At 46.9% G+C, this 60,948-nt stretch overlaps 1 protein-coding gene across 1 annotated transcript; it reads left to right on the plus strand.

Moving 5' to 3' along the window:
- The first annotated feature begins 18,971 nt into the window (after positions 1-18,971).
- On the plus strand, positions 18,972-54,388 carry GALNT15 (polypeptide N-acetylgalactosaminyltransferase 15). Its single transcript, XM_081235572.1, has 10 exons — positions 18,972-20,226; positions 36,135-36,301; positions 37,687-37,891; positions 41,581-41,748; positions 43,789-43,906; positions 45,238-45,432; positions 46,167-46,298; positions 46,668-46,772; positions 50,901-51,044; positions 53,796-54,388. The coding sequence occupies exons 1-10, from the start codon at positions 19,547-19,549 to the stop codon at positions 53,940-53,942; spliced, it is 2,061 nt and encodes a 686-aa protein (XP_081091698.1). The 5' UTR covers positions 18,972-19,546; the 3' UTR covers positions 53,943-54,388.
- Positions 54,389-60,948: the final 6,560 nt, after the last annotated feature.

Here is a 60,948-nt window from a genome sequence, read left to right on the forward strand (position 1 = left end):
GCAGAGCTCCACTCCATAAGGAAGGGGTCGCTTAACGTGTAAGATGAACAGGTTCAGATGAGCTTTTAAGCTCCCTTCTGGGCAGCCTTCCAGAAGAATCGCTGGGGTTAGGGGTGGTCTGGCCTCTAGTCCAATCCCAGAGCTCCACTCCATCCCTCTCACAGGCTCTGGGCCCTCCTCTCCATGTCCATCCCCAGGGAGAGGGCATTAATTATTCAAGCTTCCTTTTTTGTCCTCACCAGCCATCTGTACCCCTTGCTGCTTCAAGCCAAGAGAAAAATCTGGCAGTGCTGCCCTGTTCTGAAATAGCTGGAGGGGACAGTTAACATCACCATAGACTCCCCTCTCCAGGTCACTTCTCTCTTCAAGAAAAACAATTTCCAAAAGTCAGAAATAAAGCAAAAAAGGATGCAAAAAAGAATGCCTGCCTCAGGGGCATTGGACCTTCTAGAAGGAAATAACTTTGACTTACTATTTACTCTTGATTCCATATTTTGCAAGTCTCTAAAATTAGCTACTAATTTGTTGAAAACCATTAAGATACAAATGGTTTTTATCCAATAGTGGTGTAAATGATTTTTTTCCTGTAGAGATAAAAATGACTTTCTGTTTATAGAGAAGATAACACTAAAGGTTGTAGTTTTATTGTCTCGAAGAAAAATAATCAGTGTTGTATCTAACTTAGCGATCTTACTCCCCATTTTTTTCTTTTACTAACCATCAGGTCGTCTTATACGCCTGGTTCTCTAATGAATGAATTAAAATAAAACTTTGACATGTATTCATTAGATATTTGTAGGAGAATTATACTTTCTTTTGCCTTTTTAACATTTTAAACATACTTTCCACAGTCCCCCCCAACCACCACCACAGCTCTGGTTCTTGTTCCCTTTGGACCCACAAAAATGCAGTTCTAAGAAGTCACAAGTCCTCTTCGTCTTTCTGTCCTTGAAACACTGATGACACACTGGACCTCCCTCAGGGCTGTGGTAAGCGCACCTTTGGGTACAAATTCTTTAAAAGGAATTACTCAGTTGAGGATAATAGCAAAATCTGGACACCGAGATGTCCAGCGATAGAAAATTATGGCACATCAACACTAAATATCATGCAGCTATTAAGTGTAATCATTGTCAAGTCTATTGCAGCCACAGGTAAATAAATGCTTAAGCAAACTTGTGAAAAGATGGTGTATAAACAATGAACTGGAAGGTAAGACCAATGTGAAAATATATATGAGGAGGGGCTATTAGGAAGCTTTCTTGTTTTCTTCCCAATTTTTTAACATGGCTTTTGTCTTCTCAATCAAAAAAAATGTAAGAAAGATAGTTTAAACCCCAAGCAAGCAGAACACTAATATTATATGATATTATTGATATGAAATGGATAGTTACCACCAACATGGTCATAAAATGATGGTTTGGAGATTTCACTGAGTAACTCTCCTGAAATCTCCCACAATTACTCATTCTGTCACCCTTTCACCTCCGAATGCTTAGGGACCTCGGAAGTCACTTTAACTCCATCTGCTCTATGACTGGGCAGGGAAAGGCAAGACCCAGGGCGTTAGACGAAACTTGGTGGGGGAGGACTTGGGGGAGCTTCTAAAGGTCTATGAGGACACTCACAAGACCTCAGACTCATGGATAGATATTAGCAGCTCTGCTCACAGACCCCAGGCAGGCCCCCAGGTCCCTCTGGGAGGCTGTCAATCCCAGCCACCCATCCCTGCCCATGTGACATTGTCACTGCTGCCAAACCTCTGCCAACCCACCCAAATATATCTTTGGGCCAGAGAAGCTGAATGTGCACCCTCTAGACCCCACACTAGGACCAGGACCCATACCCTTTTGCTCACCCTGCCTTCCCATCACTTGGAGCATCCACCCCTGGCCGCAGAGAGCCCTTCCTGACCATGGACGTGGTGCCTAGCTGTCCTTCTGAGCACAAATGTTTCCCTCCCACCCTCTTGGAGGAAACCACAAAAACAAAGCAGGAGCCAGCTTTGTTCTGAGGGGAATGTTTTCACCCTGTTCCCACTTCATGAAGCTCTTTGGCCCGTAACACAGGCAATGAAGCATTTTGAGGCTTCCCAGAGGTGCCTATGCAGCTGACCTAATGGCTTGCCAGCTTGGACCTCACTTGGAGTTGCTTTCATTTCTCTGGCAGCTGACATTTTTAAGCTGGCTCATCTTCTGAGTACATGTATTTACAAACAGACTTTACTGACATTCCTTAAAAATCTCCCTCCTTCCAAGTCCCTGAGTCAGTCTCTGTTCAGCGAGTCAGAGAGTCATATTTTGTTTGATAGGTTGGTATGTTCTTAGCTATTTTTCAAGCGCAGATCCCAAGCATAAGCTCCGGATGGGCAGGGACATATTTTACATTTTTTAATATCCTAGCAGCTAACGTAATGCCCTACACAGAATAAATATCTATTGGCAGCCTGGAAACAATCCTAACATTCATCAGTAGGAGGGTGGATAAACAAATTATGGTCTATTCATACAATGGAACACTATTTAGCAATAAAAAGGAAAGAATCACTGATGCATACAACAGTGTGGGTGAATCTTGAAAACATTACACTGAGCAAAAGCAGCCAGACACAAAGGAGCATGTACCCTATGATCACATCTGTTTGAAGCTCTAGAGCCAGCAATGCTCATCTGTGTGGACTGAATGCTTGTACCCCTGTCCCCATTGTTATGCTGAATCCTTAACACTCAGTGTGGCTGTATTTGGAGATGGGGCCTCTACAGAAGTAACTAAGGTTAAATGAGATCATAAGAAAGGGGCCCTGATCCTACAAGATTAGTGTCCTTTTAAGAAGAGATACCAGAGGTCTCACTATCTCCAGATACAAAGATGAGGTCATGCTGGAACAGGGTGAGAAGGCAGACATCTGAATCGACTGGAACCTTCCTCTTGGACTTCCAGCCTCTAGAACCATGGGAAAGTAACTTTCTGTTGTTTAAGCCACCCAGCCTATGGTATTTTACTATGGCAGCCCAAGCTAAGACAAGACCAGAATAGTGGATGCCTCTGGGGGAGGCATTGACTGGAAAATGACACAGAGAACTTTCTAAGGTGAAGGAAATTACCTACATCTTATGGGATGGTGGTTATATGGATATTTACATATGTATATGCAGAAAAGGTTTGAGCTGTATACTTCAGACGTATGTATTTTACTGTATGTAAATTATAAGTCAATAAAGAAGTGAAAATTAAACCTGTTGCTAAGAATGATTATCTCTTCACTGTGATTCACACCCTCCAACTGATCAATTTGGGATGAAGGTTTGACAAGCACCTACTGTATACAGATTCTTGCACTAATCACTGGTGTAGCAAAAGGGGAGGGGGTGGGAGTGCAGGGGAGCCACCCTGGGCCCTAGTTCCCAAGGAGACTTCTTCAGCTCCAGAATCAATACCTGGAAGTCCTCAAGTCACAGCCACTGAGCCAAATTGGACCCAAAACTAACAGCTCCTTATTTAAGAGACTTTTTGACACCCGGGAAGCCACGTTAACCCGTCATGTTTCCACAGAGGCAGCTGTTGCCTGGTTCCTTCGAGAACCAGCCAGCCACCAGATCTGCTCAGCTGCTGGCAAATTCCACCAGGGCAAACAAGAGGGAAACGGGAAAGCCGATGCAGAAAGTCTTAATGAGATATTAAACTGTGCAATCCTGACCTTAAAGACTCCCTCTACTCAAGCAAAAGAAGCTGAAAAACAAATTACGCCCACATTCCAGCAGTTAGGTTTTCCATGGTGTGCGGAATTAACGGAGCTGTTAGCACCTTGGCACAGAAATGAGAAATGCCCCCCCAGGTGGCTCCCACTCCCTTCTTTCCTGACTTTGGCAACGCCGATGAGATGCAGTCAGACCCCACCGCAGAAGCATCATAAACAGGAGCAAAATCTACGTGTTCCTCCCCAGGGAAAATTGTGCCATTTCACTTGGGGATCCTAGGTTCTTTGCAATTGAAAAAACAAACGTTCTTTTCATAAAATCGCTGAAATTCTAGAAAAGGTAAACCCGAGGCATGCCTGCCACCCATCTTCCACCCGGAGTCCTTAGCAGATGTTCTTCATTGAATGTTGTTCACCATTTGTCACTGAGCCCAGTTCTAGAAGCAGTGATGTGTTGGAGCTGCTGGTACCAGCTCATGAGAGCCGATGGTTAAATTTCAGAAACCTTGGGACTTCCCTGGTGGTCCAGTAGTTAAGACTCTGAGCCCCCAATGCAGGGGGCATGGGTTTGATCCCTGGTCAGGGAACTAAGATTCCGCATGCTGTGTGGAGCAACCAAAACATAAAAAAAAAAAAAAAAAAATTCAGGAATCTTGCTAGCTGCTTGTTAAGCATATTCATTATTAAAACTTAAATGATATAAGTTTATACTTAAATGAATTACATTAAAAGAAAATGTAATGGATACTCAAAATTCATCCCTTCCTAATTGTCTTATCACATTTTATTATTATCTGTGTGCCTGAGGTTACTTACAAATATGGTGTCTGCAATACTACATGATGGCGTTCTACTGTACATCTCTTCCCAACTCTGTGTTGACAGATATAGTATCCATAGCTTGAAATATGTCACCATAATAGTATTTACATCAGAGAAACCAGCAAATCCTACAAGTCAAGGCATCCTCCCCATTCCCCTGGCGAGAGCCAGTTGTTAAACATCTACCAGCACACCACCATTGGATGTCAACGTCAGATGATGAGAGACCCCAGAGGAGGCAGACTGAGCCAACCAAATTCCTGCTGCCTGTGATGGGGGAAGGAGTGTTGGTCACCATGCCTTTCCTTTAGCATGGAAAGATACAACTCTGAGCACTCATAGAGGAAATCGAAGCAAAGATGGAGAGAGTCCTTAGATCCAGCCATGCCTGAAAGCCAGCCAGATCTGCTACATTTCTTACTAATGTGAGACTTGCCTAGGGGCTTTGTGTTCTCACTCTCACAAAGACACACAGCTTAGCCCTGGAGGGGACAGGTAACTGTTTGCCCTGGAGTCTTCCATGAGAGTGCCAGAAGGAGTCAGCCAAGGACCACGGGCCAAGGTCAGTCAAAATCAGAAGCAAACATGGGGTGTAGCAGCTGGAGAGGCTGGTCAGAAGGAGGGAATTTGGGAAGCCGTGAAACTGGAGAGGGGTGCAGGCAGGGGTGTGAGGCTCCCGGGAGCTGATCTGGGAGTTCTTGCTGGGCAGTCTGGCTTGGCTACAAGGGGTAGCAGAGGCTAAAACATGGGCAGAGAGCAGGCCCAGGTCTCAAAGAACTTGCTCACAGAATTGTAACGGAGATAGTTTTTTCTTAATTTCAGGCAGTGAAACACACAAAGGGGAAACATCCCCACAGTCGGGGCCAAACAAGGGCACTATGGATAAGTGTAGGAGCCTGAAAGTCTGCCTGAGTCAGCGACTCCAACAAGTGCTTACCTCTCACAGCTTCTTCCCTTTTGTTTTTCCCCCTTACTTATTTTGACTTAAAATCCTGCTCTAAAATACTGGAGCCCGATCTTCGCCATGCATCAGAATCACCCAGGTACCTTTCCTAAAACGCAGATTTGGGGGCTGTGCCCCTTGGAAATGTGGTTGAGAGATTCCAGAATTAGGCCAGGAATTAGCCAGGATATGAGTCCCTCGGGTAAAATTTCCCATTTTATTGTCAGTTTTTTCCATAATGGCACCCCTGGCAAAAGCAGCATAAGTGAATCTGTTTGGGTGGAACGAAGGTGGAGGGGTGCCTTTGGGCTGAGTGGCAGGCAGGACTGGCCGCGGAATTTGCAGGGCCTGGCATAAAGTAAAATGCAGGGCCCCGGGCTTCCCTGGTGGCGCAGTGGGTGAGAGTCCGCCTGCCGACGCAGGGGACACGGGCTCGTGCCCCGGTCCGGGAAGATCCCACATGCCGTGGAGCGGCTGGGCCCATGAGCCATGGCCGCTGAGCCTGCGCGTCCGGAGCCTGTGCTCCGTAACAGGGGAGGCCACAACAGTGAGGGGCCCGCATACCGCAGGAAAAAAAAAATGGAGGGCCCCTTGTTCAAAAATTATTAAGGAGTTCAAGATGATGACAGCAGAAGTGTTAAACCAAGCATGGACCCTTCTGAGCAGGGGCCCTCAGTGAGTGCCCCTGAAAACAGCCCTGGTAGCAGGGCACCATTTGCCTGTGGGGTTCCTGTGTCATCTAAGTATTTGTGTTACTGACCAGGGTTCTTGGCCTCCTTAATCAATAGAAATTGGTCAGAGACCAGACAAGAAATTCAGGCAAGGCTTTACTGGGGCCCCTGCTGCAGCAGGAAAGATCGAGAACAAGTAACAGGTTTCCTTGCTCACTCACTCCTCAGGCGGGGGCAAGCTGGTTCCTTACATGGGGTGAGGGTAGCGGTGTGTCCAGGGGTCGGGCCAGAAGGGCGACTCAGGTGGTTTGCCCACCTCTATGGTGGTGTTGTGTGCAGGGGGCATGCACAGTACCCTGCTTTTTCTCCTGACACCCTGCTTTTGCTCCTGGCTCTTCAGAAGTGGCAGTTGTGTTTTTGGTCTTTTTGTATCTTGTTGTCCATAATTGCCCCCAACTGTGCATGTGGGCAGTTATTTTTAATCCCTTAGAGTTTCTTTGTATTTTGTTGCTGAAGGAGACATTTGTCCAGGTGCAAGCATTGCAGCAAAGGGCCCCAGGTCCCAGGTCCTGGCCTGTTTCATTCATACCCCAGGGACTACCCACTGGCTTTCAAGGACAAAGGCTCCAGGCAAAAGACAGTGAGTCTCCAAGCCCTGTGCCTTGACTTTGGAGAAAAGCCATGGTCCTACAGCATCTGACAGAGCAGATCTTCAGAGTTTGGGGAAGTTCCACTTCCTCCCAGGTCCCAGAGGCTCCAGAGCTCTGGCTGGGCCCCTGCTGGAATCCAGAACAGACACAGAAATGTCTCAGGGAGATGGGAACAGAGGTGGGGCATCTGGCAGCCCAGGTAGAAAGGAAGACACAGATAAACATCCACAGAGGGTCAAACGTGCTCGGCTTCAGGCCTGACTCACCCTTTCCACTCTCTGATCCTGTCTTGAGAAGAGACTAAACCATTGGGGTGACAAACTCATCCCAGTTTGCCTGGGACTTTCCTAGTTTTAGCAACGCAAGTCCTGTGACCTGGTTAGCCTCGGTGAACCGGGTTGGCTAATCAGCCTCTGTAAATCAAAGTCACAAAAAAATGCCCACAGGGGTCCTGTATGCAAGGGCTCCGGTATTCCTGTGGGCAGGTGTCCTCCAAAACTCATTGGCTTAGTTCCCACAATCTGATGCAGCAGGTCAACAGCTTCCCTACCTGCAGGTTCATATTTCCTCCTTGTTCACCAGGATTTTCCATCACTCACAATCAGATCCAGCAAGGACAGCTTACTAACTGTGGCTATGGGCAGTGACTGGTAGCAGCTGCTTTGGGTTTTTCCACCCAAAACAATCCCATGCTTTGAGCAGTGGTCTCCATCTCTGAGGACACATTAGAATCCCCTGGAGGACTGGACTTCAGTGTTGTTCATACCTCCAAGGTTGGGGCTTACTTGGTGGCTCAGTGGTTAAGAATCTGCCTACCAATGCAGGGGACACAGGTTTGAGCCCTGGTCCGGGAAGATTCCACATGCTGTGGAGCAACTAAACCTGTGAGCCACAACTACTGAGCCCGCGTGCCACAACTACTGAAGCCCATATGCCTAGAGCCCGTGCTCCGCAACAAGAGAAGCCACCACAATAAGAAGCCCGTGCACCGCAACGAAGAGTAGCGCCTGCTCACTGCAACTAGAGAAAGCCCACACTCAGCAACGAAGACCCAGTGCAGACAAAAATAAATAAATAAATAAATAAATAAATAAATAAATAAATAAAATTAAGGGGGAAAAAAAGCTCTAAGGTTATTCTGATGCATAGCCAGGTTTAAAGACCCACAGCACTAAGACCTAGAACACTGGGCACTTAATTTCCCCTCTCTAGGGAACCCTCTTGCAATGTTGGTGGGAATGTAAATTGATACAGTCACTATGGGGAACTGTATGGAGGTTCCTTAAAAAACTACAAATAGAACTACCATATGACCCAGCAATCCCACTACTGGGCATGTACCCTGAGAAAACTATAATTCAAAAAGAGTCATGTGCCACAATGTTCACTGCAGCTCTATTTACAATAGCCAGGACATGGAAGCAACCTAAGTGTCCATCAACAGATGAATGGATAAAGAAGATATGGCACATATATGTAATGGAATATTACTCAGCTGTAAAAAGAAATGAAACTGAGTTATTTGTAGTGAGGTGGATGGACCTAGAGTCTGTTATACAGAGTGAAGTAAGTCAGAAAGAGAAAAACAAATACCATATGCTAATACATATGGAATCTAAAAAAAAAATGGTTCTGAAGGACCTAGGGGCAGGACAGGAATAGAGACGCAGACATAGAGAATGGGCTTGAGGACACGGGGAGAGGGAAGGGTAAACTGGGATGAAGTGAGAGAGTGGCATGGACATATATATACACTACCAAACGTGTAATAGATAGCTAGTGGGAAGCAGCCGCATAGCACAGGGAGATCAGCTCGGTGCTTTGTGACCACCTAGAGGGGTGGGATAGGGAGGGTGGGAGGGAGGGAGGTGCAAGAGGGAGGAGATATGGGAACATATGTATATGTATAACTGATTCACTTTGTTATAAAGCAGAAACTAACACACCATTGTAAAGCAATTATACTCCAATAAAGATGTTAAAAAAAAAATTTCCCCTCTGTCCAGAACAGTTTTTTTCAGGACAGTCTTCACTCTGTGAGGGGTCTCCTTCAGCTCACTTTTCTGCAGCTGTGGAACGGGCCTGCACTCAGGCATAAGTCCTGGTTTAAGCAATTTTTTTTTTAAACCAAAAAGAACATCCGCCCTATATTACATTTTCTAGATTATCAAAGCATTTGGCACTGTCCTTTCTGATAAATGCAGACATTTTATCTCCAGGTACCTGTCATTTAAAGATGAAAATCCTGAACTCCAGGGTTCATGGGCAATGACCAGGAAGATCTATTGATTGTCCAGTTGGAACATTCTTATTCTTTGGGTACTGTGAATCTGATGACCAACTGTGTTCCCTTCCTTACATTGACTGCTAGGAATCTCAGAGTGGCTTACTTTTGCAATTGCTTACATACTTTGTGTGTTAATTTTACTTCTGGTTTCATCTTACTCCCTAAGCTTACTTTTCCTTTGACCCAGTGTCCTTAGCTATTTATTCTGTCCTATTGATTTGAATGTACACTCAAGCCACCACAAATCCTTTCCAAAAAAGGAGACTAATATATTGATAAAAACAAAGTGCAGGGCTTCCCTGGTGGCGCAGTGGTTCAGAGTCTGCCTGCCGATGCAGTGGACACAGGTTCGTGCCCCAGTCTGGGAGGATCCCACATGCCGCGGAGCGGCTGGGCCCGTGAGCCATGGCCGCTGAGCCTGCGCGTCCGGAGCCTGTGCTCCGCAACGGGAGAGGCCACAACAGTGAGAGGCCCGCGTACCGCAAAAACAAAAACAAACAAACAAAAAAAACCAAAGTGCAAATGGTAACTGCTATGATTAGGAAGAAGAAGGGCACGAAAAGTACTGCAGACTCTACAAGGCAGATCATGCTGACCCTCATGATGCAAGGCTTCCAATCTCAGATGCATGCTTCTGCCCCACAGCCACCTCTACCTCGTGGAAAAAGTATTAGTGCTCAGACACCCAACCCAGGGAATTCCCCGCGGCCTTCTCTCTGAAACTGTCTCCTGGCCTCTCCACACAGTCCCAACTGAGGAGTTGACAAATGCCTTCAACAGCACACTTATCCTTCCCAATCAAGGGCACAATTATCTTGATTGGTTCATAAGCTCAACTCTGTGCTCTGTAGGGGTGATGTCACTGCTGGGTCAGAGTGCTACCAGAGTCAGTTGTTCTAATGAATTCATTTACAGAGTTGCTGCAGGGCCTTTTGAAATCACTATGCAAATGTCACTTAAAACTTGCAGCAATGTTTTGAGCCAAGAGCGTGGGCCTTTTTATCGGGAATGCAGGGTAGTCTTAAACACCTGAAGTAAAGCTCTTTGTGGCTGATGACTTGGTTCTCTGTGGGGTTATATTTGTAGAGGCCAGGAAGTTGGTTATTCCAAGAATGCTTTTGCTCAGAAGGCAGGGAGGCTGGGTGGGATATTTAAGATTTCTTCATTTTCCTCCAGCTGCGTGACTATTGGGAGATTCTGTATAAATGGCTCAGGCACAATCTCCATTTTATAATGCATGTTCAGTTTCCACCATAGTGCTGAAAAATCTCTGGAGAACATTAATCCAGCCCTTTCCTTACGTGAATATATAGGGACTTGTCCAAGTTCACACAGAGAATAAGTTGCAGACTTTGGACTGGGATCCAACGTCCATCACACCTGTGACCACCCCAGAATCAGGTGCGTTACCTTCAGTTCTAAGGCAGAGGGATAAATTAGGAGTTTGAGATAGAAATATATACACTATTATATATAAAACAGATAACTAACAAGGACCTACTGTATAGCACAGGGAACTACATTCAATATCTTATAATAACCTATAATGGATAAGAATATATATATTTATATATATGTATAACTGAACCATTATGCTGTACATCTGAAACTAGTACAACTTTGTAAATCAACTATATTTCAATAAAATTTTAAAAAAATAAAGTATTAAAAAAATTCAGTTCTAACTTCTTAAGGCAAACTTCGTAGACTTCCTCTAAGCCCTACCTCCAATCTACTCAATATTCAAGGTACATTCATGAAGATGTCCATCCTCCAAGCATTGCAGAGTTGCCTGGGGCATCTGTGCCTCCAACCATCTGCATTAGCAGGCTTCTGAACACATAACTGAACACGAGTCCTGATGGAAGTTCCCACAGACCATGAGAGTTCTCTGTCAGGAATCCAGCCCTGCCTTCCCTCTACAGCCAGCAAAGGCCTACATTTCTATCTGCCCCACTCTTGCTTATTAGCAAAACACTTTTGTCAAGAGCCATCTCCAGCTTTGTATACACTCTCTTTCTCAGGGATCATGTCATGTTTGCAAAGAGATTGCACAAGGTTTTCAAAAGGCTCCTTTAGAGATAGTCCCACCCTTGCAAATTGGGACACAGCACAAGGCATATCCAAGGGGTAAAGCCCAGCCGCCATCTTGGGAACTGTTGTCCTCATGGCCTTCCTCCACCCACGTGTCCTACCACATGCCACCCTCCCCATCAGGTCTTTCACAGTGTTTGGGGAGAGTTGGGTGCTAAACTGACAGCATCTGGATCACATCAGATCTTTAAATGTCAGGCTAAATGTATTTCCTAGTCTTTCCCTGAGGGCTAAGATTGGACTACTCATAAACTCATCTCCTCTCTATCTGCATGGATTTTACACTGTAAACGTTCACAGATCAGCCATTTCCAATGCCTTCCCATCTCAAATGGCATATAAAAATGGAAGAGCTCAGGCTCAGCCAAGCTGCCAAGAAGTCACGAGCTGTAGGCATGTGACCCATTGTTTGGGTGCTCAAGATGATAGTAATGCTGGCTGGAGTTTATTTCACATAGCCACCCTGTTGTCTCTGGTTCTGGTCCAGCCTACAGAAGGGAGGAAGAAGCTTTGAAAAATGATAATAAACAATGAGGTCACAGACCAGAACATCCCAGCCCCACTGGACCCAACCAAACCAAAACAGTCTTAGTGGCAACAGAAGCCCTGTGGGTCACTGTGAGTCAGGGAATCATGGCTGGTAGTATCAACCAGACTGGGACTCACAAATTGGGGGATCCACTTAAGAGTCATGGCTTAGAATTGAAGAATCTCAACACCAGTCTCAGACTGCCTTCTATCCTAGGTTCTAATCTCTAGCACCTCAAGCAGTGCCCAGCACACAGCAGGTGGTCAATAACCCCAACTGCCTTCCCTGTTGGGCTGTGATTCCAGAACCCAACACAGCACCCAGCATATAATAGGTATTCAATAAATGTTGGTAGACTGATTTCATTCAGAGAAAATTTACTGGATGGACAGATGCATGGAAGGAAGGAAGAAAAGAAGGAAGAAGAAAGGAAGGGAGGGAGGGGGGAGGGAGGGAAGGAGGAAGGAAGGATGTTATTAAATCTCTGCCTAAAGCTAACAAGTCAAAAAGTTGGGCTCAGTTCCTCACAAGGCAATCCCTTCAGCTATTGGACATTTACACTAAATGTTATAAAGTCCTCCCGTTGACGGAGCCCAAATCTGCCATGTTGTAACTCACTCTTGGCAGTTCTAGTTTTCTCATTATGTCTTCCTGGATCTTTCTAGAGCATCCTTCCCAAAAGGAATCAGAACTTCCCTTCTGCATTCTCTTTCTGTTAGCATTGGAAAACTAACAAGAACCCACATAAGGTTTTAGCTGTAGAATCACAAGAAGGGAGGATCTTAAGAAATCAACAAGTCTTTGTTTCTCTTAGAATTTGTCTGGTTTGTTCTGGTTTTGTTCTGGTTCCCCGGGCAGCTGTGGAATGATTTCTTTGGAAAGACCTAGGTCTGCCGAGCTTGTTCCTGACACCAAGAGCAAACTTCCCTATACCAAGATAGTGGCCACAGAGCACTGAGGCCCATGGACATTTTGATGACTTCATAATGTATCAATTAGCTAGACTGACCTACATTTCCCAGAATGCTCATTTTAACACATTTTCAGTGGGGTTGGTTATATTGTTTTCCCCAGTTAAGATATTTGAATGGATTGTCCGGACTCCACAGAGTATACTTATGTTAAGACTTTTATTTAAAGGCGAAAGATCCAGTGGAGGGAGAGAAAGAGAATGCAGGGGAACAGTGTAGTTTCTGAGAGACAAAATTTGTGCATCGGGGCCCAACATTTGTCCACAGAGACCACACTGAATCTCTGGATTGAACGGCCAAGATCTGTGTGAGGAACCTTGGCTTTAGGAGAACTCACTGAAAAGAGCCAGGTGGCTTTTTTTTTCTTTGACAAGAAAGTAGGATTTATTGGTGGGCGTGAGTAAGGAGGGGACACAGCCAACCAAGGGGCTCTTTAATACATCCAGCCAGGCTTCTCAAACTGGGGAAGCCATTGCAAATCGCCAGTAAAGAAGATAACCCTGAGGCTTGCCCGGAGAGTTTCAGACCTCAGACAGCATACCACATATCCCATTGCCTTTATCTTGGTCATACATCAAAAGTCAGACACTCAGGCACCCCCAGAAGTGAAGACAGAGCTGTTCTAGTATCTCCACAGTGGGGCACAAGAGTGACTCTTGGGAAATCTGGAAGGGCAGAAGGGAAGCAACAGACATTATGTAGCTCATACTACACAATGTTGCTGATCTGCTGACTCACCTCATTGGCCGGAAGCGGTAGGACTTGCCCTGAATCCTCCTTCAGCTGTTCTGCTCCCGTGTCTGGGCCAGGGGTCTGCGTTTAGCTCCAGACCAAAGGACCCTGGCTTCTGCAGGATACTCATACCACTTACATAGAGGCAGCAAGGATGGACACGGGTTTTAGTCCACCTCACACTGGGGTTCCAGCTTGGTCTTGATTTCCCCCACTTTGTATCTATCTTTCCTTCGTAGCTGCCTGTCTTGTGGACTTCAGGCTTCAGCATCAGATGTGAAGACACCAGCTTTGCAGAGACCGCTTGCCAGCTCCCACGATGATGTGAGACCATATCTCTGTAACAAGTCATGTATCTCCCATTTATGTCTCTTGGTGGATCTGTTTCCCTGGCTGAATCCTGACCCCTGACCCCTGGCTGCCAGGTGCTCTGCCATTCCCTGGGAGCACAGCCATTGGCTTCTCCCTCCCCCTGTGCTGCAAAAAATGCCAGATGGTGGCCAATTCCCTGGGCCCTGTTTCCCCACACACTACCATTCGACTTGCAAGCTCCTCTGACAATCTCTAGTCTCTGTGCAGGTGGAAGGCTGGGCAGGCAGCCCTGTTCTTAGTGATGGAGTGGGCTGACCGGCTGTGCAGATGAGCAGATGCCAGACGAATAGCCCAGGAGGCTCAGCTAATTTCTCACGGGGGGAAAAATGCCAAAACAGTGACAAGAAATCGCTGGAGAGCTCCTGTGGCCACAAGGAATGGTGGTCCTTGGACTTCTAATAAACCTCAAAGCAGGAGAGTGAGGTGAGCTCACCGGACAGACACAGGGACATCTAGCCACGTGGATGTCAGGGCAGACTTCTAGGCATCTCTTGGCACTCCCAGAAGGCTTAGCATGCACAGGAGATGACGATCCATTTTCTCCAGGCTCATACCCAACAGGTGGGGTTTTGCACACCTTCTATCAGAGAGATTGCAGACTGGTGGTCCGTGGGCTGAAGTTGGCCTGCCGCCATGTTTTGTTTGGCCTTCACGGTGTATTTAAAGGTTTTCAAATTCACTGCCAGCTTTTACAAATATAGGATTTCACATTTAAAAAAATCTGAATTTCCCACTTTTCTTGAAAAACCAGAAGATTTGGCAAGTCTCGGCCTATTTTCCTGCATGGCAAAAATTGGCCATAGCTGAGGAACAGCTCTTCTTGTTAGACAGGGAGAGAAACTCTCGGCTCCTGCAGCCCCCCTCAGCCTACTGCTCTTGCTTATATTACCTGCCTGGCTTCTGGAGGCGTCTGAGTTTACAAGCCCTGGCCATGCCATCTGCAGCAGATGCTTGGATCCTCTCCCACTGTAGTAGAAACCGAGGCTGGACTTCAATCACCAGCGGCTGTACCTCTCTGCCTGAGGACTTCCTTTGGCATTCAGTGCCTCTGTCTGCTCCCCAGCACGCCCTGAGTGCCCCTCCCCAGCAGACCTCGGCTGATGGGGGGTTGGTGCATAAATACCCCAACCCTGAGGCATGCTCTACTGTGGCTCCCAAACAACCCCAATGATATTAAGCTCTAGGTACCCACAGTAATAGCTGTCCTGATGACATGGTCTTCAAAGACTGCCTTCCCTTCCCTATCTCTCTTCCCCTCTCCCCTCCATGAATAAACTACTTGTTCAGTTTTTTTATACAGTAACAAGACTTCGTAGGAGTGATGTTCTACAAAGTTGCTATGAATACTGAATTAGCAAATACAGAACCACTGTTCCCTGGTCTTCTGGTCAACCAATCAATACATAACCTTGTTTTATATGTTTATGTTCAAAGACACCTTAATATATTTAATATACACTGTGGATTCATTAACATTGAACTCACGGCCAACAGCACTAGAAGTTACGCCGGAATGAAGTTCATCTAACACATGCATTTTCCCCGTAAGGCTCATCACAGCCTTCTGCGCTTACGACCCTAGACAGCACTTCAGCACTAGGCTTGGGGGCCATTTTAAGCAGCAAAATCACCAACACAAAGCACAAAAAATGTGTAAACATAGCACTAGATAGAACAGGATACTTGTTTATAATACGAGAGCTGGAACAAGGTCAGAGTGTCACCTGTGTGACCTTAGCTGGGAATGTGCACATCACATAAGTCAACATTTTTGCCACTCTGCACTCGTCCACCAATGATTGTGAAAGTGACACAAGTATTAATTTCAAGGTTACAAATAAATTGTAGCAAGTAGGCAAATTCACAAAACCAGAACGCATCAGGATCAACTACACCCCAGAGCCCGCTACTAGGGGACTCCAAATGAAGACAACATCACAGAAGTGCTTTCCTCCTCAAGTAATTCAGAGGCAACTAAAAACCCTGAAAGAAATATAAAACAATAGTTTCAGGAATTGTCAGTTAGGTAACAGGGAGAGTGATCCCTGAGAGAGGGGAAACAAATGAGGTGAGACCTGTGAGTGTGTTGCCTGGAGACCATTTCCAGGCTACAGTGTAGGAAGGGGATCCCAGGTGGAGCAGGGTGTGGCCCTGGCTTGAGGAGATAGAACTGGGAGACTGGGGAGGCCAAGGGGGTTAGAGCATGCAAAGCAGAGACCTGGGGAGCAGAGAGCTACACACAGAGAGCTCTGGAGATGGGCAAGGATCCCAAGTCTTCACAGGAGTTCTGATCAGAACATGCCTGTGGGAAAACAACTCAAGGCCAGAGAAAGAACCACCCAAAGGAGCAGAGGGAAGAGTCCTCAGAGCTCACACAGGGCGGGGAATAGTCAGCGGCAAGAGTGGAATCGCGCCATTCATGGGGCGTCAGGCCGAGTACTCAGAAGGTCTTGCTTCAGTAAGTGGGGGAAAATTGGCCCTTAGCTAAAGACTGCTCAAAGATCAGACCATTTGACCTTCCAGAAAGAAAGCTCAACAATATTTATAGAAATACGAACATATCCAATATCCAACAAGATAAAATTCACAGCATCTGGCGTCAAATTGAAAATGACTAGGCGTGCAAAGAACCAGTGAAAGGTGACCCGTAATGAGGAGGAAAATGAATAGAAACAGATCAAGAAGTGACACGGATGAGGATGTTACTCATCGAGTATTGAGAAGAGCCATGGAGACACGGAGAAAGCAGAGGGGAAGCAGACAGACAATGCCACATGTGGAAGGAGGGGTTCTGATGGGAAGAGGTGGGTGGGGGGCTCTCCCTGAACAGACGATCTTGGAGTTGACATCAAAGTGGAGAAGTGAGCCATATGGCTGGACTTCTGGGGAAAGAGCCATCCAGCAGAAGGAAGGCCAGGTAAAGGCCCTGAGGTGGGACGAGGCTGGCAAGTTGGAGGCCAGTGTTATCCGAGAGGGTGGAGGAGGGCGCTCTGCCCGAGGGTGGAGGCTGTGCACCCTTAGGTCTCTGAAATCTTCCTGGAATCAAAACTCTCCATCCTATCATCCTCGTTAACCCCCAGATGTCCTTACATTCTAAACCCCATCTCCCAGAACGTCTGCCTCTTAAACCTGGAAGTCATACAATTCCCACCCCCCAGCACATCCTGATGTGGGATATGGAAAATACAGTCCAATCTGGCAATTCCTATGAGCTGTCCATTGGGCGCCGTGCTGGGCTGTCAAAACAATCGTTTAGGACCTACTCTTTCACCTCTGACTCTGAGTGGCTTCAGGGAAAACAAATGTGAACACACACGCACACACACACACAGGCTGGAAGCAGCAACTGAATCCAAAGGAAAAACATTTTTTTCCCATGAGATGTTTATGCTCACAATTTAAGATTAAAATCAAGTCAGAAACAATGAGCAATTCATCCAGGAACCCTGCAGTGACAGCCCTCCCCACCCCACTCCTGGTTCCTCTTCAGACATCAGGATGGTGGCATCTCATGGTGCCAGCTACCCACCCTCCATCAATCCGGTCCACCTGACGCCTGAGGCCTCTGAACTCGCTGGCTCCCCTCCTCTCTCCCGTCTCCTTCACTCCCTCCAGGATCTTCAGGTACCATCTATGTGCTGCTGGCGTCTGGCTGTTTATCTTCAGGCCAGACCTGTCCTCTGACCTCCAGCTATCATATATCCCCATGTATCCATATGTCCAGCTGCCCACCCTTCCCCTCCCCCTGGCTGTTGAAACGCCATCTCCAACTATGCGTGTCCCCAATGGAACCACTGCTTTCACTGCCCTCTCCATGCTCCCAGGCTTCCCCATCTTCCTTGACGGCAACTTGATTCTTCCAACTGCTCAGACCAAAAACTTGTAATCATCCTTGACTCATCTTTCTCTCACACTGGACGTTAATTCACCAACCAATTGTATAAGTTCTTCCTTAAAATACTTCCAGAAGCCGAGCACTGCCCCACCTCCAGGGATGCCCTTATCATGTCTCACCGCAGTAACACCTCAGTTGGTCTCCCTGCTTCTGCCTTGTTCTCCCCAACTGTCTAACCTCAGCATAGCAGCCAGAGTGGACCAGTTAACGACCGAGTTGACTGTGTCTGTCTTCTGCTTACAACCCTCCAAGGGCTCTCATCTTACTCAAGGGAAAAGCCAAAATCCCGACCTTAGCCCCCCGAGGGCCTAAGTAATCCCCCCTCTTGCCTCTCTCATTCCATTCCCACCCTGCCCACTCTGTTCCAGCCACACGGGCCCTCTGCAGGTCCTCAAAAGGCCAGGCATGCTCTTGGTCTCAAGACCTTTGTACCTGCTGGGCTGTCTGCCCCAAATGCTCACCCCACTGAGCTGCCCAGTCCTCCTCATTCACAAATGCTTCTGAGAGCCCTTCCCTCACTCAGCGTCAATTGTCAACGCCAGCCCCTGTTCCCCAGCCCCCTTCCCTGCTTTATTTTTCTCCTTAGCCCTTATCACTGTCTCTCCCACTGTATATTTTATTTTTTTATTATTAATTTTTAAAATATTTATTTATTTATTTGGTTTCACCAGGTCCTAGCTGCGGCAGGCAGCCTCCTTAGTTGTGGCTTTTAGGCTCCTTAGTTGAGGCATGGATGTGGGATCTAGTTCCCTGACCAGGGATCAAACCCAGGCCCCCTGCATTGGGAGTGTGGCGTCTTAACCATTGTGCCACCAGGGAAGTGCCTCCCACTGTATATTTTAATTATCTGTCTGTTTGTCTTTCCCACTAGGATGTAAGTTCCACACATTTTGCTGTTTTATTCGTTGCTATACCCCCAGTCTCCAGGATAGTTTTGGCACATAGTGGGTGCTCATCAATATTCATTGGTTGAATGAAGGACATTTACAGCTGAAGGAGCATGCCCCTCTTCTTCTGACCGCCCAGCACCCCGCCCCTCAACCTGCTCAGAGGCCAGTGCAGAGCAGGCATTCAGGTGCTGTTGTGGGCAGGAGGGGCTTGTGACAAGAGCATCTCCCCCAGCTCCACTCCTTTTCAGAAGGTTGAGGACGGTGGTCCTCAGATCTGTGGGAGGCTGAGTGTGCAAATAGCCAGTGAGCTCCCTGCATTTCCATCCCAGAAGGTACAGCCTTCTGGAAGTTAGGAGGGAATACTCTTTCCCGCCCCTTTGGGTGGGGAAAGAAGCCTTCCTGTGAAGGAGATTCAAATCAGAACTCCTGGGATGTTCCTGTTGGGTTTGGTCCTGGCGGTGACGGCGTTTGTTTTCCCCGGAGTCGTGTTCCTCTGGTTGCACAAAGCCTGGGAACAGTGAGGGCGTTAGGACCATGAGCAAGGCGCACGCCTGCGGCGTCTGGCGGAGCTTCTCGGGCCGGCTGAGCGGGGATCTATGTGTGAAAGGAAATTAGGCTGCTGCGGGCTTCACATCTGTTGAGCTGACCCCACTTGCAGGGTCCAAAAGAGGACGGCTGTCAGCTTTGCCAGACTGAAGACCCACCGGCTACCCCCAGACATCTCATAGCAGCCTGACAATTCGTGCAAGGGGGGGAAGCGAAACACGTGGGACTAGACCCCTGAGCAGAAAGGAATCATTATTTTTCCCAAAGAGGAAAAGGGCATCAAAGGGTTGGGGTGGAGGGAGGCGCAAACAGTTCAGTCTGAAGTCCCTGTGAACGGGCTTTTGGAAGGCAATTAAAGACTTCCGCTCAGAGAGGACCTGGGCTGGGACTTGGGTCCGTGGCTTTCTGATTGTAAGTGGAAGCCGGTCTTACACACGCTGCTGGCAAATGTCAGCCGGGGAAAAAAGGAGCAGGTTAAGTGACCGGCAAAAAAACCTTCCAGGTGGACCCAGGAAGCCAGGTTCTGCTGCCAGCTTGGAGGAAGCCGGAGCAGGAGGAAACAGTGAATTTGAACATGACCTGTTGCGTTTGGCAAGTTCCAGCCACATGCTGCTAAGGAAGCGATGCAGGCGTGGACCTTGCAGGCTGCAATTCCTGCTGCTGGGATGTGTGTTGCTGATGCTGGCCGTGCTGCACCCTCCCCTGCCTACCCTGCCCCAGGCTGTCCCACCTCAGGTCGCCGAGCACGGCCCCGAAGCCGGGTACCGCCTGGACTTTGGGGAAAATCCCCAGGAATTGGTGCTGGAGTCCAAGGACGAGGACCAGGAATACGGCCCTCTGGAGGGCTTGCCGCCCTTCATCTCGCTGCGGGAGGATCAGCTCCTGGTGGCTGTGGCCTCTCCCAGGGCGAGAGGGAACCAGAGCCAGGGCGGGAGAGGTGGCAGCTACCAGCTCATCAAGCGGCTGAGCAGGAGGCCGGACGAGGACGCCCCAGAGAGGGACTGGGCGGCCGAGGAGGAGGATGCGGGGGCATCTGAAGAAGAGGCGCTGACCTCGCTCAGCCTGGAGGAGGCGCTCAGTGCCCGCATCCCCCTGCAGAGGGCGCTGCCGGAGGTACGGCATCCGCTGTAAGTAGGCCCTTGCTTCCCCTTCCCCCGTTCCCGGAGGGCAACCAGCAAACTCAGGGATGCAGACATTCTGCATTCTGCTTCCACTGCCTCGGGGCAGCGCTTCTCCACGTGTGGTCCCTGGACCAGCGGCGGCGGCAGCAGCAGCATGCCCTGAGGACGTGTTAGAGATGCAGAGGCAGAAACCCTGGGTGGGGTCCAGCGATCTGTCTTTAACCAGCCCTCCAGGGGAGAACCACCGTCCTAGAGACAGAAAAGGAGGAACCCTTCCTTGTCCCTTCTCTTCCCGTCCTGGGTTCTAGTCCTTCTGTCTCTGTGGATTGTCAGGTCAAACAGCTTTATCTCTATAACCCAGAGGGGCCTAGAGTGGATGTTCTCCAAGACACTTTCAGTTCCAGCACATTTTAATAGTATGATTGTTGGGTTTACTTTTATTTTGGATGAAGGTAACAATTGCCGCTAACCTTTATGTGGCTCTTGCCATGTGCCTGACTTTAATCAAAGAGCTTTTCATGTATTGACTCAAAAATCCTTACAACTTATAATGATGGGTGCTAGCACTGACAATCATGCCTATTTTATGCGTATGAAAATGAGGCACAGAGAAGCCAAGTGACTTACCCGCAGTCACACAGCTAGTAGGTGCCAAAGCAGGGATTTGCTCCAAATTGCCTGAGCCCCCCACTCTACGCCCCCTTCCTTAGTCAGCGAAACTAAGGGGACAGGTCCAGGACCCAGGATCTAGAACACTGCACTCAAGCAGCCTGACCTGGCAGGGTGCCCCCACCCCCAGGAGGCAAGCTGGGAAGTAGGATGACATAGGCTGTGCCCAGGGAAACGGTGGGCTCGTCCTGGACCCCCTGCCCTCCCCACCATTACCATAGTGGGTGCAGAGGAGGGGTCTGGTTACCAGCATCCAGGAGCAGTGCAGCTGGGTAGTTGGGTGACTAGGTCCCTTCCCTATAAGCACTGCTCTTCTCAGAGCCCAGAGTCTCCCGGGAAGCAAACCCATCCTCCAGCCCTCTGGGTGGGAGGACTGGAGTGAAGCAGCAGCTGGGAGCAGGACCACATGCTTCTCAGACTCCTGATGGGGCTCCTCTGAACCTGGCCACTCAGCCTCTCGCCCTCAGGGGCGTGCAGATGCAGTCGCCTGGAGGGTGAAGCCTCCTTAGACTGTGTACCTCAGAGTCTCACTCATGTCACCAAAGCCCCGGCCCTGATGCTCCGACTCCAGGTCTTGGCTGAAACAGCTCTTTTCAGGCAACTCCCAGACCCATCCAGGCCCCGCCCCCTCATCACAGGTTTGTGCTGTCTGCAGCCTTAAATCTTAACACTCATGACAACCGAAGCTAAATGGTCATTGATGTACTAGTTTATTCAGTGCCTGCTTCCCTTGCCATGCAGTGAACCTGTAGTCTCAGCACACAGTAAAGAAACGATTGCTTTATGAATCAATATATCATTTTCCAATTCTTTTGATACATCTTTTCATTGGCCTGGAGCAAGGATGTTTTACCAACCAGACACACGGCCTCGATCAAAAGTCTCTGGCTCCCAAAGCTGTGAGTGTGTGTGTGTGACTCTGTGTGTCTGCATCGTGCAAGTGTGGGTGCATTGTGTTGTGCGTGTGTCAAATGGATGCTATGCATGTCTGTTGTGTGTAGTGCGTTAGTGGTGCCCGTGTGCCTGGTGCCTGTGTAGGCTGTGATGTGATGTGCACGGGTGCAAGCTGTGTGGTGTCTTTTCATGTGTGCATGTGTGTTGTTGATGTGTCAGTGTTCATGTGTGTATGCATCGTGATGGCGTGACACGTGCACGTATCATGTATGTTGTGCACATGGCATTGTGCCTGTGTGTGTTCTTATGTGGTGCTTGGGCTGTATGTTTTTGTGGTACGTGTGTCATGACTGTGTGCACATGTGTGATATGTATGATATGCTTGTGTGTGTGGTGTGCTTTACCCATGCGTTGTGTGAGTGGTGTGAAGGGCATGGGTGTATTGTGTGTGTGTGGTTCATGTGTGTATGTTGTGTATGTTGTGCACGTGGCGTGATGGGCACGTGTGCATGTCTGCATGTGTGTGTGCTGTGATGTACGGCTTGTTTGGCATGTTTGTGTGGTCTGCGTACATGATATTTGTTGTGAGTGTGCTGCACATGTGCATTGTGTGGTGTGTGCTCCGTGTGTTATAAATGTGTTGTGCAAGGGGTGCGTGTGTACTTTTGCAAGTGTGTTGTCTCTGTTATGCTTGTGGTGTGAAGTGCATGGGGGAGTGTTGTGTATGTGTGTGCATGTGTTGGTACACTGTGTCATGTGTGTGATGTGCACGTGTGTATGTGTGCATGCGCGTGTGTGCACCACTTCTGAGGGTGCCTCTTCCAGCCAGGGTGACCAGCTAGTCTCAGTTTGCCGGGACTTTCCCATCGCAGTAACCCCTCGGTCCCAGGCTAACCGGGCCGGTAGGTCCCCCGCCCACAGCTTGGCTCTGTCCGGCAGGATGTGGCGCCCTCTTCTGGCCGCATCCTGTCCCTGCAGCCTGTGTGCCCCGCCTGAGACCCCAGACTCCCCTCCCCCAGAAGCACACGGGCACTGGCGCCGCCCCTTCCTGGCAGGCTCCAGGATGCACAAGGGATTATCTGCAAAGTAAGGCCACAACCCTCCCTCCAGGGTGCCAGGGCTCTCCTTCTCCCATCACTCTATTTATTAAAAAAAAAATTTTTTTTATTGGAGTATAATTGCTTTACGATGCTGTGTTTCTGCTGTACAGAAATCTGCTGTATATATACATATATCCCCTCCCTCTTGGACCTCCCTCCCCCCCATCCCACCCATCTAGGTCATCACAGAGCACCGAGCTGAGCTTCCTGTGCTTTATAGCATGTTCCTGCTAGCTAGCTATTTTACACATGGTAGTGCATATATTTCAATCCTAATCTCCCAATTCATCCCACCCTCCCCTTCCCCCCACCCCACCGTGTCCACATGTCCGTTCTCTACCTCTCCGTCTCTATTCCTGCCCTACAAATAGGTTCATCTGTACCATTTTTCTAGATTTAAAACTGGGCCCAAATACAACCCATAAAAGAACAGCCATCTCTTAAGCACCTACCCTTTGTGTCTGAGGACACTCTTTATGCCCACCAGATTGCATAGAGCCTGTTTCTCAAATTTCAACATGTATGCAAATCGCCCCAGGCATCTTGTGAAAATGCAGAGTATGCTGGTAGTTGGCCAGGGGTGCAGCCCCAGATGTGACATTTCTATCAGGTCCCAGCACTAATGGTCCAGAGACCACAGTTTTGAGCAGCAAGGGACTACATCACTGGTTCCCAAACGTATGTGCATATTAGATTCCTACAGATTGTTTGTTTAAAACGTAGATTTTTCAGACTCCATCGCTAGAGACTATCAGTGGCTCTGAGTTGGAACCCAGCGATCTGAATTTTTACAAGCTGATAGTAGACAGTTTGCGGAACCACTGGTATAGACGGTGAGTGGAGAGGTAGTAGGGTTCTGGAAGTTTCCATGGAGGAGGTAGTTCTGGGATTGGAGAATAGAGAAGAGAGGCAGAAAGGAACACAGTCCCCTTCATGGCCCAGGGTTTTACACTTAAACACAAATGTCAGGTCAGCCGTAGCTGGCTGCACGCTACCTGCTTGTGCCAACTTATAACTTGTGTTTACGGTTTGGCCCGTGTTTCCCTGGTTTATATGCCTGCAACTGTGACTAAATCATACGCCATAGAACAGTGGACCTGGGGTTGAATTCTGGACACCACCCCTTACTGTGTGACCTTGTGTAATCACTCAACCTCTCTGAGCCTCGGTTTCTCCAACTGTAAAATGTCGATGAAAATAACACCCTTGCGTAGGGTTGTGGATCAAATGAGATGAAATGTGTGCTGATTCCCCCCCGCCAGCCTGCCTCCCCACCCCCCAGTGTTCAAGTCCAAACAGAAGATGCCCTTATTGTAGTCTCTAGCATAGGACCTAGGAATGAGTTGGAAAGAGGGAGGAAGATTGGAGCGGGCAGCTGTGGGCCTCACACCACTGTCTTTTCTCTGACCCATGAGTTATTTTCTGCCCCTCCAGCTGCTAAGTCATCACAAATTTGGCAGCACATCGGAATTACCTGGGAAGTCCTAAGAAGGAATCCTGAGCGGGTCCCACTTTCAGGGATTCTTATTTAGTTGGTCTGGGGTGAGGCCTGGGTGTCCCCTGGTAGTTCCAACGTGCAGCCAGGGCTGAGAACCAGGGCTGCGAGGCACCAGGCACTCCCCAGCCAGTGGGGGGAGGTAGGAAGGAGCATCTCCTCCTCTGCTCACCCCCCACCCCTGACTCCTGCTCCAGAGGCCCCTTTGGCAGGAGCTTTGTTGTCAACGAGGAGGGGTGCTGCAGTCCACAGGGTCAGGTCAGTTCCTGGTGGGCAGCGAGACACCCCAGGATGGCTTTGGCACCTGGGCTGCAAAAGAGAGGAGAGGCAGCTGACAGGGCATCATCAGTAAATCTGAGAGAGTGGGCATGCCCCTTGGGGAGGGGTTAGTAGCCTGGGGCAGAGACTGGGGGCTGGAGCCCAGCTCATCCCCCTCCATCAACGAGAGAGGGAAAACAACCCAGTATGTGTGGGACTTGGCCAGCCAGGTGTCGAAGGGAATCCACAAGCACCAAGCCCCCGAGTCCAGCATAGCCACGGCCGGGAGCGGCGCCTCCCTGGATCTCCACCCTGGACCCGGCCCCCATAGTGGGCTTGTGGTATAGACAGAGCTGAGTGTGACTCTTTGAGATCGAATGCACTTGTGGTGCCCCGTGCAGTGGGGTCTTGCCTTGTGCTTCGGGCCAGCCTCGGGGGTTAGATCAGAAGTGATCAACCTGCATCTTATCTTTTTTTAATTACTAGGGAAAGCTGGTGTTATTTACCGCAGTGCCACTCAAAGTGTGGGCCTCAGACCTGCAGCGTCAGAAATGCTATGTCTCAGGCCCACTCAGACCTACTGCTTGAAAAACTCTGTTTTTAACAAGATCCACAGGTGGTTTATGTCCGTGTTAAAGTTTGAGTAAGCTGATGAGGCCTACGGTTCACAGCCCTGCCTGCATGTGAGCGTTTTGTGAATCATCACGGCCAGGCTCCCCACCCGCAGACCAACCAAGCAAAATACAACTCACCGGGACTCGCTCTCTAAGTGATGCTTGTGTGCAGCCAGGCCGGGAGCTACTGATCTAGGTCCTCTTAGGTGAAAAGGAACAGAGACACTCATGTGACTGCAGGTAGCAGGGTTACTTGGAGTCTTCCCAGGGAAGTAAGGAGCAGGGACTGCCCGGGGAAGACTGCAGGCAGTGCAGGAAGGGGACTCACGGGTCACAGTGCTCCTGGGAATGTGCCTTCCTGATGTCCTCTGGCAGCTAGAGGCCCGGCACTCACTCCTGTTGCAACTTCCCTGTTGATGTCCTGCTGATGTCTTGTCCTCTACTCAAGCCCTCGTCTAGCACCCACCTGTGTCAGCATCACCCAGGAGCTTGCTCACTAGAGATGCAGACTCTCAGGCCCCACCCCAGACCTCCTGGACCCCAAATCTGCATTTATGGAGATACAGGGTGATGTGGGTGCCTGTTAAGATCTGAGAAGCGCTGGGCTACCTCTTGGCTTCTGATGCCTCATCGTTGGCTTACTGCCCTTTCTGTGACCTGCTACCAGCTGCTGACCCTCGCCGTGTGTCTGAATATCACCTTGAGACCAAGGATTGATCTGGGGCATCTGGCCATTCTTGGGGCAGCTGTCCCTGTTAGGTGGAGATCTTGCACCAGGAGCCTTCAGTGTTCAGACCAGAGACTCCTAGTCGGTACCCATCTTTAGTCCAGGGCTAGGGAGCCAGGATCAGAGCAAAGCCAAGGATGCCTGGAGCCCCTCAGAAGGAGGCTGGGAGACTTCAGAGGACTCCCACAAAGAGAAGGGGATTGCATGCACCTTGTGTGACTTGTCTCCACCGTGGCGAGTGACAGGCTGGCAGCCTCAGGCTCACCTACAGGCTCCAGCCCTTCCACATTTCTTTCTCATCTGTAAGCTCCTTTGTCCATCCTTCTAAGGCATCGTCCGCAGGCTGTGTCCCCAGCCGCTCTATCCCCAGGTCTGGCCTGGAAATTGGTGTCCCCAAGATGAACTCTACCAATTAGAGACACAATGGGCTGAACCTTGGGGTTTTCCCAGAATGCAGGAAATTGGTATTATTGTCCTGTGTCTACAGCCAGCCAGCCTATACAGCCCTTGAGAGCAAGAACAGTGTCCACCTTCATTCATTGAATAATTATTTGTTTAGCGACTATTAAAAGTGAGAAGGTGAGCAAGCCCCAGCCCCACCCCCAAAGAGCTCAGGGTACACTGAGGGATGCAGACAAGTAACCAGCTGTTACATCGCTGGGCTCAGGGTTGAGACAGGGAAGCCCGTCTCAGTGGGGGGGGGGGCCTCTGCTGATTTGGTAGGAGCAGGGGGTCAGTCACTCCAAACCAGCTTTAGAAAACCCGGCAGAAACCTTTCTACTCTGGCCAGGCAAGGGAAGAGCAGGAGAGGGTTTGTGTCACAGCCAGGCCATCTGGTGCACTGCTGTGACTCATTCTCTTCAGAATCAGCCTCCAAATTCATGTTCTGAGTTCACGGGGACCCTGGAGCTGCATGAAGTGAGGGTGTGCATCTGTGTGTAAACACAGACGCAGACTCTCCTGATCTTGGAGTGTGAAGACATAAAATTTGCACTCATTGAGCGGCTCTCCTGGGCCTGAATGATCTCTTTTAATCCAGGCAGCAGCCGTGGGCTGGAGAAAGGTCTCAGACTCCCTGTGCTGGCTAATTAAGGGATATAAATAAATAACAGAGCCAAGATTCAAAGCCACATTGATTTGATTCCAAAGCCCTGGGTCTTTCCTTCCCCACCTGCTGCCACTCAGAAGATGGACAAATGAGGTCAGGGTGGGCTTTTGGACACTTGTGTGATGTATACAAACTGAGACAGTAAACTATTCACCAGGTGTATGGTTGAAGGACAAAGAAAATGCCTCCATTATTTAATAATGAAAGCATGCATTTCTTCCTGGATCCCTTCATGAGTACCTGGTGACATTTGGACACTGCTTCACAATGTACAAAAGCTGTTTCTCTGCCCCGCCTCATTCACACCCCCCAGCAAAGCCGTGGCACAGACAGAGCAGGAAAAACATCCCCACTGGACAGAAAGAACCCAGGTCGCCAGGGGAGGGAAGCGACTTGCCCAGGTCCCCTGCGTGGACCACTGACCTTTTGCTCTCTTGCTTGTTTACCTACCTACCTTATTCCCTCAAAGGATTTGAAGATACATTAGGAAATAGAAAATTGCTATTAATATCATGTTTAGTCAAGATAAAGGGAAGTATACTTTAGAAAATCTTTCCTTCCTTTCCTGGTACAGGCCAAGCCCCTTCCCACCTCCAGGCCTTAGCAGAGGCTGCGACCTCTGCCAGGAACACCTCTCCCGACTCACACACCTTCTCTGACTGTGTCCCACCCACTCTCAGGTCCTGGCTTCAGTTGTTGAATAATTCTTCGGTTTTCTGTTTAATAGGATATAAACTCCATGATATCAGAGACTATCTGAATTTGGGTTCCCCCAAAGCAGGCCCTAAGGACAAAGAGTTGTTTTGCAGGTGATGCCTGGGAGCCCTGGTAGGGGACAGGGAGGGTGGAGCAGCCAATGAAAAGTGGGTTTGCAGGCAGTTACCTCTGCAGGCAGCTAGAGCTCAGCCCTGGGGGGAACCTGGGAGATAGCATCTCGTGGTTACCCACCCCCATCCTTAGGGTCTGGGTTGCTGGATATTAATACAACAACTCATTTTAGTCACTGACTGAGGGCAGCTCCCAGGGGTGGAGGGAGGTTACACTCCACCTCTTCAGGCATCTGGTGCTTAAGGAGAGCATCTCTGGCAGTCAGAGAAAACGCTCGGGCAATTGGAAGTCAGGCTGTGCTGTATTATATGATATCCCCGAGGGGATATGGGCAGGGCACCACAGATTCTGCTTCAAGGATTTTATCTACTTAATTCATCTTCCAGTCCTCACACATAGTAGGTTGTCAGTCAATATCAGTTAAATGACTGGATGGAAAGATGGAAGATCAAGATCAAAGAGAAAATTAGAATGAAAATAAGCAACCAATGACTAAATATCCTACTTCCTTACTCTGAGCTTCCTGGCAGCTGAAGTGAAAAAGGAAACACGATAAGTATCATGATCCTTGTTGCTCAGGAAGAGGAAACACACCAGGTCCTCAGAGGAGGAAAAGCTTTTCCTGGCACTTCTATCTGACAGGAATTTCCCTCCAAAGTTGCATGGAGGGGATAGAAAGTGCTGGAGGAGACAATTCCCCTCCACAGGTGTTACAGAGACTATAATGCAAAGCAGGTGTCCTGAAATGCCTTCATGTACTGCTCTCTGATCAAAGCTGAGAGCATGATGTGAAGCAGAACTCCACAGAAGCAAATTTCTAAGGCAGCCAAGACAGTGGGATCAAAGTAAGTTGCTTTCTAAGGACTTTACTGAATCAGTGTAGACAGTCCAGAGCTTGTGATGAAACCAATGGATTGCATGTTCTTCAAAAAACACCCCCCTCATCACAGTCACTGTGATCTGGACATCAGAACCCAAGCCTTATGACTCTGAATCCAGAACATTCTGTTAGCACTTCAGTCCAAGATGGGGATATGTATATACTGGTCAAGAGCACAAGGTTTAGAGTCACACTGACCATCAGCAATTTTCTGTGCAACTTTAAGCAAGTCACTTAAGCTCTCTGGGCTCTAATTTCCTCATCTTTAAAACGGGACTGTGTATCCATTATCTAGTGCTGCATACACACGACCTCAAAATTTAGTGGCTTAAAAATTGGACGTCATAAAATTTTTAAATTTTGTGCTTGAAGAAAGTGAAGACACAAACCCAGAAATGGTAGAAAATATTTGCAAATCATGTATCTGATTAGGGATTTGTATCAGAATGTATAAAGAACCCTTACAATAATAATAAAAAGATATCCAACTTAAAAATAGGCAAAGGATTAGAATAGAAATTTCTCCAAAGAATACATAGAAAATAGCCAAAAAGCACATGAAATGATGCTCAAATCATTAGTCAGTAGGGAAATGCAAATCAAAATCACAGTGAGGTACCATTTCACCCACACTGGAATGGCTAATAAAAACCCCAGATAATAACAAGTGTTGACAGGGATGTGAAGAAGTTGTTGGTGGAATGTAGAATGGTGCAGCTGCTTTGGAAAACAGTTTGGCAGTTCCTCAAAATATTAAACATAGACTTACCACATGACTCGGCAATGCCAGTCCTAGCTCTATACCCAAGAGAATTGAAAACATATGTTCACACAAAAACTTATACATGAATGTTCACAGCAGCATTACTCATAATAGCCAAAAATGGAAATACTCAAATGTCCATAAACTGATGAATGGATAAATAAAATACAGTCTATTCAAACAATGGAACATTATTCTATTCAAACAATGGAACATTATTCATCAGTAAAAAGGAATGAAGTACTGATACATACTTCAACATGATGAACCTTGAAAACATTATATTAAGTGAAAGAAGCCAGACACAAAAGGCTGCATGTTATATGATTCCATTTATATGAAGTTTATAATCTTTAAGTAGTCCTGTAAAATAACTCTACTTCTTATTCTCATTTTACAGATGAAGAAACTGAGGCCTAGATAGGTATTCAGGCCCTTGGGAGGCTTGCAAGAAATAATAATAACTGGCATGTATTGAGCTGTTACTTATGAGTAAGGCACTGCTCTAAGTACTTTGTATGAATTAACTCATTTGATCCTTCCAACAAACCCATTTTACAGATGAAAAATACTGAGGTTAAGTAAAATGTGTGCTCAAAAAGGACTTACTGGAATCAAAAGTATTTCGAAAAATAACAATTGATTACTACAGATGCGACTGGTTCTGGGGATCTGGAAATTGTTGAAAGGAAAGATAGTTATCAGAGAGCTTATGTCGCTTGTCCAAGTCACACAAGGACAGATCCAGGATTTGAACTCAATGCCAAAGCTTGATGACACATACGGACTCTTCCTAAGATGCCCTGAACTGTCACGGTGTTTGAGCTCTCAGGGTATCACGTGCCACACCGCCCTTCTCCACCCTGTGCTACCACATGGGCCCGTCTGCCCATCCCTACGAGACCCAGTGCTGATGACCACGGGCTGATGACCACGGACCGCAGAAGCCCAGGCATGTATCCAGAGCCCTTCTTTCCACGGGGGTCTACACAGCCTGCCCTGCCCACAGGCCCTTGCGCCTGCTCACCCCGCCCCCCAGAAACAAAAGAATCAATCCTGGTTCCTCTGAAGAGCATTTCCCTGGCCCCGAGACACAGGCCTCGCCACACCTCTGTTGATGATACTTAGCGCTGCTCTCAGACCACGGTGCGAGCACTGGCCTTCCCGCAGGAGCCCACGCCGCTCGGCCCTGAAAGGCCACAGTACCGCCACGGCTATTTCCAGCTCACGGCTCCGGGCAGTTCTGCGGTTGCCTGAAGAGGTGTTCCGGCGCCACCTGTTTATGTCTTGGAGGCCGTGTGAGCATGTTTCCATGGGGCAGGTGAAGGGTCCCCTCGGAGCTGGTGCCAGGACACCTGCCTCCGTGGCTCAGGGAGGTACCGCCCTTGGCCTTGGAAGAGCTTCTAGAAGCCCATTTGCCTTTCAAAGTCCTCACAGCCTATTGAGCTCATCCCAGGCTTGCCTGTCATCTCTTCACCCACCTCTCTCACCAGGAAGAGAGAACACAGTTCTATCTATGCATAAAACCTAGAAAACCCTAGTGGAGGGAGAGGAGGGGAGTCCTCTGAGATTCCCTTTGAAACCCCTGCTCCCCTGGTCTGTCCTCTTCCCTTCCCCCTCTCCTATGCAAAGAAGAGCCAGGAACACAGAATTTCAAGGCTGGAAGAGCCTTCTTGATCCATCCTGTAGTGATAATACATCTTCTGATCATGGCAGCGAATACTTACCCAGCGCTCAGTGCCAGCACCATTCTTAGTGCTTCGTGAAAAAGCCATCTCATCTTCACAGCAGCCCTGCAACACGGGGACTACCATCACCCGCCTGCAGACACCGAGGCCCCAGGAAGCCACGTTACTTGTCCAGGGTCATCTGCACAGCTAGAAAGTAGCGGGGCTCCCGCGTCCACAGCTGAATCATCTCTGCAGGGAACGTCCCGTGAGGCCAAGGAGAGAAAGTCGGTTGCCCGGGGTCCCCAGCTCTGTAGCCCGGCAGGAAGCTCCCCCATCTCCTGACTTGAGGAGAGTTAAATATTGAGTATATTACCCAAAGAAACTCAGCGAGTAGCAGGGGGGAGATTCAAATCAAAAGTTGTCTGATTCCGAAGTCCAAGCTCTTTTGACCACCATTCTACAAGGACACATGTGTGCACACAGACACACAGACACAGAAGTGTTGTTTCCTGTCCACATATTCTATAGATTGGGGTGGAGAGGGGGCCAGGCCCCGGGGAAGGTATGGCTGTGTTCTGCCCTGAGGTGATGAACTTCAGTCCTTCTGAATCTGCACCCATGGGCATCCCATCTGCAGGCCTCCCTGTCCCCAAACTCCTCTCCTGTCTGACTTGGAAAACAGCCAGCCTCCAAATAATCGCCCAAGTAACGTTTTTGGGTTTTCTGTACTCACTGAGTCCACTGAGGCAAGATATCTTTTCAACAGCCACTGGAGGTCCCCATCTCTAGAACCCCTGGATCTGCCAATATGTACAACCACACAGGAAATGGAGAACACACAAAGGAAAATTTGAACCTGTTTGTCTGTGAGCAGATCTAGAGCAGTTCTGGGGGCAGAGTGGAACTTCTCGAACTCGGATAGACTGCAGGAGGAAAGCTCCACCAGAGCCTGGGGTGAGAGGAGGGGCTGTGGGGTGGGAGAGAGGGAGGGTAGAGGGGGTCGAAGACTCAGCCGAGAGTGCAGCATGCGCTGGGGCCTCTCCGTTATCGTCGCAAAACTTCATGGGAACTGGTTCCACTTTGGATGTGTTATTTGACCATCGCTGAAATCAAGCTGTAAAGGTTCATGTAAAATATAGTTCATTATTTTATTCATCTTAGGGATGCTTCTAAGGACACTGTCATCTCTTGAGGGACTTCTTTCTGAAGTCCATAGGAATTTCTTTTAGAAATTAATGCCAGGTATAAAAACTAGTAAAATCTAAATGAGATCTGTATTTGAGTTAATAGTATTGAACAATGTCAGGTTCCTGGTTTGGATCATTGTGGATCACTCGGCGAAGCTGGGTGAAGATAACACGGGAACTCTCTGTACTATTTTTGCAACTTCTTTTGAGTCTTAAATGATTTCAAATGAAAAAGTTATAAATTGTAAAAAAAAAAAAACAAACAGTCTAGGAAGAACATTGCTTTCCCTAAAATATCTGGTATGTAACTTTTCTGATGGTAATAATTCTATTGCAGAATAAACCTCCCATTTTATTTTGGCTACCAGGAAGCTCAGAGTCAAATTTTAAATTCTCTCTAGAAATACCAAGGCCCTTTTGACCTATGAATGTATGTTCTTTCTCCAGATGTTGACTTTCTACTTGTCAGCTAAAGAAAAATGCACAACCTAAGAGTTGCCAGTTATGTTTTATTTGGGAACCTTACTGAGGACCATAGCCCGGGAGACAGGCTCTCAAATAGCTCTGAGGAACTGCTCCAAAGAGTTAGAAAGGATATATAGGAGGTTTTGCTGAAAACAAACAAACAAACAGACAAACCATGGAGTTGAACGTCAAAAGATAACTGCTAATCACAAAACACAAATATCTCAAGTTAATGATTTTAGTGCTTTTCTACATAAGGAAAGATGCAAAAGTCTGGGCTCATTGAAATTATTCCTTAGATAAGTATCTTAAGTATCCTCTTTTTCTGCATCCTGAATCCCCTCAGGGTGCATTGCGGTGAGGGATGCACTGGCTGTTGGCTTGATGGCTACAACATTCTTTTCTTTTTACTGGAATGGCAGGCGACATTCTTTGTCCACACACTCTTACTTCTATTTCCCTACTCTTGACTTTTCAGCCTTATTTTTTCTTTTACCATTATTTTATGGTACATATTTCTTGAGAGTGACTTTAAATACTTTTTTTTTTTTTAAGATTTTATTATTTATTTATTTTTTAATATGTGGTCTTAATTATTTATTTATTTATTTTTATTTTTGGCTGTGTTGGGTCTTCGTTTCTGTGCGAGGGCTTTCTCCAGTTGCGGCGAGCGGGGGCCACTCCTCATCACGGTGCGCGGGCCTCTCACTGTCGCGGCCTCTCTTGTTGCGGAGCACAGGCTCCAGACGCGCAGGCTCAGTAGTTGTGGCTCACGGGCCTAGTTGCTCCACGGCATGTGGGATCTTCCCAGACCAGGGCTCGAACCCATGTCCCTTGCATTGGCAGGCAGATTCTCAGCCACTGCGCCACCAGGGAAGCCCGACTTTAAATACTTTATGAAAAGAAATAGTGTATAAATACAGAAACAATAAGACAATTGTCACAGCTACCTTATGAGATGTTCATGTGCTTTTTTGTTTAATTGTCTAAGATTTCTGTTTTACCATTAAGTTAAAGCACTTACCTAGTATCAATCCCCCACCACATAGGATTTTGCCCAGGAAGTCACGGGCAGGTTTCCAGAGCGTTGAGAGCTCCAGCTTTGGCTGGGACGCACCCAGCAGAGGGATGTCCAGCTGGTGAGAAGCTCGGGCTGACCCTTCAGGTGGCATCTCCCCCGAGCAGGGCCAGCCTCCTCTGATCATCCCTCTGTGTGCAGTCCCACCAGCACAGATGCCTTTAGATGCTGGAAGTTTGAGGTCCTTGAGACAACCCCAATTCAAATGCAAATACTCCTCTGAGGAGGGACCAGTGGTTTCAGCAGCTGCAACCTAGAAAGGAGCACTCTGGAAGTGCATTTTAGGAAAGTGCCTTTTGTGGACAATGTGAGCCACACACTGCTCCATGGATCAGATTGCTGTTAGAATTCATTCCACTGTGGATTCGCTCAGAACTCTCAACAGACCCCATGCACAACAAATATAGAGCATCCCATTCACCTGGAGAGGAAAGTGGGACCTGACAGCCTCCGGGCAGAGGCCACACCACGCCCCACACCACCCCACAGGTTAAAAGATAAAAGATAAAGAGAGGATTCTAAAGGCAGCAAGAGAAAAACAAAGAGTTCCTTACAAGGGAACCCCCATAAGACTGTCAGTTGATTTCTCTACAGGAACGTTGCAGGCCAGAAGGGAATGGCAAGATACATTCAGAGTCCTCAAAGGGAAAAATCTGCAACCTAGGATACTCTTCCCAGCAATATTATCATTTAGAATTGAAAGAGAAAGAAAGAATTTCTCAGGCAAGCAAAAACTAAAAGAATACAGCAATACTAAACCTATCCTAAAGGAAATACTGAAAGGTCTTCTCTAAATAGAAAAGAAGTAAGAATCTATAGGAAAGAGAAAATCACAGTTGGAAAGTAAATCATTTAAATAAGCCAGTACACAGATTTTTTAAAAATTAAAAATTTTCTGTTAAAGCAATTGTAACCACAATGAACGGCAAAAGAATGAAAATGAAGATGTAAAATCATAAAATGTGAAGGAGGAGAGTAAAGAAATATAGATTTTTTTTTCTAGAATGTGTTTGAGTCTATATGACTACCAGTCTAAAGCAATTAGATATAGGAAGATGAGTTAACATACTTGAAAAACAGGGTAACCACAAATCAAAAATATAAAATAGAGTCACAAAAACCAAAAAGAAAAGAACATAGCATAATACAAAGAAAATCATCAAACCAGAAACGGAAAAAGAAAAAGAAAGGGACAAAGAAGAAATTTAAAATCAATGGGAAAACAAGGTTAAAATTGGCAATAAATACATATCTATGAATAATTACCTTAAATGTCAATGGATTAAATGCTCCAATCAAAAGACACAGAGTTGGGCTTCCCTGGTGGCGCAGTGGTTGAGAGTCTGCCTGCTAATGCAGGGGACACGGGTTCGAACCCTGGTCTGGGAAGATCCCACATGCCGTGGAGCAACTGGGCCCATGAGCCACAACTACTGAGCCTGCGCGTCTGGAGCCTGTGCTCCGCAACAAGAGAGGCCGCGATAGTGAGAGGACCGTGCACTGCAATGAAGAGTGGCCCCCGCTTGCCACAACTAGAGAAAGCCCTCGCACAGAAACGAAGACCCAACACAGCAAAAATAAAAAAAAAATAAAGACACACACTCGAAAAAGAAAAAGACACAGAGTGGCAGATTGGATTACAAAAAAAAAAAAAAAAAAATCTACAGTATGCTGCCTACAAGAGACCCACTTTAGGGCAAAGGACATGCATAGATTGAAATATTGATTAACACGTATTATGTGTCAGATGTTGTACTAGATTATAGGAATACAAAAATAAAGAAAATAGTGTCCCTACTCCTAAACTGATGATCTTTCATGTTCACAGGACACTTACTATGTACCTCATCCTGTTTAAGCCTCACAACAGCTCTAAGAGGTTGGTAATATTGTCATTCATTCCCACTTTACAGATTAGGACAGTCATCTGCTGAGAATGGTGGTAATACCTCTCAGCTGCTACGGGAGAGGCATGGGTTAACACTGTAAAGAAGCTCTTGGAGCCCGAGTCCTGGGAGATAGTGGACAGCACTTCTGTCAGGGTGTAATTGGTTCTCTTTATGTGGAAATTCTGAGAAAACCAGAGAGAGCCGGTGAGTTGGGAGGAGAGCCATCGGCTGAAGAAGCCCCAGCCAGGGCCTGCCTGTCCCCTCAGCGCCCTGCTTCTCTTCCCTGCAGGTGTCTGCAGCAGCATCCCAGAGGCAGCCTGCCCACAGCCAGCGTCATCCTCTGTTTCCACGATGAGGCCTGGTCCACCCTCCTGAGAACTGTGCATAGCATCCTGGACACAGCGCCCAGGGCCTACCTGAAGGAGATCATCCTGGTGGACGACCTCAGCCAGCAAGGTGCCCGCGGGCTTCCTCCAGGTTCCCTGGGGAGGGCCTGGACCCTGGGGGGTTCCCGTGCACAGACTGGGGTTTGGAACCTGTGCAGGCAAGGTTCCCCAAAGCAGACCTGCAGATGGGATGCAGCCGCAGGTAACTCATTAGTGAAGGGCCCCAGGGGCACTGCTTCTCTGTGAATACCAAAGACGTATTCTGCTGGTTGAATCTGCAGATGCAGAACCCTCAGATACAAAGGGCCGACTACACTGTCCTTTTATATAAGGCACTTGAACATCTGTAGATTTTGGTATCTACGGGGGGTCCTGGAACCAGTCCCCTCACCCAGATACTGGTTCTTCCCATCTCCACTAGTTTGCTTATCTGGGTGTACTCAGCATGCCCATACACATAGCGTTTCTGATCTTGAAAACAAAGCCTAACAAGCTTGTCTCATCCTGTCAACTCTATAGATTGTCATTCCTAAAAGAACGTTTAGACTTTTGGTCTCAATTTCTTACCTCCCTTTTTCTCTTCGACCCACTGCATTGCCCAGTCACCGCTACCACTGCAGTGAGACCGCTTTGGCCAGTGCCACCAATGACCTACTGGCAGTCACATGAAATGGACGCTCTGTCTTTGACTTCCTTGACCACTGTGTCTTAGGTCAGGTACCCTAGAAGCAGAGCCTGAGATGGGGCATCATGTACATGTGATTTGGCGGGGGCAGTGCCCTCAGGGGAACACTGTAGGGGAGTGGGGAAAGCAGGAGAGGCAGAGGGAGGAGCTGAACTTAGATGTGGTGTCAGACGAAGTTCAGCCACAGCCTGATCCCAGGGGGAGCTCTGCAGTGTAAACTGCACCTCAGCATCTGTCTTGCCTTGAGGCAAGGGAGCGGGCCTGGTACCCCGGCAATGGCGGGTCATTGACTCTGGCACCTGGGGTGAGGGGCATCATTCTGCATGACTCCCTGCCACTTGCAGGACAGGTGGTTCCAATACTCTAGGGCACATCTTCAGGGAAGGCTGCTGATTGCCGTTAGCAGCCAACCCACAACAGCTGGGCACATGCAAAGCAAACCAAATCAGTAAAAGGGGTCTCAGGGCTTCTGAGTAGGGCACCAGCAGTATCTGCTTCAACCTCATTGCTGCATTTAGAGAATGTGAACGAGTTCTCTCCTCTCTTAGTTTTACGACACCATTCCTTTTGGTGTTTACTGGGGAGAATCCTGACCCACCGAAACTAACGAAGCATTTTACACCTTAACAACTACCACCATGTACGCGCTGCTCGGGACTCTTGTGCTCACCACTGCTCCCAAGATAGACCTGTTGACAATGATCCTAGGGAGGGTCATCACAATCTCACAGGCTGTGGCATCTGTGACCCCACTGTCCCGTTGATTCCAGGACAGCTCAAGTCGGCTCTCAGCGAGTATGTGGCCCAGCTGGAGGGGGTGAAGCTGCTCAGGAGCAACAGGAGGCTGGGCACTGCCAGGGCCCGGATGCTGGGGGCCACCAGGGCCACCGGGGACGTGCTGGTCTTCATGGACGCCCACTGTGAGTGCCACCCAGGCTGGCTGGAGCCCCTCCTGGCCAGAATAGCTGGTGACAGGTAATTCACCCCCGGGGGCTGCAGAGCGGGAGGTGGGAGACGGGGAAACAGTCCACAGCCTCCGCCACTCAGAGAACACCCACCCACCACTGCGTGTGCTGACCGCCAGCTCTAGTGCCCAAGCCAAGGAGTAAGAGTCATGGCCAGAGAAAAAGGAAAATTTCCAAGGGGAAATGGGCAGCACCCTCTTAGAGGTATGCCTGGCTCCAGAGGCTGTCAAGAGGCTCAAGAGCTGTTTCCCACTTGACGACTGGTCTGGGCTCCTGTCTTAGGAACACCTAGCTCTTAAGGTTACCTAGTTCTCAGCCGGGGCTGGGCCTGCTCCATAGGGAGAAGCAAGGTGGGGCAGGGAACAGAACACCTCCATTCGGGGGCATAAATGATGGAAGGCAGTCTGAGGAGTTGTGTGTGTGTGTGTGTGTGTGTGTGTGTGTGTGTGTTGAAGAGGGGATCAAGATGCCTCCAGCCCTGCAAAGGCAGCAGCCTTCCTCCTGTCGGATGCCCACAGGAAACTCTCCAGCCTCCATCCTTCTCCACTCTCCTCAGCAGGCAGAGTACTGGAAGGGCCAGCGTCAGTCTTGGGGTCACACCTGAGCAGCAGAGCTCTGGGAAGAGGGAATTCAGAGCTTTTTGCTTCTCAGTATGAGATACTTCTCACAAACACGGAGAATTTGCGTGAACTTCCAAAATGACTTTATACATCGTAGAGCTGGAGGAATATCCAGGCCTGGGGGAAAATAAAGAGGGGTGAGATGAACTAGGGTTCATTCTTCCTTGTGGTAAAAAGTTTGGTTGGTAAGTTTGCAACTGCAGGTAGCTTTTGGCTCTCTGGACAGTGGTGCCTTGGTTGACCTCACATATTTCAGTTAGCTGGTGTTTGTTGGTGGCTCCATTGAAACCCAAACGCTTGACCTCCTGGAGCTTAGAAACGCTTAAGAGAGGATCCATCTTGTGTCTGCCTGAGAGTTAAAACTCAGTTCACAAGTGACAGGATGATGGAGTGAGCCCTCTCCTAGCTCCTTCCAAGTCAGACAGGGAAGCTTTGCTATTTTGTTTTAAGTGAAGTCCAAGAACACCAGCTACATCTGTAGATTTGAAACACAAAGCTAAATATAAGTTATTTTTTTTAACCACCTTTTTTCGAGTCCCTAGACTGTAGTTACTTCCTAATTCAGCCCTGGTTGGGCAGCCGCTATGGTCCATGGGAATGAAAACCAAAACAAGGAAACATCTTTCACTTCATTCATTGACATTTTATTCTTTATCTCTATTCAAAATGTACTCAAAGAGGCTTATGATGAGTCACTTATGTATCTGGCTAAAATAGAAGGGAAAGGAGATTTCAGAAAGGAAAAGATAGTGTTAGAAATCAGGGATAGGGACTTCCCTGGTGGCTCAGTGGTTAAGAACCCACCTGCCAATGCAGGGACACGGGTTCGAGCCCGGGTCTGGGAAGATCCCACATGTTGTGGGGTAACTAAGCTCGTGTGCCACAACTACTGAGCCTGTGCTCTAGAGACAACGAGCCACAGCTACCAAGCCCGCGCGCCACAACTACTGAAGCCCGCACACCTAGAGCCCGCGCTCCGCAACAAGAGAAGCCACCGCAATGAGAAGCCTGCGCACTGCAACGAAGGGTAGCCCCTGCTCACCCCAACTAGAGAAAGCCCGTGCGCAGCAACAAAGACCCAACACAGCCAAAAATAAATAAATAATTTATTTTAAAAAAATACAGGGAAATCTGGCAAATTTAAGTTTAAAAAGAAAAGAAAGAAATCGGGGATAATACAGTTATTAGAAGTGAGCTTTACGTAGGACTGAGCCTCCAGCAAGACAGAGTAAAAAGAGAAATTTGATGAATTTTAGGGTTTTCTGATGAAAAGGAATGTACACCTTTTATCAAGAAGGACACAGCTCAAAGGTCTGGGACGAATTGATTGTGTGGACGCTTGAATGCAGTTTCCTTTCTTGTCCTGTTACCATTACTAAGATGGCACAGACTTGATGGGGTTCTTTAGAATTCAGTCACACAGCTTCCCTGGCTCTTGATTCTGAAATTCCACAAAGTGCTTTGCCAGTGGCCAAATACATCTCGATTGCTCAGCTTATTCCACAGTAAGCGGAGACTTGGGAGGGTGCCCTCCTTCCTTCCTTGACCTTGCTTCTCACTTTTCTTAGGTCAATGCGAGGTGCCCCAAAATAGTGGAGGCCAGAGAGATTAAGTTCCCCTTACCTTCCAGAGGGAACGATGTGAAAAGTGCAGGAAAAGCATATCAAGATCCTTGCTGTAAATATGAACCCCATGACTCTTCATGCTGACGCCAGTCACTTGAGGCCATAGATTAAAGCAGATCATTGAATCCCAGGACCACCCTGGCCCTCTGCATAAGGGCTGGGCTCGTGCCAGCCCTGGCTGTCTCTGAGGTGGATGGAAATTGATGGGAGTATGAACAGCATGGCTGGCATCTCTTTTCCAGGAATCTTCCTTTTCTTAGACTGGTAGCTTCCAGCACCCCTGAGTTCAGGCCTGATTCATTGCATGGTACGGATTTTAAAAGAAACTATTGTGAGAGGCCAGAAAAAAAATGTGAGTGAGATACTGACTAGGTAGAGGGCAGCTCCTGCTACACCTAAGTGATTACTTGTTTAATTAAGAGGCAGAGTTTCCAACCTGTACCAATTTCCCACATCACCCTCTCTGAGGTCACGTAATCCCAGGCTGTGCAAAAAAATTGGGATAAAATACAATTACCAAGAGCAACAGTAAATGAAAAAATCAACCTAGACTCACGACTTTGCTGAGAGACACCACATACTCATACATACACACACTTTAACAATGAGGACCCTTTTGGGGCTTGACAATCCTGATTCCTCAAGCCAATGAAGTTTTATGATCCAGGGAGGAACAAGAACTAGACCCTAGAGCAGGGCCCCTCTGCAGCTGTGCACGATATTTTGTGTATGTGCATATGATTATTTTGCTGGGGAGGGGTCCATAGATTTCCCCTGATTCTCAAAGGGATCAAAGACCCCCAAAGAAGTCAAAAGCCACAGTCCTAGAGCATTACAGCTGAGAAAGACCTTTGTGAGAAGTAGTTCAACCTCTCATTTTACGAATGAGGAAGCTGAGGCCCAGAGATGTGCAACAGCTGTCTCAAGATCATACAGCACATTGGTGGCAGAGCTGAGCCTAGGTCCCTATTCCCCTGTGTCTCAGTTTTATCCTGAGAGGTTTTTAAAGAAAGGGGCAGGCATGCTTTTTAATGAAATGGGCCCCCGATTCCTTATGGAAAAATATATTTTCTAGGAGAGTACTGTTCAGTAGAAATAGAACATGAGCCACAGATATAATTTAAACATTTCTAGTAGTCCCATTACAAAAGAAAAAGAGACAGATGAAATTAATTTTAACAAAATATTTTAGTAAACTCAATATGTCCAGAATATTATCATTTCAATATGTAATCTGAGATTTGTACATCTTTTTTTTCAAACTAAGTCTTCTAAATCCAGTGCATATTTTACACTTACACCACATCTCAGTTCGGACAGATGCTGTTTTACGTGCCCAGTAAACGCATGTGGCTGGTAGCTGCCATATTGGACAGCATGTGTCTGGATTATGTTTCTGTCCCCCAGCAAGTGGAGGGTGTGTATCCCTTATCTGATTCCACGATTCTTTCCAGGAGCAGGGTGGTGTCTCCAGTCCTAGACGTGATTGACTGGAAGACTTTCCAGTATTACCCCTCCAAAGACCTGCAGCGCGGGGTATTGGACTGGAAGCTGGATTTCCACTGGGAGCCTTTGCCGGAGCGAGAGAGGAAGGCCCTCCTGTCCCCCATCAGCCCCATCAGGTGAGGCTCCTTCACTCAGCCTGCTTTGCTTTTGCTTCCTCAGGGTGGACTCAGCACCAGACTGCCTGGGCTATTCCTTGTTCTCCTAGTTTCCTACAAGTTATTACTTAATCAGTAAATTGGGGATAGTAACGGGACTTAACTTATAAGGTTGTTGCGAGGTTTGAATGAGCTAATATATGAAAAACATTCAGAAAGTGCCAGACGCGCAGCTATAGGTGTTATTATTCTTACATTGTTATATGAATGGAGTCCAGCGAAGCTTCCAGATACTGGGGTGGAAAGTGGAAGCACCTTATCTGGGGCCTCAACCCAGCTCTGTCTTACCAGGTAACACTGGAGTTTCCCTGCCTGGGGTGCTTTCTTGGTAAAAAGGAAGAATTCAGCCGGATGAAAGCTAGGACACCATAAGTCTCAAAATATGTCCAACTTTATGGTTTGCTTCTCATGTGTTTCATTTTTGGACAACTATTCTATTTAAGTCAATGTTCTAGATATCTTCTGCTTTATAACAAACCATCCAAACTTAAAGGCGTGAAACAGCTGTTTTATTAAGAGCATGGACTCTGGGTTGTGAATTCTGAAAGGGAGCATTGGCGTTGGCTGTCTCTGCTCCATGGTGTCTGGGCCCACAGCAGGACTATCCTTTACTAGACTAGACTGGCTGGAAATGACTCAACAGCTCTGGGCAGGAATCCCCTGGAGTTTGACGCTGGCTGTCTCTGGGACCCAGCGGGACCTTCTTCCCCATTCTCTCCTTGAAGTCACTGAAGGCAGGTTAGTTGGGATTTCCTACACCCTGGCACTGGGTTCGTAGAGCAAGTATCCAAAAGAGCCAGGCAAAGCAAGTTGTATCCCCCTACCAATTAAAAAGATAATTTATTGAGGTGAAATTCATATAACATAAAATGAACCATTTCAAAGTGAACAATTCAGTAGCATTCAGTACATTCACAATATGGGGCAACCACCACCTCTTTTTAGTTCTAAAACATTTCCATTATTCCAAAGGAAAATCCCTTACTTAGTGTCTCCAGCTGTCCCCTTTCCCCAGCCTCTGGCAATGCCCAATCTACTGTCTGTCTCTATGGATTTATCAATTCTGGGTATTTCATATCAATGGAATCGTACAATAGTTAACCTTTATGTGTCTTCTCTCACTTACTGTGATGTCTTAGAGTATGTATCCCCTTTTATAACTAAGTCTCAGAAGTCACCTAAGGTCACTTCCTCCAAAGTCACAGGCCCACCCAGGTTCACAGGAAGGAGACTTGGACCCACCTCTCAGGAGGGTCAATGTCAGTGTCACGTTGTAAGAGCCCGTGGGATAAGGAATCTGCCACAGCTGACCTGCCAGTGCCAAGCAATTACCCAAGTTGTTTCCAAATGCCTAGTCCAGGGACACGAAGTGAAGGCATTGGGCACAAACAGGACTTCCAAGGGTCTGCCCGATGGTGTGCAACTCTAACAGCTGACATGTGATAAACCATGAGCTTACATACGCAAAAAATATTTTTTTATTTTCTACTAACCGGACTTAGGCAATTTCTATCTTGACCCCTGCTCCCTAATGGCAGAAACCTTCCAGACAAATAAGACAAATTCAGTGATAGCTTAGTCATCTCATCTTTATTTTTATTTTATTATTATTTTTTTTTTTTGCGTTACGCAGGCCTCTCACTGTTGTGGCCTCTCCCGTTGCGGAGCACAGGCTCCGGACGCACAGGCTCAGCGGCCATGGCTCACGGGCCCAGCCGCTCTGCGGCATGTGGGATCCTCCCGGACCGGGGCACGAACCCGTGTCCCCTGCATCGGCAGGCGGACTCTCAACCACTGCGCCACCAGGGAAGCCCATAGAGCTCTCTTTTCATGAAATGCTGGGATTTCTGACATGCTTGCTTGGCTCCAGTCTTGAGATCTGTCTGAGCCCTGAGTCCACTCTCTGGGCCGCTGGAGCGCCCCCTACCTGCCATCCCCCCACCGCTCCCCAGATGCTCCAGGTTCTGAACCTTTCTACATAGTCTCACCTTCTCTCTCCAGGAGCCCTGTGGCGCCCGGCGGGGTCGTGGCCATGGACAGACATTACTTCCAAAACACTGGAGCGTATGACCCTCACATGTCACTGAGGGGTGGCGAAAACCTCGAACTGTCTCTCAAGGTACTTCTTGGGCCAAGGGAGGCCCAGGTGGGTTCTTTGGAGCCCTGTGTCCGGTCACAGCTTGGAGGTCAGGGCTAAGGCTTCGGGCAAATTACAGAGTCATTATACGTAGTGTGTCAAACCCTCATTTCTCCCCCTTTTTCATCTCTCTTGATTTCACTCCAGCCTGCTTCCTGAACTCGCCTGTCAAACCTGCCCTTAGGAAAGGGCGAGTTTTCAGTCATCTCCACCTGAGTGCAAAGCTTCCCATACGTTCTCCATTCCCGGCACCCTTAGCATCTTGATAGTTTTCACAGCACCCATTGGCCAAAGCAAATACCAAGCAGTTCTGTGCATTGAGTAGTTTGGTCCAAACAACTTAATAAGTATTTGTCCGAACAGCTTAGCACCCACTGGGCGCCAGACAGTTTCTCAAACCTTGGAATCAGATTGGACCCGCCACCCTCATTTCCTGTTCCATGTTGGTTTTTAGCCTGATGCTTGCTTTTTCATGACAGCAACCACTGAAAACCCACCCCAACAAAGACATATACCATTAAAAGGGCAGTGATCTAAGGTTGAAACGATGAATTGCCTTGAACTTGTACTTTTCAGAACACAGGTGTCACTATGTTTCTCCTGAACAATGACAATATCCCACGTGGCCTTTTGAGTTCGCTGCAGCACCCTGGGGTACCTTGGCACCCAGTTTGGGAACCCCATTGGTTTGGGTTCTTGGTGTGTTTTGGTTCATGTACTGCCTATCCTAGGCATGTTTTCCCTTTCCTCTTTATTCCCAAGTGGGGAATAAAAGGCTTCCTGTCAAATGAACTTCAGGCATTTTGGAGTAGGAGGGAGTGAGTGGAGAGTAGAGAAATTTCCAGAAGTAGAAAGATTCTGTTTGAGGAAAGCTTGCCTTGACCTCCACACAGATGGCTTCTGGTGCCTTTGCAGCAGGAGACTTCACAAGCTTTTAGAAATCCCCTGGCCACTAGGTATACCCTTATTCCCCGAGGAAGCAGCCTTGGGAGAATCCAGGCGCTAACGGCATGGCTGCACCCTCTAAGTGCTGAATCTGGTCACGTGTTTCAGTAGGGGTGGGGAAGCACAGGTCACTACCTGGGTGTGAGCCCCTCACACCACGGGTTCTGACCCAGGACAACCGCCCTCATTCTCCCCACCTTGTCCCTCCCCAGCCCAGAACCCTCAGATCTGGAAATTCTGCTCCATCCTGAGAACCAGATCCAGCTTTCTCTTTTGTGCTCATGATTTCTGGCGCATTTTGCCAGCCCCTCACTCCCCACGTTGCTGGACGGGAGCACAGAGGTGTTGATCTTCTCCTTTCACTGCAGACCTGGCTCTGTAGGGGCTCCGTCGAAATCCTTCCCTGCTCTCGGGTGGGGCATGTCTACCAAAATCAGGATGCCCGCTCCCCTTTTGACTGGGAGGCCACCCTGCGGAACAAGATTCGCATTGCTGAGACCTGGCTGGGCGCGTTCAAAGAAACCTTCTACAGGCACAACCCAGAGGCCTTCTCCTTGAGCAAGGTAAGAGGAGAGCCCGGCAGGGTCTTCGGTGCCCACCCAGGGCCACCAGGTGGAGGCTGTGCAGGACCACCTCCCGTCCCACCTGGAAGGGCAGATAGAAGCTTCTGGCTAGTACTTCCATGAGTGGCCCCTGTCAGGTGGCTCCTCTACCTGGCGGGGTTGTCCTCTGTCTCTTCCAACATCTCCCAGGGGCATCATGGCCTGGAACCCCCTGATGTCTGTAGGGGTTCTGTCATCACATCTAAGGGGTGTAATCCTTCATCCCGTGGCCGGAGGAGAGGCTGGGTGAGGAGTGAGCACTGCAGTGGGCCTCCAAGGGCCGTTTCATCCCAGGCAAAGTGCTCAAGGCTGTGAAATTACCTAAGATGTGAAACAAATATAACATTGATTTACAATGTTGTGTAAAATTACCCAAGACGTGAAACAACTATAAGTATTTTTTACTATAAAAAATAAACATAAAGGACATCCCCAAAAAGGCACAGAAAAATAAACATTTTAAACATTTAATGAAGTGTCTGCAAACAGTGCATTTTCACCTGGTCCACTACCACTCAGCGCCATTCTGATGGCGTGACACGTAAATGCTATTTAATGTGGGACGTGGTTCACAGTGATGCTTGCTGTCCCCCTCCTTCAGCTTGCTCCCAGACACCTCTGTGCCTCCCAGCACATGAACTGTGATGTAAAACCAGCTTCCTCCGTCCTGCCGCCTGTGTCTCTCTCCTCCCCAGGCTGGGAAGCCGGACTGCACTGAACGCCAGCAGCTGCAAAGGAGGCTGGGCTGTCGGACCTTCCACTGGTTTCTGGCCAACATCTATCCCGAGCTGTACCCATCCGAACGCAGGCCCAGGTTCTCTGGAAAGGCAAGTCATGATAAAAACAAAGTGCAGAGAGAGAGGAAGAGAAGGGGTTGGGCGATCTCCCAGCATAGGAACTGAAGTTCAGATGCTCTTCCATGACCATGGCCACCCAGTCCCAGCTCAGCAGGGCCTCCTTGCGGGGGGTGGCTGTGCTGCCCCATAACCTGTCCCAGGGCCCCTTCACCAGGACAGGTGCTGTCACCTCCTTCAGGAGGCCTGTCCTTAGGGTCACTGGCTTCAGCTTGACCTCGATCATTTTTATGATCTGAGTATGGGACCTTGAGCTACACTGCAGGGAGTGAAGGAGTGGTCGACAGAGGGCGTCTTTGCAGCAGAGGGCGGGATTCACTTCTGTGTGAACCTTGCTTATAGCTCCACAACACCGGACTTGGCTTCTGTGCAGACTGCCGGACAGAAGGGGACGTCCTGGGCTGTGCCATGATTCTAGCTCCTTGCAGTGACAGCCAGCAGCAGCAGGTGGGTGGTCAGTGTTCTCAGACCTGCAAGGGGTCTTTGCTGGGATGGCCCTCCCTTCCCTTTGGGGCATCTCCTTTCAGTGGTCCCACGTCCCTTGACTGTGCGTGGTCCCCCACTCTGACGACCCATTCCCCAACCTGCCCCAGCCCCAAGCCCAAATGTGGACCCATCAGAGAAAATGAGCATCTGAGCTCGAGGGACATGGCGAGGCTGTTTAGCCAATGTTTTCATCTGACAGATGAGGAAACTGAGGCTTGGAGAGTGGCTAGCCCAGGGGCTTCAAACTCAGGTGTGTCTCCAGGGTTTAAGTGGATAAAGGAAATAAACACAGGGAGCTGGGCAGAGGCTGTTGTCACAGAGGAACACCTGCCCCAGCCTCAGTAAATGTCTTTTGTTTTGTATGAAAGCGGATCCAGTGTTACAAGATCATCTAAAAATTTAAAAGACACTGGAAATCCAGAGTTTATGGAAAATATCCCCATTTTTTTCTTTTTCTTTTTTTTTTATCGAAGTATAGTTGATTTACAATGTTGTGTTAGTTTCTGGTGTACAGCACAGTGATTCAGTTATACATATATAAATATATATAAAATCTTTCTCAGATTCTTTTCCATTATACCTTATTACTGGATATTGAATATAGTTCCCTGTGCTATACAGTAGGACCTTGTTATTTATCTATTTTATATATAGTAGTTTGTATCTGCTAATGCCAAACTCCTAATTTATTCCTCCCCCCTTTTTCCCTTTGGAAACCATAAGTTTGTTTTCTATGTCCGAGTCTGTTCCTGTTCTGTAAATATACTAAGTGAAGTAAGTCAGACAGAGAAAGACAAATATCCTAAGATATCTCTTATATGTGGAATCTAAAAAAATGATACAAATGAACTTATTTACAAAATGGAAAAGCTCCCCATTTAAATTAAAAATCTATAATCAGAGGTCAAAGAAAACCTGTGTGCAGGCAAATTTCCACCAGGGCACCTTTCTGAAACATCCGGACCAGCTCAAGATCATTAGCCAACTAGAACCAGAGATGGAGAAAGTGGGTCACCGAGCGGGCACTATAGGCACAGAAACACTGAGGAATCGAGGGGACCCTGGAAAATGTTCCCCATTTGCAGCAGTGCCTCAAACCCATAGCTCGTGACTGTGTTCCTAAGACTCCAGGCCTCTGACGCTGTGTCCTGCCCAGAGTAGATCTGCTATGTCTTTCGGGCATTTAATGGGGATCTATGGGGGCCAATACTTCTGGGCCAGAGGGGGAACTTTAGGGCATCACAGGAGCCTGGGGCGTGTGCGTGTGTGTGTGTGAAGTGGGGAGAGGGCTGGATCTGGGTAGACAAGGCTCATGGCCTCTGGTGACCCTCTGCCACACTTGCCAGAGGAGACCTTACCCACAGATGGGGTCATCGGATTTCAGAGCTGTGGCCTCATTCAGAACGTTTCCCACACACAGAGCAATGTGGTTTGTGAAACTCCTTCCACAGGGAGAAAGGCTTCCACTGCATGGTCAGGAGGAAGGCAGAGGGTGCAAGCGGCCCTGGGGATGGGTGGGAAAGAGCACACGAGCTCTCCTGGGGTGCACTGGATACCAACTCCGCAGATTTCCCGGGACCTCACTCTGCAGCATGGCTGGACCCTTCGGTACCGAGGAAGGGCGGGGTTGCCCTGTGACAACAAAAGTTTATGGCCCAAAGGGCGACACTGAAAGTGACTGGCAGGCACTGACCACAGGGAGACTCTCTCCTTGAGCCAGAGGTCCTGCTCGTGGGTACATATGGCCAGAAGGGACCTGAATCAGGTCTGAAATCCACACTGAGTCAGGGGAAGAATCTAGAGACAGAGGGTCCTTCCAGCATCATGTGGGCTCCTTGGATATCAGGAAGGTCTCCTTCTATGTTAGGGTATTTCTTCTCTTCAAATATCCGTCTCAGGAATAACTGCCCAGGTCGTGGGACATCCCCATGACGCTGGATGAAGGTTGGTGTGTCCACTTCTTATCACAACTTGGATGACAACCTGGAAAGTCTAGCCCACCCCCCAAACCTCTGCCTTTTCAGCCTGTGATGGGGTCTTTGCATAAGTTGTCCTACCCCAAAGGCCTGTATTAAAAAATAAACAACAAAGTGTAACTTCCTGGAGATATTGATCAAAGGAGCCAGGTGAGGCCCCAAGAGCCTGGGGTAAAAGGCAGAACAAGTCTTGGAGGGTCCAGCTCTGCAGGCAGGACTGGTGAGGCTCTGGGACCCCAGGGGAAGGCCCTGGGCCTGGAGGACACCTGGGGAAGCAAGTGCTCAGTATCCATTTGTCCCCTTTCAGTTTTGCCCTTTACCAGTGTTCTAGAACACCCCAATAGGCACTCACACCTGGCACAGGAGGACAGAGAGAAAGCTCTGTGATGGTGGAAATAGCTCACCTTCTAGCTGTGTGACATCAGGCAGACCTCTTAACCTCTCTGAGTCTTGGTTTCCTCATCTGCAACTGGGGATAATGGTGCAAAAAGAATGTTAGCTTTTGGGCCTCCCTGGTGGCGCAGTGGTTGAGAGTCCGCCTGCCGATGCAGGGGACGCGGGTTCGTGCCCCGGTCTGGGAGGATCCCACATGCCGCGGAGCGGCTGGGCCCGTGAGCCATGGCCGCTGGGCCTGCGCGTCCGGAGCCTGTGCTCCGCAATGGGAGAGGCCACAGCAGTGAGAGGCCCACATACCGCAAAAAGAAAAAAAAAAAAAAAAAAAAAAAGAATGTTAGCTTTTGGATTTATTTATTTATTTATATTCTTGGTGGGGAGGTGGGGATTAGCAAGGGCTTCTGTATCCAGAAAAATTGTGAGCTTGCTAAGCTGAAGACACCATATGCCATATAAAAAAGAAGAAACACCCTCTTTTATGCATAAGTAACTGTGTTTTTAACAAAGGGAAATCTCCAGGGGCCCCGAATCCAGAGGCAACTGAAATAGAGTCATAGGGCCATGGCCAAGCTCTCCTGCAGGGTGAAGGGGACAGTTTCTGTCAAACCTCAGGAACCCAAAGGCGTTGGTTCCAAGCAGGAGATAGTGACAAAAGCCCATCTTCAGCCCATGACAGATGAGGGGTTGGAAATGGGACACCCATACAAAGCCAGCTTTGACCTTCACAGAGTAACCTATCTGTGAAAACCTGGACTAGAAAAGACTACCTACAGCCACCGGAAGTTGACAAGGAAGCAGGTCTGTAGACAGGTCTTTGCGTCGGAGAAAATGACTCTTCCCTGAAAATTTTTAACCACAAGCTTGTGTCCAGCGTGGGTTTAGGGTTCAAATTTATAGGAACTGTGTTGTCTGGGAATCCTCAGGTGGGACTGGCTACCTAACTTGTTGGGCTCAGTGCAAATGAAGATGGTGAGACCTGTCACTCAACAATTATTAAGAATTCCTAGACAATATCAGCATTAAATCAAATATATTAGACCAAGAACATTAAACCCTTCTAAGCATGAAGCCCCTGCAGTTACACAGGTCACATGCCCATGAAGCCAACCCCGTCTCCTAGCCACAAAGTTAGCATAAAAATTAGCTCAGGCTGCATTTGGCAGGAACAAATGGAAAATGGTTTTATCAGGATGTGTTTCCAACCTGGCCCCACGAGCCTCCCGCAGCTAAAGCCCCTCTGCAAAGGAATGCATGATCCAGCCCTACGGAACCCAGGAGGAAATGAAAACCATGAGCGAGCGTCAGCAGATACAAAAGACAGAAGGAAAATCACTTGCAGGGCCAGCACAGATGTGTCCAGAAAGAGATCAACTCGGGCCTCAGGAGTTTCCTCATCTGCCCTTCCAACTGTACCCTCACAAAACACACAGCATCCTTTATGGCCTCACCTATGATACAGTAAATAGAATAATGGAGGAACTTGCCAGAATGTATAAATATGAATGCAAAAGTAGATGGAATGTGGAGATTTCAGAGGCCAGGGCTAGTCCAGCATCGTATTTGTGGACTTGACTATGAGATAGGGTCTTGCTGACCCCAGTAGAATTTGAAGATTGCCCCCAGACCTCAGCCCTATTGCAATGAGCTCTCCTTCCTTTACCTCCAGCTTTGGAGAGGATCTCCTTCTAGCTGTGCTAACAGCCATTTCCCTCTGTCCCAGCACCTGGATCACATGGGCAGGAAAGAGATCCACTATGGCAGCCCCCAGCACCTGTGCTTCGATGTCAGGCGAGACCAGGTGATTCTGCAGAACTGCACCAAGGAAGGCCCTGACATCCATCAGCAGCACTGGGACTACCAGGAGGTAAGTAACCCAGCTAGGAAGGATTCAGCAGTGCTGCTGGCTGGTGCGTGTCTCAGGCTTTTCCAAGAGGTCAAGTATTACCATACAAGCCTGTGTCCCTGCTGTTGAACTGAGTGACTTGACACTAAGGCCTCAGGGGGAGGTGAAGCCAACTTTGCAGCAAAGCTAACAACCAGCATCTTGAAATGTACTAATTTTCCAGGTTTCTGTATAGCTCTGGTCTTGATATGGTAGAGATAGGAGACAGCCTCTTTTTTAAAGTTTATTAGCTTAGGTCACAAGTAGGACCATGGAGCGTGTTACAGAAGCAGTCAACCACGTTGGTGGTGTGGTTTTAGGGGCAATGGAAAGGCCTGTCTCCTGTTCCACAACCAGATACATGAGGATGTAGATCGTTCTTTCTTGCTTTGCAAATTCCGCTCTGAGCATTTCATCAGTTTAGTAAGACTTTGATTCCCATGACTCCAGAGAGAAGCTTGAGATCCTTTCCAGAGGTTATGCATCAATAAAGAGGAAATACGAAGAGGGTAAGTATTTAGGGAGAGTGAGCCATTTACAGGATTGGGATTGGAAGGTGACAGTAAGTATCAACAATAACTGTCCATACGTAGTTTTTCCTTCACCTCAAATCCCTTCTGAAATGAGTTAGGGTACAAGTATACAAACAAAGAGATTAATACACACATCTTTCAAACATGCCATTCTTCAACTTTTGCTTGGGAATAAGGGGGGGGGTATTAAATAACTAAGCAGAACTCCATGCATCGGTACTCTTAAAGCAGGCTGTGAAAGAGGAAAATCGTATAGTGTAAAACTTAAGCTGAACTCACGATAAACAGTTGAGAACAAAGCTCTTGGGGCTTTGGTGACAAGTGAACCTAGGACTCAGGGGGCCCACACATGCTCAAAGAATTCTTAGAAACCAAGTTAAGGCCCTTTATGAATGATCATAAGGGATCATTCTAAGCAAGTCCTCTGGATAAGATAGATTTAGAAACAGCATTTAAAAATAATATGTAAAAGATTAGTGACTAAGATACACCCAGCATCTTTCAGGCATTAGAAAATAAGGCTTTAAAAAAGTATTCTTGGGCTTCCCTGGTGGCGCGGTAGTTGAGAGTCCGCCCGCCGATGCAGGGGATGTGGGTTCGTGCCCTGGTCCGGGAAGATCCCACATGCCGCGGAGCGGCTGGGCCCGTGAGCCATGGCTGCTGAGCTTGCGCGTCCGGAGCCTGTGCTCCGCCACGGGAGAGGCCACAACGGTGAGAGGCCCGCGTACCGCAAAAAAAAAAAAAAAAAAGGATTCTCATTCAGCCATAAAAAGGAACAAGATACTGTTCATAGCAGCAGGATTCACAATAGCCAATAGGTGGAAGCAACCTAAGGGTCCAGTGATTGATGAATGAATAAACAAAATGTGCTTTATACATACAATGGAATATTTTCCTGCCTTAAGAAAGAAGGAAATCCTGTCATTTACTTCAACATGGATGAAGCTTGAGGACATTATGCTAAGTGAAATAAGCCAGGCACAAAAAGACAAATACTGTATGATTAAACTTACATGACATATATAGAGAAGTCATATTCATACAAACAGAAAATAGAATGGTGGTTACCAGGCATGAGGAGAAGTGGGGAGAGGGAAGTTGTTGTTTAATGGGTATAGAGTTTGTTTTGAATGAAGAAAAAGTTCTGGAGATCTGTTTCACAACAAAGTGAATATACTTAACATTACTAGCTTTTACACTTAAAAATGGTTAAGGTAGAAAATTTTATGTTACATATTTTTACCACTACAAAGAAAGAAAGAAAGAAAGAAATTAGGTACTATTTTGTGCTACAACATGGATGGAACTTGAAAATACCATGCAAAGTGAAAGAAGCCAGTCACAAAAGGCCCTATATTATATGATTCCATCTATATGAAATGTCAAGAAGAGACAAGTCCATAAACACAGAAACTAGATTAATGATTTCCAGTGGCTGGAAGGAAGCAGGAATGGGAAGTGACTGCTAATGGATAGTACCTTTCTTTTTACAGTGATGAAATTTTCTGCAATTAGATAGAGGTGATGGTTGCATATACTTTGTGAATATACTAAAATCCGCTGAGTTGTATTTAGGGCATGTGAATTATATCTCTAAATAAATAAATGGACATTATCAGCACTGTTGGTTAAGGTTGTTTAACTTTTCATAAAGAAATTGATTTTTTTCTTGAAAAGGGGATGGCTACATTCAGTATTAAGTTTGGTAGATTTTGAGCAGGAAGCAGCTATGGTCTTCCACACATGGCTGACTCAGGCCTTCAGGGTATCCTTAGAGTCTTACTCTATACTGCAACTTGGTGGCAGCAGTACTAAACTGCAGGATTAACAGAGGGCAGAGATTTACAAGTACAGTGATAACAATGAATGTCAACAATACAGTATAACGATTGAACATGATCTTTACACTGGCATTTTACTAGCCTGAACTCTCCAAGAAATGGCATAATTACCCAACCACAATAATAATAATTGAATTAATGACCCCAAGGCTCTGTATGATATTTCAATTTTAAGGTTACCTAAATTATATTATATAGTAACGAAAATACTCCAATTCCTTACCAGGCCAGTTCATATCACCTTTATTATTCTCTTAATGATTAGCACAAATCTTAGAAATTTCCTTCTTTGCTGACTGATTGTGGGGGACCAACTCGTTTTCTTTTTTTTTTTTTTTCCTTTTCTACTCTCTTTTCAGAATGGAATGATTGTTCACATTCTTTCTGGGAAATGCATAGAAGCTGTGATGCAGGAAAACAATAAAGATTTGTATTTACGTGAGTGTGATGGAAAAGCCAGCCAGCTGTGGCGATTTGACAATGTCAGCACCGTGGATGAACAATGAATGCCACCATCAGAAGGAAAAGAGAAATGTGGCCATAGAGGTTCAACTCAAGGGAACAACAGGAGCATGTGCATATCATGAAGGAGACCCTTTGTGTTTGTGCAGTGATGATAGTAGAAACAAAAACTCCACAAATGAATATGGGAAGTCTTTCCTTCTCATACCTTACTACATTGACCACTGGCTGTTTTAGAAAAAGAAAAACATGGACCCATTGTCTCAATGTCTTCATCACTGGTAGATGATCATTACATGGTACATAAGATTCTTGGGGTTTTTGTTTCATTGAGCAGTAAATAATTGCTTTTATCTCAGACTAAGGAAAGAGGCCTGGCAACACCTTCAGGATACACAATTCTGATTGATCAATTTATTTCAAATGGCCTTATCTTGGGTTGTCTGTGTCACCAGCCATGAAAATTAAAGCGTGAAGAACGTGCAAAGTCCTGACATCCAAAAAACATTGCAATAGGCTTATGAGGACAAATTTCATGTTCATTGGTTGAGGCATAGCTCAGAGGAAGGAAGGGAAATAAGCTACTGAGAGAAAATAGGGTTGGAGAGAGCTTTGACCCAATTCTTCAGCTCAGCCTAGTAGCTGAAAAGAGTCAGTAGACCTGGAATAAGATGTTCTCATGTTAATGAGAATTTCCTCAGAACTTTCTATCTCCATTCACCCTGCCCTTGCTATTCTCAATCTAGATTAACCACAATCGGATTCTCATGCAATATTCTTTTCTTTAATCGTTGGTGTTGGGTCAGCTTAGATTGAACACTCCCACTAATAGAAGTGTGTACAGTTGAGAAACTCTCCTGATGCCCTGTTATAGGGTTTGCACTGATTGGACCAGAATGAGCAACATTTGCAAAGAGGCAAATATCCCTGGGAGGGAAATGCCAGCGTCTGAGCCAAAATTCTTATGAGAGGAACTAGAGGTGGGTGTTAATGTCCATGAAGGTTGAAAGGACTGTCTCTGAGCCAGTAGGAAATGTCTGGGACCCTCAAATATGCCCACACCTGAACATTCAGCCATAGAAGAACACATCTCCACCAGGGCAGAGCCCATGCTAGCAAAAGCTGAATGGCTCTCTTGTTGTGACTTGGCCCACCCAGTTGGGTTGTAAGAGTTGCTGAGTGGGGGTGGTTATGTGACTGAGAAGACATGGTGCTTGGTGGTGGACCCCGACACCCAAGGAGATGGGAAGAGCCCCCAAGCGAACCAGTAGGATATGGGAGGACTGAGGGAGGAGGAGAAGTGGTCGCTGGACAGGACCGGCACCCCTGAGGGGTGGCTGAGAGGGGGGAGGGGTTACCACGCCTGGAGGGACCTCGGGCTCAGACCAGGGGCCCAGCATTTCCCCTGCCCAATCAGCCGGGGAAGTCTGCCAGGCTCTTGGGCTGGGTCCTATGGCCTCAGAAGTCCCCTCTGGGCTGAGTTGGTCCTGGGGGCATAAGAGCAAGGCCGGGAGAGAACAGGAGAGGCAGACGGGAGGGACCCTCCAGGACCAGAGGAGAGGAAAGGAGCAGAGAGGGTTTGCCCCACCCACTCAGGCACAGGGAGCCTGCTGAGCCCCCAGGCCAGTCCCCCAACCTCCGAAGTCCCCTCTGGGTGCGTGGGTCCTGGGGGCATAGGAGGGAGGCTGGGGAGATCAGGTGAGGCAGGCGGGAGGAGCCCTCTGGGACTGAAGGAGTGGTAGAGGAGTGGAGGGCATTTGCCCCGCCCACTCAAACCCAGAAAACCTGCTGGGTTCCCAGGTGAGGTCCCCCACCCTCTGAGACCAGAGGCAGGGGCACACCTGGGCCCTTCTGTTCTGTTGAGCCTAAGCCCCACCCACCACACCCCCCACCTTTTCCAGCCCCATGGGTCCTAAGCATAGGCCCCACTCACTGCTCAAACCTCACCCCTGCTCAGGCCCTGCCCTCCACAGCCAAGGCCTTTTCCACCTTTTCTTTTTTCTCTTCCTCTTTTTTACTATTGTGGTCCTATTTTACTTTCCAGTTGTTGTTTCATCTATATTTTTATTTTTAGTCTAGGAAACTAATGCAGCTGTTAGTTTCCTAGTCTAATTTTATTTTTTACTGCGTTATTGTTCTCTTTTTTTTTTTTACCACCCCATGCAGCTTGCAGGATCTTGGTTCATGAGCCAGGGGTCAGGCCAAAGCTCCTGCGGTGGGAGCTCCAAGTCTAAACCACTGGACTAACAGAGAACCTCAGAATCCAGGGAATATTCATTAGAGTGAGGTCCTCATCTCAGCACCAAGACCCAACTCTACCCAGCAGCCTACAAACTCCAGTGTTGGAAGCCTCAAGCCAAACAACCCGTAAGACAGGAACACAACCCCACTCATAAGAAAAGAAAAAAAAATGAGATGGGAAAAAATATGTCACAGATGAAGGAACAAGGTAAAAATCTACAAGACCAAAAAAATGAAGAGGAAATAGTCAATCTACCTGAAAAAGAATTCAGAGTAATGATGGGAAAGATGATCCAAAATCTCAGAAATAGAATGGAGGCACAGATTGAGAAAATAGAAGAAATATTTAACAAAGATCTAGAAGAACTAAAGAACAAACAAACAGAGATGAACAGCACAATAACTGAAATGAAAAATACACTAGAAGGAATCAATAACAGAATAACTGAGGCAGAAGAATGAATAAGTGAGCTGGAAGACAGAATGATGGAAATAACTGCCAAGGAGCAGAATAAAGAAAAAAGACTGAAAAGAATTGAAGACAATCTCAGAGACCATTGGGACAACACTAAATGCACCAACATTCGAATAATAGGGGTCCCAGAGGAAGAAGAGAAAAACAAAGGGTCTGAGAAAATATTTGAAGAGATTATAGTGGAAAACTTCCCTAACATGGGAAAGGAAATAGTCACCCAAGTCCAGGAAGCACAGAGAGTCCCATACAGGATAAACCCTAGGAGAAATACAAAAAGACACATATTAATCAAACTAACAAAAATTAAATTCAATGAAATAATATTAAAAGCAGCAAGGGAAAAACAAAAAATAACATACAAAGGAATCCCCATAAGGTTATCACCTGACTTTTCAGCAGAAACTCTGCAGGCCAGAAGGGCATGGCAGGATATACTTAAAGTGGTGAAAGAGAAAAACCTACAACCAACATTACTCTGCCCAGCAGGGATCTCATTCAGATTCAATGAAGAAATCAAAAGCTTTTCAGACCAGCAAAAGCTAAGAGAATTCAGCACCACCAAACCAGCTTTACAACAACTGTTAAAGAAATTTCTCTAGGCGGGAAACACAGGAGTAGAAAAAGACCCACAAAAACATACCCCAGACAATTAAGAAAATGGTAATAGGAACATACATATCGATAATAGCCTTGAATGTAAATGGATTAATTGCCCCAACCAAAAGACAGAGACTGGCTGAATGGATACAAAAACAAGACCCATATACATGCTGTCTACAAGAGACCCACTTCAGACCTAGGGACACATACGACGGAAAGTGAAGGGATAGAAAAAGATATTCCATGCAATTGGAAATCAAAAGAAAGCTGGAGTAGCAATACTCGTATCAGATAAAATAGACTTTAACATAAAGACTGCTACAAGAGATAAAGAAGGACACTACATAATGATCAAGGGATCAATCCAAGAAGAAGATATAACAATTATAAATGTTTATGGACCCAACATAGGAGCACTTCAGTACATGAGGCAAATACTAACAACCATGAAAGGGGAAATTGACAGTAACACAATCATAGTAGGGGACTTTAACATCCCACTTACACCAATGGACAGATCATCCAAAGAGAAAATAAATAAGGAAACACAAGCTTTAAATGACACAATAGACCAGTTAGATTTAATTGATATTATGGAACATTCCACCCAAAAGTGGCACAATACACTTCTTTCTTTTCAAGTGCACATGGAAATTTCTTCAGGATAGATCACATCTTGGGTCACAAATCAAGCCTCAGAAAATTTAGGAAAATTGAAATCATATCAAGCAGCTTTTCTGACCACATTGCTATGAGATTGGAAATCAATTACAGGAAAAAAAACTGTAAAAACCACAAGTACATGGAGGCTAACAGTGTGCTACTAAATAACCAAGAGATCACTGAAGAAAGCAAAGAAGAAATTTAAAAAATGATAGAAACAAATGACAATGAAAACACAACAACCCCAAACCTATGGGATGCAGCAAAAGCAGTTCTAAGAGGGAAGTTTATAGCAATTCAACCTCAACTCAAGAAACAAGAAAAATATTAAATAAACAATCTAACTGTACACCTAAAGCAACTAGAGAAAGAAGAATAAAGAAAACCCAAAGTCAGTAGAAGGAAAGAAATCATAAATATCAGAGCAGAAATAAATGAAATAGAATACAAAGAAAACAGTAGCAAAGATCAATAAATCTAAAAGCTGGTTCTTTGAGAAGATAAACAAAATTGATAAACCCTTAGCCAGCCTTATCAAGAAAAAAACGGAGAGGACTCAAATCAATAAAAAATTGGAAATGAAAAAGGAGATATCACAACTGACACCACAGAAATACAAAGGATTACAAAAGACTACTACAAACAACTATATGCTAATAAAATGGACAAACACAAAGAAATGGACAAATTCTTGGAAAGGTGCAATTTCCCAAGGCTGAACCAGGGAGAATTAGAAAATATAAACGGACCTATCACTAGTAATGAAATTGAAACTGTAATTAAAAATCTTCCAACAAACCAAAGTCCAGGACCAGATGGCTTCACAGACGAATTCTACTAAATATTTAGAGAAGAGCTAACACCACTCCTTCTCAAACTCATCCAAAAAATTACAGAGGGAGGAACACTCCCGAATTCATTCTACAAAGCCACCATCACCCTGATACCAAAACCAGAAAAAGATATCCCAAAAAAGAAAATTATAGACCAATATCACTGATGAATATAGATGCAAAAATCCTGAACAAATACTAGCAAACAGAATCCAACAACATATTAAAAGGATCATACACCATGATCAAGTGGGGTTTATCCCAGGGATTCAAGGATTCTTCAATATACACAAATCAATCAATGTGATACACCATATTAACAAATTGAAGGAGAAAAATCATATGATCATCTCAATAGATGCAGAAAAAGCTTTTGACAAAATTCAACACCCATTTATGATAAAAACTATCCCGAAAATGGGAATAGAGGCAACCTACCTCAACATATTGAAGGCCATATATGACAAACCCACAGCAAACATCATTCTCAGTGGTGAAAAACGGAAAGCATTTCCACTTAGATCAGGAGCAAGACAAGGATGTCCACTCACCACTCTTATTCAACATGGTTTTGGAAAGCCTAGCCACGGCAATCAGAGAAGAAAAGGAAATAAAAGGAACACAAATTGGAAAAGAAGAAGTAAAACTGTCACTGTTTGCAGATGACATGATACTATATGTAGAAAATCCTAAGATGCCACCAGAAAACTAATAGAACTAATCAATGAATTTGGTAAGGTTGCAGGATACAAAATTAACACACAGAAATCTCTTGCATTCCTATACACTAACAATGAAAAATCAGAAAGAGAAATGAAGGAAACAATCCCATTTACCATTGCAACAAAAAGAGTAAAATACCTAGGAATAAACCTACCTAAGGAGATGAAAGATTTGTACTCAGAAAACTATAAAACACTGGTGAAAGGAATCAAAGATGACATAAACAGATGAAGAAATACACCATGTTCTTGGATTGGAAGAATCAATATTGTGAAAATGACTATACTACCCAAAGCAATCTACAGATTCAGTGCAATCCCTATCAAACTACCAATGGCATTCTTCACAGAATTAGAACAAAAAATTTTACACTTTGTATGGAGACACAGAAGACCCCAAAAAGCCAAAGCAATCTTGAGAAAGAAAAACGGAATGGAAGAATCAGTCTCCCTGACTTCAAACTACACTACAAAGCTACAGTAATCAAGACAGTATGGTACTGGCACAAAAACAGAAATATAGATCAATGGAACATGATAGAAAGCCCAGAGAAAAACCCAGGCACCTATGGTCAACTAATCTGTGACAAAGGAAGGCAAGGATATACAATGAAGAAAAGACAGTCTCTTCAATAAGTGGTGCTGGGAAAACTGGACAGCTACATGTAAAAGAATGAAATTTGAACACTCCCTAACACCATACACAAAAATAAACTCAAAATGGATTAGAGACCTAAATGTAAGACTGGACATTATAAAACTCTTAGAGGAAAACATAGGAAGAACACTCTTTGACATAAATCACAGCAAGATCTTTTTTGATCCACCTCCTAGGGTAATGGAAATAAAAACAAAAATAAGCAAATGGGACCTAATGAAATTTAAAAGCTTTTGCAAAGCAAAGGAAACTACAAACAAGACGAAAAGAGAACCCTCAGGATGGGAGAAAATATTTGCAAACGAATCAATGGACAAAGGATTAATCTCCAAAATATATAAACAGCTCATGCAGCTCAATATTAAAAAAACAAACAACCCAATCCCAAAATGGACAGAAGACCTAAATAGACATTTCTCCAAAGAAGACATACAGATGGCCAAGAAGCACATGAAAAGCTGCTCAATGTCACTAATTATTAGAGAAATGCAAATGAAAACCACAGTGAGGTATCACCTCACACCAGTTCGAATGGGCATCATGAGAAAATCTACAAACAACAAATGCTGGAGAAGGTGTGGAGAAAAGGGAACCCTCTTGCACTGTTGGTGGGAATGGAAATTGATACAACCACTATGGAGAACAGTATGGAGGTTCCTTAAAATACTAAAAATAGAATTAGCATATGACCCAGCAATCCCACTACTGGGCATATACCCTGAGAAAACCATAATTCAAAAAGACATGTACTACAGTGTTCATTGCAGCACTATTTACAATAGTCAGGACATGGAAACAACCTAAGTTGAATGAAACAACAGATGAAACAACAGATGAATGGATAAAGAAGATGTGGCA

This window comes from Mesoplodon bidens, assembly GCF_964165515.1.
Source record: "Mesoplodon bidens genome assembly, chromosome: 5".
In the NCBI taxonomy this organism is placed as follows: domain Eukaryota; kingdom Metazoa; phylum Chordata; class Mammalia; order Artiodactyla; family Ziphiidae; genus Mesoplodon; species Mesoplodon bidens.

Coding starts and splice junctions, on each gene's coding strand:
- GALNT15 (XM_081235572.1), top strand. CDS start 19,547: ATGTCAGCCGGGGAAAAAAGGAGCAGGTTAAGTGACCGGCAAAAAAAC. Junction 20,227..36,134: donor CCGGAGGTACGGCATCCGCT/GTAAGTAGGCCC, acceptor TCTTCCCTGCAG/GTGTCTGCAGCAGCATCCCA. Junction 51,045..53,795: donor AGCACTGGGACTACCAGGAG/GTAAGTAACCCA, acceptor CTCTCTTTTCAG/AATGGAATGATTGTTCACAT.